The following is a 52,656-nucleotide window of genomic DNA, read 5'->3' as shown; positions in this document are numbered from 1 at the left end:
GGTTAAGTAATTACGTTTGAGTAATGGTTGGAGATAGGTGTGTATATATCAATGGTCTGGAGAGCAGGAGGCTGGTTTGGTTGTAAAACTGCGAGTTGTTGACATAGAAAAGGTAACTGACACCACAGGTGTTACTAAAATCTCCAGGGAGGGGGGAAGAGATTGAGAAGAGGGTCTAGAGCAGAGCCCTGAGGATAGATAGAGGACTAGCCCAGAGGGAGGAAAAGCAGGTGCCTGTAATATTATGGAACCCCTCCAGGAAATGTTTTGCCCAGCGGCCATGTTGCTGTCAAGAGGTCACTTGTTTGAGGTGGGAAAGGTGCTAGGTAAATAGGGTACCCGGTGGGAGAGACTTTCCACTGTATACTGTTTTACTCTTGATTTTTTAACTACATTAGTGCATTAGTCATTCAGAAAAAAAAAAATATTGTATTCATGTCCTAGGGCTGCTGTAGCAATTTATCACCAACTTGGTGACTTACAACAGAAATTAATTTTCTCACTATTCTTCAGGCCCAATGTCTGAACCCAAAGTGTCAGCTGGGTCATGCTCCAAAGTCCCTAGGGAAGACTTCTTTCTTGCTTTCCAGCTTCTGGTGGCTTCTAGCAGTAGCTGGCTTGTGACCACATCACTTCAATCTCTACCAGTGTCTTAACATGGCTTTCTTCCTTCTGTGTCTCTTCTGTGTGCTCTACTCTGATACAATACCACTCCCAACTTACGCCAGGGTGATTTCATTTTGAGATGTTTAACTAATTACATTGGCAAAGACCATATTTCAAAATAAGTTCTTTCATTCTTGGTGGGCTTGAATTTTGGAGGGACATGAGTAAACTTCCTACAGTGCAGTGATTGCTTACTAGGATATATGCTAGCCAAAGGACCTTATTATTATTTTGTTGTTGTTGTTCACTGTTAAATCATCACCTAGGACACTGACAATACTTGGTAATGTTGAATTAATACCCATCATTTCATTAGGCCTCCCGACCTGTTGAGCATGTGATCTATAGCAAGCATCATAAACTGAAAAGATCAATGCCTGGGAGTCAGAATGGAGGTTCTGGTTTGAAGCCATGTGTGATTTGGCTATGAAGATTTGTTGTATTTCCTATTTTGATAACTCCACTTGATATTTGGTACATCCTAAACTTTAACTTTGTAAGATGCCTGTCGTCCTTCAAAACCCAATGACCATATTCTCCAGGAAGCATTCCCTACTGTCCAACTAATTTAGAAGTCCTTGTCTCTCCTCTGAGCTCCGCTATGTGCCTCTATCATACATGGTGTCTTTTACACAGTATCACAACAGTTCACCTAATCATACATCTTTACCAATACCCTATAAATGTCTCAATGACAGGGCCATGTCTTATTTGATTTGGCCTTTCTAATAGTTGATGTCTATCCAATAAACTTATAAAGCTTGGTGTCTGGAAATCATTCTGCATTCTTTCCTCCCAACTCTCCCACCTCACCGTGTTCCAATCAGTCCTCAAATACTTGCTGTGTATGTACTCTACATTTCCCCATCATGGCCGCTCAGTTCAAGCCCTCATGCTTTCATGTGCCCTGGTCTGGAGACTTCTGGTCTCCTGATTCCAGTCTCAGTATATCCCATTCACAGTGCTGTCAGTGGCCTCAAACATGTGAATCTCATCAGCTTTCCTTTCACTTAACAAATGAAGTGTTACTATGTATCAAGCACCTGAATGATAACCATGAGAGACAGTCCCACCTGCATGCAGCTTACACTGGGAAGGCTCTTTAAATATTGACACAAACCTTACTCTATTTCAGATCCTTCAGTGGCTTCCCACTCCTGGCTTAAGAAACTCTGTGATTTGGACAAACTGCCCACATGGCTTTATCTCCCTGAATTCTCTGCTCCAGCCACACCAGCTGTTTCCCTTGACTTCCAGAAAGTCCTCTGATCCTACTATACCTCGCACATGCCTGTATTAAAGCACTTATTACATCATACTGGAATCATTACTTTAATCCTCCGCATCCCAGTTCGACATTCTATCCACCGGCCACTGCTTGGTCAGGAGACATTTAAAGTTTTAATGTGTCAGTTTGTATCCTGAGTTCTGATAATCAGGGAGTATCATTTCATTGTAATTTCATTCTATACTCAATCTTACTTAAGACAAATTAACTTCCCAAGAAGAGGTAGTTGACTATAACATAACATATATATCCACTCATGAAACTATCATCACAATCAGGAAAATGAACATATTGTACCCAACAGTTTCCACGTGTCCCTTTGTCATTCTTCCCTCCCCTTTTCTGTACCCTGGCCCCCAAGTAACCACTGTCTCTTTTACTATAGATTAGTTATCAGCTTCTAATATCTTTATTATATGTGGCTTAAGTGTCTGTCTGTCGCCGATAGCTTATTGGTTGCTTGCGTAACAGTACTAGCCAATGGGGTGAAGTTGCCACGGCATTCAAATAGTCCCGCCTTCTGGCATGCCACCTCACAAATTGAGGTTAAAGATTGGAGCAATTATTATGCTGTTAAGAAATCTTAACACCAGAAGGGGTCTTTGCAATGGTACAAGACTAGAGGTTCTCCAATTGAAAAATAATGTCATAATAGCTAAGTCTTTGACTGGCTCCTCTAAAAGTGAAATACATGTCATTCTAAGAATTGATTTGGCTCCATCTCAAACGGTTGCTGTTTCAATTGAGACGTAGACAATTTCCTGTAAAACTTGCCTTTGCTATGACCATCAATAAGTCTCAGGGCCAAACGCTTAAGCGTGTTGGCAATTTTTTACCTGAGCCTGCATTTGGACACGGTCAACTTTATGTTGCCTGTTCAAGAGTTCATGAAAGAACGGACGTAAAATTAAAAATAATTGATGGTCCTCTGCAAGGCGAGCTTAAAAATGATGGAAAGATCTACACAAGAAATGTTGTGTACAAAGAGATCTTTGACATGTGAATTAACATTTTATTATTTAAATCACATTTATTGAGCTAGCGGTGGCTCTTAAGAAATGTACGCCAGTGGTTTTCTTCATTGCACTCTACTTTAAGCAATTAAGCAAGTAGAAGGGGGAAACCCCGTGGGGCAGTAAGCAAAGGGGCGTCCTCGCCGCCTGCCCTGGGTAATTCAGTTTGAATTAGCAGACACCTTTGCACAAATCATTTTAATTACAATTTATAATATCTAGAACAGTGGTCATTTCGTATGACCGCCGGGCTTTCTAGCGTTATATAAATGGAGTCATATAGTGTGTGCTTTTTGTTTTGCTTCTTTCATTCAGGATAATTAACCTGAACTTCATCCCTGTTGTATCAACAAATCATTTCTTTCTATTGCAATAAAATCGTAGCATCATCCTTTTAAAGCACCTTTGAAGCACATGGCTTGAAAACATTTTTGGAAAAATATCTGAGGGAAAAATTGACTACATCAATTAATAGCACTATGATCTAAAATAAGTAAGTTCTGGCTGGATAGCTTGGTTGGTTAGAGCAGTGGTCCCCAACCTCCGGGCCGCAACCGGTACCGGTCCGCAGAGAAAGAATAAATAACTTACATTATTTCCGTTTTATTTATATTTAAGTCTCAACGATGTTTTATTTTTAAAAAATGACCAGATTCCCTGTTACATCAGCCTAAGACTCACTCTTGACGCTTGTCTCGGTCACGTGATACATTTATCCGTCCCACTCTAAAGGCCGGTCCGTGAAAATATTTTCTGACATTAAACTGGTCCGTGGCCCAAAAAAGGTTGGGGACCACTGGGTTAGAGTACTGCTATGCCAAGGTTGCAGGTTTGAACGCCGGTCAGGGCACATACTGGAACAGATCAATGTTTCTGTCTCTCCCCCTTCCTCTCTTCTCTAAAATCAATAAGTAAATTAAAAAATAAAATAAGCTCTGGCCAATAGCTTGGAACGTCATCCTGAAGCATAGAGGTTGCTGGTTCAATCCCCGGTCAGGGTACATAAAGGAACAGCTCGATGTTCCTGTCTCTCTTCCCCTCTTTCTCCCGCTAAAATCAATTAAAAAAATAACAAAATAACAGAAAATTAAATGCTAATTGTAAAGTTAACATCAATGTATACAATCAGGCACTAAGTAATTATTTTTAAAGCTAGTGTGCCTATTTCTAATATGAAAGATTACTTCAGCATCAAAAAGACCACATTCCAAATTGTTCAATTTAAATGTTTTTATTTTTCTCATAATTTAAAAAATGCAAACATTCTGTAATTCAGCCCCAGCCTTTACTTCCAGGTGACTTCTTCATTGGGTCTCAATTCCCTGTGTGGAAAGAAGGAAGGAAAGGAAAAATAAAACTTTTATGAAGTGATAAAAGGGAAAGAATAACATAAATTCAGTATTTTACATTCTATTAAATTGACCCATTTACAATTTTTTATTGATTCAACATATTCATTCTATTCTGTCATGAACAATAGAAAGTTTAAAACTTTTTCCAGATTAAAGAGCCACAATTTCTTAGCCTGTTTTCATATGAAAGATCAATGCATTCATTTAATGTTTCTAGACCCTCCTAGCTCATTTTATCTTTCTTGAAATCCTTGACTGTGAACTTCCTTCTTCCACGACGCTGCTCAACTCTCCTGTCCCTTGGGCTTCCTCCTACCCAGCTGCACACCCACAGCCAGACACCGTCCCTGAACTCTGCAGCAAAAGAATCATCCCCAGAGACACGATGGAGCCAGGCGGCTACCCGCTGCCATTTGGCCAACTCAACCACCATGTCGAACGCCCTCAGGCTGTGCTGCTGAGACAGAACACCAACCCACTACCAGTACCGTTTATTTCACCATCACTGCAGCTTAAATAAGACTGTATATACATAAAGTAGGCTTGGGTGAGCTGGTTTCATTTAAAACATTGTTTCTATCTTAACATGCACCCTGAATTCCAAATTTAAAAGGGGATTTTCAAGATCTGAAATAGACTGTTCATAAACTGAAGACTTGTTTACATTCCAAATGTAATCACGTAGTTTTATGCACATGTTAAACAACAAACAAGACTACAAAAAAGTATCACTTAAATCTAAGTCCTTGGGGGTAGGAGGATTATCCCGTTTATTTTTGGAGTCTATTTTATTAAGAATACTTTCAAAAGCTAATTGTTAGTTTTAAAAAATGCCCAAACTAACCTTTTAAATAACAAACTCTTGTTCCGGAAGGCAGTTAGCTTTTCATCATTCTTTCTGTCTAGATAATATCCAACGACAAATCCCATAGGGACAAGTATATGTACCCAGTGGTCACGTACAATCTGAACTAAATTCATCCTAAATGCAAAAATAAAAAAAAAAGACTGTCAGAAATATAACTGCTTTTGAAACATCTTTCAAATTGCAGCTAAAACAGGAAGATAGCCATCAATATAGGAACAGATGTTAAAAGCATAAGCCTCTTTAAATTTGTTTGGCACAGAATGTAGTATACTTCTTAAAATCTACTTGATGAAGATAATATAGGTGACACTGATTAGCATAAAAATTAGTGTGCTAAAGTAAGTTTATTAACTTTTTCCTAATCTCATCAGTGATCTGATGATACAGTGCAGCGAAATGGAAAATACAAATTCTACCTGCAAAAGCTAAGTATTTGTACACATCTAGTATTGACTTAAAACTTTTGTGTATTTTTCTGAAGTTAGAAGTGGGGAGGCAGTCAGACTCCCACATGTGCCCGACCGGGATCCACTTGACATGCCCACCAGGGGGCGATGCTCTGCCCATCTGGGGTGTTGCTCCTTTGTGGCCGGAGCCATTCTAGCACCTGAGGCAGAGGCCATGGAGCTGTCCTCAGCGCCCAGGCCAATTTTGCTCCAGTGGGGCCTTGGCTGCAGGAGGAGAAGAGAGAGATAGAGAGGAAGGAGAGGGAGAAGGGTGGAGAAGCAGAAGGGAGTTTCTACTGTATGCCCTGACTGGGAATCGAACCTGGAACTTCCACACACTGGGCCAACACTCTACTGCTGAGCCAACCAGCCAGGGCTTGACTTAAAACTTTTACATGTGTAATATATTTTTAGAACCTCTCACAATGCTAAAACAAATAAAGAATACTATTCTTCCATGAGCAGATTTCTTTAGATAAAGCTAATTACTGAACGTTAATTTTTTTAATTAGCAGTAATCTTGTCTTGAGTAAACCTCATTGGCAATGATACTGCTACTGTTCAAAGCTAAAAACTAATTTTTGAAAGAAAATGAAAATGAGAAAAATTTTAAGAAACAACCTTATTCAATGTCACAGTAGATCTGAATGTCAATTAAATGACTCTATAAAGAATATGGCGAGAACAGAACTTACTTTTATAACATGACTATTAGGTACCAGATATATCATAATCTAGTCCTATATATAACATGAAATAACTATTATTATCCTCATTATAAGTAAGAAAGTAGCTTAACCCAAATAGGTATTAAGTGCAGAGCTAGAATTCAAACTCAGTTTTGCTCCAAAGCTCTGGATGCTCTCAGTTATATCACAATGCCTCTCTCAGACACCCCTCCCCCAAATGACATTTATGGTACTTAAGAGCTTTTAAGTTTTAAGAGTTTCAAAAGGCAGAGGAGGAGTATGAGAACTAGAAGTCATCATATAGAAAATAAATTTGCACTAATTCAATAAAAACATAGTTGAATCATCTATTTTCTGTAAAAATTTGCACCTGAAGATGAAATCAAAATACATCCTTGTGTGTGAGTCATAAATGAATAAATCATAAGAGAATGGCTCAGAAGACATTGATGACAATCTAAAAAGAGAAGATAGTCACGTGACAGGGATACATTCTTAGAAAAGCACCTGCATCGTTAGGTGACTTCATCGTCCTATAAACATCACCGAGTTCACTCACACAAACCTAGATGGGATAGCCTACTACACATCCAGGGCATATGGTACAGCCTATTGCTCCTAGACTACCAATCTGTACAGCATTTCCTCTACTCAACAGGAGGCAATAGTAACACAACGGGAAGATAAAAGACGGTACACCTGTAACGGGCATTTACATGAGTGGAGCTCGCAGGACAAAGTTGCTCTGGCTGAGTGGTGAGTGTGATGGCCCAGGCCATTACTGGACACTATGTAGACGTCACAAACACTGTCCCCCAAGCCCTTCCCTACTTCCGACAGGGTCAGAAATGGAACTTGGAAGCTGTCAGTGCTGCTCACGAACAGGGGAGTGGGCTGGGCCGATGAGAAACATGCAATGAGAGGTAGCCTGAGATCAGTAGGAGTAAGAACTCAAGGTAAATAAAAAGAACATAGGGGACTGTCTGTGGTTCTGATGGGTTCTGGCTGCTGCATGTTGGAGCTGTGGCTTTCATAAAAATAAAGATAAAGAGGGCATAGGACTGAGGACACAACAGTTTAACTTTGGAAATTGGTTTCTGGTTCCGCTGACCCTATCAGGCACAAAGGGCTGTCTCTCTGGCACTGAGCTCACGGAATAACTTACTGTGCTTTTCATCATTACGGCCTGAGGATACTTCCTAAGCACACAGACTGGTTGGCTCTGTATGAGCACAGAAAGCTTCTACTGAGGGGCAGCGGCACTCACTACTTGTCAGGGTGGCCCCTGTGGACCTGTCCTTGCACAGGGTCTCAGGTCCTCAGCAAAGAATCTACAGCAACATACTCTGGCGACCTCAGGCTACACCCGGGGCCGCAGCGCCCTCTGCATGTGTAGTGCGGGGAACGGGCTCCTTTGGGCAGAAACCGGTCAGCGTGGGGTGGACTGGGGTGTCGTCCGTGCACTCATCTGAGCTGCTGTGAGTGACAGGGAGTCTACTGCCAAGTCCCAGCAGAGTGCTCCAGCAGAGAAACACTTCCCCCTGAACCAGACACCCTTCCTCTCCTTACAGGAAATTCAGCCCCGTTATAATCTCATGGGACCACCATCGCACACACAGTCTATAGTTGACTAAGACATCACTATATGATACATGACTATACATCTGTGCCACCCAAAGTGCTCAGCACTAAACCGTGTTGAGATTGTGTAGACTGGATTCCTGCCTCTCCTTCTAGGACACAGGTTCTCACCCACCTTCTAATTCTTTATTTCTCAAACTTTAATCACTTACTCCTGTTTAAAGGCAGAAGGTTAGGAAATGACCATGAAATTAAAACTTGCAGTTATAGGCGATATTGCAATATTACCTTGGTGATATTGTGCGTTTGGTTCCGACCATGCAATAAAGCGAGTGTACCAATAAAGCTAGTCATCATCTTTTTGCTGGTAGAGGGTCTAGCCTTCAACTTGTGGGAAAAAAACCACACAACACCACTGAAGCGCAATAAATGAGGTTCAGTTATACTAAATACTCTTTCATAAAGTGACCAGGTGATGGTGCAGTGGATAGAGTGTTGGACTGGGACGCAGAGGACCCAAGTTCAAGCCCTGAGGTCACCAGCTTGAGCGTGGGATCATAGACATGACCCCATGGTTGTTGGCTTGACACCCAAGGTCACTTGCTCTGCTGGAGCCCCAGGGCACATATGAAAAAGCAAAAGATGAATAAATAATGTGCTGCAAAGAATCGATGCTTCTCATCTCTCTCCTTTCCTGCCTGTCCCTATGTGTCCCTTCCTCTGTCTTTTATCTCTTGCTTAAAAAAAAAAAAAAAAAAAAAAAGGAGTATTATAGCAAGTTCCAGTCTGAATGTCACTGGTCTAGAAAATTATGTTGTATGTAAATAAAATGTTTAAAATAAATAACTTATAATTTAGTCATCAACTAGTTTTGTTTTAATCTATTGTTTACATGCTGGAATCCTCAAACTTGACTGCATATGAAAATCCACCCCCCCCCAGTCCTTTTTTAAACTGAACCCCTTGGCCAAACCTCCGGGGTGGGCGGGAAAATCTGTATGGTTGAGCACTCTTTAGCCGATTTGCTGCAAATAGCTCTTAGACATATGAATGGAAATGTAGCTAATCTTACTTTATTTCCCAACAGATGGTGGTGCTTTTCTTAGCATTATTTGCATTTAGATCCTTAACTCAGGGACAGATGTTTTGTGATTCTGACCAATGTCCACCAAGTTAGCCATTTGTTTTACAAACTTGAGCTAGTCAAGTATGGGAATAACGTTGCATGTCTTAATGAAACAGGAAAATGTAATTTTGAAAGCACTTAACTGCAAAATACTAGACAAAATAGGTCTCTGTAAGAGTCCAGTGGTCATCTATTCTGCCACATTGTGCTTACTAAGTTCCTTTAATTTCTTAACTGGCATCAATTCGAACCCTCAGTATACTGTTAGATACTGTTTATGGTTGACCAGCAACAGAAGAGTAGTTACTCATGGACTCTCAGCCCTAAACTGTTTTAAACGAGCCCATGGCCAACTGTGGGTTACCAGATACTTAACTATTGGCATTTTTCCAACATGGCCAGAACCTACTTTTGTCTGGCTCTACTCTGAGCAGACAAGATCAGACAAGCCCCTGAGGTTTTTGCTTAATAAAAATCTTGTGAGATTCTACAGGTAAAGACAGTGGGACTGACAGATAAAAGGATTCTGTACATTTAAAATACAGAGTTGTATTCCACTGCCATGAAGGAAGCCTGAGTCCAGCCTGAAGATGTAAATGACAAATCTTAGTCCTAGAGGCATTTTTTACAGTTGTAAAATCTACAACATAAATGGCCTTTGGGAATGGTAGCACTGAACATAATTTTTCCTGTCCCCCCCCCCCCCCCCCATTGCAAGAGGATGACAATGGAAGACAGAAGTTTATGAATACAAAAACTGAGAATGATTCTTTGGAGAATGAATAGGAGAGGAAGCATAGACAGGCTTCCAGCCTCTCCGTCATGGGCAAAGGACAGTGAGGACCTGGGACAGGCTCCAATGAGATAAGCCCAGGTTTGGATGAAGGATATGGGTGCCCATGAGGGCACTGTACAGGGACAGGCAGAGGTAAGTTTCCAGTCGTATGTGAAACAGAGTTTATTTTTGTAGTATTATTTTTAATTACTATATTATTTTCCATATAAGCAACTGTAACCCTACTTTTGCCAACCCTGTATTATGGATTGGCATCTTCCTTAAAGAAGACTCTTAAGAAAAAGTTTGCTCTTATTTCAGAACTGGGAGTGGCTATGCTATTCCTGGGTGGGCTGTGGGGGGGGATTAGTTGGTTTTTATCTTACGGACTCAAGCAACCATATAACTGAAGGATTATTTTTTGCCTACCTCTAGAAAGAGCTGACTCTTGTAGCACTAAGGCACCCTACTTTATGCTTTTTATAACCATCAACTCATGTAATCCCCACAGTACTATACAATATTAATCAATAAATGCCCCCAAAGAAGTAGGCATATTTTTTTTTCAGATGAAGAAGTTCAGGGACAATCAACTTGCCTAAGGTCACAAACACAGTAAGCAGCACAGTTGGGATTAATAGCCAGGCAGTCCGGTTCCTTGATCCAAGCTCTTTATCTGTGCCTTACTGTCTCTCAACAGTAAGTACAATGGTAAATATTTATATTAATATCACTCTTCACAAATCCTATTTTCCCTAGTACATATTACTTTATCTTCAACCCAATTCTGCCCACTTAACTTCTAAAAAGAAAACTACCTGGTATGTGTTTTTGCAAGTCACTCTGAATTCACCTTGGAAAAATAAAGATGATTAGACATTTAAATATATAGAGGTGTGTGTGTGTGTGCGCGCATATTTTCCCCCCATTTCCTAATTGGTCCCCACAGCATGTATTGATCAAAGTGTCGACTTAACCTATGCTTGGATACATTGAGAAACGGATTCCTTGAAGTCACCTGTCTTAAAGACACATACACCCAAGACACCAAGCAGAAAGTAAATACTACGTTCTTTAAAAAGTGCACATTTTATGGAATGGCAGACTCAGCGGAACGGAGCTTCAGGAGAGAGCGAGGTTAGCCTTCCAGCCCTGAGAACAGACGCTGGGACGTGGACGAATCTTATGATGCGCCTTCCCTACTGCAGCCTAGCACTGTCCTGGCTGTTTCCTTTCTGGTCCGGCCGGGGCCGGTCACCGCGAGATCTCTAATCCCGATATGTCAGCCTCAGAGCACCCCTTCTAATAGCCACCAGATGGGTCACTTGAGCCCCACCGTCCGCCAAAAGAAACCCCCCCACTTCCCTTTCCTTTTCTCGTCCCGTTCGCTCTGCAGCCCGGGGCGGCCCAGACCACTCCCCACACCCTCCACCGCCGACGGCATACCCTCCTTCCTGCACAGCAGGGGCCCGCGGTGCCTCCGTCGTCCTGAGTCCCGGACCCACCTGCGATCCCGGTGCCAGCAACGACCCCAAGACCAAGGGCAACGGCGAGTCCAGGCTCCGGCGCCGCCGGAAGTCGCAGTCTTGGGACCCGCCATTCGCTGCACCCGCTCCAGGACAGGGGTGGTATCGCGAATCCATACCTCTTCTTCCGTTTCAGACTCGGCTCCTGACATATTTTTGTGAGCTTCAACATAGTACAAATTGTTCTGAAATAATACTTAGGTCCCAGGTGACGAGACTCGGTATCAGGGTCATTTTTTCTTGCTACAACCTCATCCGCACTCCTCCCGAAGATGGTATCGCCCGAGGTGTCCCCCGCCTCCGCCGTTTCACTCCACTTCCAAAATGGCGGCCTCCACGGCGGGCCTGCTGGCGCCTGATCACCGCGGGTGCCGCTGAGCGAGCGTCCGCTCTTCTCGCTCTCCAGCTGGATTCGACTGGGGGTTGGGAAGGGCAGTGGACAGCGTTGGGGGAGGACTGACGAGGCAAGTGAGGGCGGAAGGAAGCAGTGAGCCCTCGGATGGGGAGGGGGCTCCAGCGCCAACCCCGTCTCCGCTGGTTTCGGCCGCGACTGGGCTGGCTGTTCTTGGCAGACGTGCTCAGCCAGGGCGAGAGCAGTGACTTCTCCGTGGGTCTACAGCGCCCGGGCTTCGGGTCGCTCCTCCGCTCTCCTTCCCTCCCTTTTGCGGCTTCTCTCCGCCCTCTCGGGCGCGCGGCGCGGAGGAGGGACCCCGACGCCAGCTCTGGCTCCTGAGCCGCGTGGCCCCGTGTTTCTCAGCCTCCTCGCCCGGGGTTCTCCCGTCTGGGGTGAGGGACCCGGAGGCTCCTAAACATCGGCGTCCTTTTTGGTCAAAAACGGCCCCTGCCCTCCGTGGCTCCCGCTCCCCAGCCACCGCCGACTTATTTTACAGGCTCCTCGATAAACAGGAGGTCAGACGAGCCGGAACCCCGGCGAGTCTGGCTCCTGGGACCTGGCGAACCTGCGTTACTAACTGCCCATCTCCTAATTTTCTTCATTTACAAGCCCTGTGATCCTGTTCTAGGAAACCCGCCTCTTCCAAACCTGACCCGGAAGAGACCCCGCACTCACAGTGAGCCGGGGGCCAGCCAGACCCCATCCTCTAACCTTGCATTTGCAGAGTTCCCCTTAAATCGTCATCAACTCGCCCGGTCATTACTGAGAGAGCAAGGGACCGGGATACGTGAAGTAGTGTATGGGTCAGAACCACCGTCCAGAAGGAACCCTGGGTTCGCGTTCACTCCTGCCCACAGAACACAGTTCTGTCGCTTTGAGTGCTGTGCCGGGTGTTGGCGATACAAACGTGGTCGCCCTGACTCGCCGCCTTAGGCGTTCAGCATCCGTTCAGCAAACATTCTCTGTGTTCCGCTGGGGCGAGGTGAAAACAACCGCCGGCAGACACCAGAAAAGCTTTGTTAGGGAGTGAATAGTTGAGCTGGGTCATGGAGGGTCGAAAGGAATTTACTAGACTCAAGAGAAGGTCATTCCTGGGTGGAGAACAGGGATGCAAAGATTTCAGGAGGTTTGAAAAGATTTTATTCAATAGTTAGCAGGAAGCCAGTGAAAACTTTGCACAAGGAAGGGGCATGAGTATATATTTTGGGGGGATGGCAGCTGTAAGAAGGATCAAGTTGGAACAGGAAAACCAGATGAGAGGAAGTTGCAATTGTTTAGGTAAGGGAATGAATGGCCTGATTGAGGTAGGATTGTCAAGGATGTCAGAAAGACACTTCTGAAGTGTCAAAGAGGATTCAACCCATGGCAGCTGATTTGGTGGTCAGAGGGTGACTCCAGAGTTGATAGTTTGAGAGACTAAATGGTTGGTGATACCATAACCTTCAAGCCTAAGATGTACATAAAAATAGAATGGTGTCAGCCTGCACTTTAGGAGTGGCAGAACACATACCTCCGCATATGGAAGCATTGAATTTAGAGTCTAGACCTGTGCTATTACAGTTGCTGCCAGCTACATGTAGCTACGAAGCACTTGAAAATGTGGTTATAGTAAATTGAGGTTTGCTGGAACTCTGACATGCACACTGGATTTCAAAAACTTAGTACAAAAAACATGTTTAAAAGCTCAATAATTTAATAATGATTACATGTTGAAATATTTTGTCTATATTAAGTTAAATAAGAATATATTAAAATTAATTTCATCTGTGAAACTTTCCAATGTGGCTGTGAAAAATTTCCAGGTACATTCGTGGCTGGCATTCTATTTTTGTTGGCGTAGACACTAGTGATAGAGGAATTGGTAAGGAAGTGGAATTTGAGCCTGGTCTTGAGGTGCTAGCGAGCAGGGATGTCAGGGCCGTCTGGCGCCCTCCATTGCCAGCAGAGGCGTTCATTCAGTGTCTGGGTTTTGTTTTTTCAGGCAGTGGGAAGCATTCCTAGGTTTCTGAGCAGGGCATGTGACGTGACGTGACATGACGTGCAGGGGTGCTTTATAGGTTATGCTGAGATGGGGGGGAGAAAGGCTGGAGGCGGGGAAACACACCCAAATGTAAGGTGACAAGGCCCTGTGTTAAGGTACTGGCAGTAGGAATAGAAAGAGGATATGTGTGCCAGGTTCTGAGGGAAAAGTAACCAGGAGTTGAGAGCAGACTGTTCTAAAGGAATTTGCAAAAAAAGGAATCAAACACGTAGTTACGAGCCTGGCTTACTTAGATAACAACTAGTGAATTCATGTCATAGCGTTATTAAAGGGCATCTGGGGCTAAAGAAATTTAGCCTCAAAGGAGAACCAATAAAGTCGAAAGGAGGACATAGTCTGCTAAATACTCCTCTTTTTATCTCCCCACTTTCTGAGCATCTTATCAATCATCCACACCAGCCAGTTTTCCTAAAACAGTTACCTACATCATGGGATCTTCCTGCTTGATAATGGATCTTAAAATATAAAGTGTTTCTCTGTTGCCAGTAGAACTAGGCCCAAAGTTACCAGCGTCTTTCACTATCTGCCCTTTTCTGTTCATTTGCTAGGCTAGTTTTTTCACTGGTAGCCTGTAATTTCTTTTGTTTTGTGCCTTGGATCATGCTATTGTTTTGGATACCTTTTCTCTTTGTCTCTCTTTACCCAAGTCCTGCCAATCCTTAATGAATAATTTAAGATCCCACCTCTTTTATGATTTTCGATAACAGAAGCTAATGTCAATTTTAAAAATTTTAGCCTGACCTGTGGTGGCGCAGTGGATAAAGCGTCGACGTGAAAATGCTGAGGTTGCCGGTTCGAAGCCCTGGGCTTGCCTGGTCAAGGCGCATATGGGGGTTGATGCTTCCAACTCCTCCCCCATCTCTCCTCTCTCTCTGACTCTCTCTCTCCCTCTCTCTCTCCTCTCTAAAATAAATAATTAAAATTAAAAAAAATAAAATAAAAATAAAAATTTTATTTCCTAACCTGCATATTTCATCCCCTGCTTATAATCAGTTGGCATATTAATACTTTTGTATTTTATTATCTTTTACTATCCATGTTTGTTTTATGTAAGCTTCAGCTTCCTAAAATTATAACAAGTTTCTTTTTTTAAAAAGAGCCATAGCTGTATTACTTATTGCTGCTGCTGATGTTTATTTTATGGCAAGACATATAAATTAACAGTATAATTAAAACCAAAGTAAATCGTTTTGGCACATTCACGAGACTCATTTCTCTATTTTTTAGATTTATAAAGAACTCTTCCTTTGAATTCATGGTGTTTCATCCTATATACAACTGAGATATCAGTAAGTAATGAATGTTTCATGAAGATGTAGCTTTATGATATTCTGAGCAGTTGTAATGAGGATAGTTTTCATCTGTTAAAATTAGGGTCTGTCTGCAAAAGTGTTTTGACAAACTCATTCAGTTCTATCTGCAAGGTCCTTTGTGTTTTTTACTCCATGATGTAAATAGAGGAAGTGGGAGGTAAGGTGACTTGAGAAGAGTTTCTCTAGAGTTTCATTATTGTAATTGTGTCTTTGTTATCGGCTGTTGCGCTGGCTCCGACTCCTGTTGACTGTGAATGAGGAATGTCTACAATGTCCTGTCCTCACCAGCCTACACGGCTTGTGTGGACTCACGCCTGTGGCTTCTTGTATTTGTTTTACTCTTTTCCTGCTGCGGTCTATTTTTCCTGGCATTATTGCCTTTTCTAAAGAGCCCTGCCCTCTCACGATGAGTGCGAAGTAGAAGAGCTTTGGTTCTGTCATTTTTTGCCGCCAGTGGTGTTTCAGGCTTAATTTGTTCTAGGACCTACTTGTTCATCTGATGGCCATCCATGTATTAGTCGAGTTCTATTCTAACACCTTTTTTTCAAATGAATCAAATTTTCCCTATAAAGCCTCTTCAGTATCCAACTTTCACATCAACATAGTAACTAGGAGTATGAGGGTATGGGTCATCTTAGTCTTGATCTCAATAACACACCTTTGCTTCTGGGGTTTTTTCTTAATTCTTTAATTGGTGCCCTTCTGAGTCTCAGCCTTCTCTTGATTTCTTAGCTGCAGTCCCCATAAACGCCTTTGGCTTGGCTTGACCTGTGTGGGAAATGAGAGAAAGGGCCCTATAGGGCTGCAGTCCCCATAAACGCCTTTGGCATGGCTTGACCTGTATGGGAAATGAGAGAAAGGGCCCTATAGGGTTGCAGTCTCCATAAACACCTTTGGCATGGCTTGACCTGTGTGGGAAATGAGAGAAAGGGCCCGATAGGGCTGCAGTCTCCATAAACACCTTTGGCATGGCTTGACCTGTGTGGGAAATGAGAGAAAGGGCCCGATAGGGCTGCAGTCTTCATAAACACCTTTGGCATGGCTTGACCTGTGTGGGAAATGAGAGAAAGGGCCCGATAGGGCTGCAGTCCCCATAAAGCCTTTGGCATGGCTTGACCTGTGTGGGAAATGAGAGAAAGGGCCCGATAGGGCTGCAGTCCCCATAAAGCCTTTGGCATGGCTTGACCTGTGTGGGAAATGAGAGAAAGGGCCCTATAGGGCTGCAGTCCCCATAAACGCCTTTGGCATGGCTTGACCTGTATGGGAAATGAGAGAAAGGGCCCTATAGGGTTGCAGTCTCCATAAACACCTTTGGCATGGCTTGACCTGTGTGGGAAATGAGAGAAAGGGCCCGATAGGGCTGCAGTCTCCATAAACACCTTTGGCATGGCTTGACCTGTGTGGGAAATGAGAGAAAGGGCCCGATAGGGCTGCAGTCTTCATAAACACCTTTGGCATGGCTTGACCTGTGTGGGAAATGAGAGAAAGGGCCCAATAGGGCTGCAGTCCCCATAAAGCCTTTGGCATGGCTTGACCTGTGTGGGAAATGAGAGAAAGGGCCCGATAGGGCTGCAGTCTCCATAAACACCTTTGGCATGGCTTGACCTGTGTGGGAAATGAGAGAAAGGGCCCTATAGGGCTGCAGTCCCCATAAAGCCTTTGGCATGGCTTGACCTGTGTGGGAAATGAGAGAAAGGGCCCGATAGGGCTGCAGTCTCCATAAACACCTTTGGCATGGCTTGACCTGTGTGGGAAATGAGAGAAAGGGCCCGATAGGTATTGTGCTCCTTGGCGTCTCCTTGCTTGAACACTGGAATGTGTCGTGAGTATTTCACATATGTTGACATATTCTTGTTAGGATTGTGACAGATTCAGTCTCTGTGGGTAGAATTAATTTTATTGGTAACTATCTACCCCTGGTGATTTATTTCTTCCCAATACTTTCAGGGCATCTTTTACCTTCTAGAAGTACAGCTTCTTCTGCATAGGAATCCTCTTCAAGGTGTCCATTGTCCTTTTGTCTCTTCTTTATAGATTTTCAGTATTCTGTTTACACCTTCCCTTTAATTTCTCTGGGTCAGATACTGTGCTTCCTTATTGATCATTCACCATTCCTGATGTAGGTGTAAGTTTCCCTTTTATTTCTGGAATCTTCTGGCAGTGCCCTCTTATTTGTCCTTTTTCGTCGTGCTTTTCCAGCTTTCTCTGACTCCGGTGATTCCCCTTCTGTCTCTGGGGCAGCGTGGCAGAGCTGCGTTCAGGATTCTAACATGCTTTTGTTGTCGCCTTTACTTCTGCCTCTTGCTTGTTGCCAGCAGTTTTTAGTGCTTCCTCTGTCATCCACCTCAGTTTTCCTTTCTTTACTTCCGCCATTGTCTTTTCACATTCTTTTCTAATTTTTTAGTTTCAGTCGCAGGTCTTGGGGTCCTCAGTCAGTTGAGTTTAACAATGTTCACATGGACTTGAAACCCGTCAGGGGTGGGATTTAGGGTGACGTTTTGGTGCTGTGATACCTATAGTGCTCTTCAGCTTCACGCCGATGTGTGTGTTCTCAGTTCATGGTCAGTGCCACACCTGCTCCTGGTCTGGTTTTGGCAGAGAGAACACAACTTTTCCATCTCCTGCTTCCAGTGACATCTGCTTGGTTTCTCTATCAGCTGTCTGGTTATGGCCACATGTACAGTTATCTGGAGCATGTGTGTGTGATGGACAAGTTGTCGGCTCCCCAGAAATCCACAGGCCAACCTCCCGCTTCGTTTCTGACTCCTGGTCCAAATGTTCCGACAACATTTGCTTCTGCTTTCTTTCCTACTTTTGCGTTTCAGTCATCTGTCATTATCGATGTGCCTTGTTGTGGTGTGTGATTAACTTCTTCTTGGGTGCTTGTGTGAAGTCTTCCAATTTCATCTTCCGCCTCTGTAGTTGAAGCATAGACTTTAGTGACCCTTCCTGATTGCACTGGGTCAGAACAGGCACTGTCGGCTCTGACTGCCAGTGCTACCCCGTGCTCAGTGTTAAAGCCACTCTGTTTCATCTGGGCTGCCATTTCCAGAGAACTGCACTAGTCGTCGCCTGGCTGGGAATGCCCCGTTCCAACACATTTCAGTTTGCTCACACCAAGCGCTGCCGTGTTTACACGCTCCATTTCTCTTTATGATTTCCGGTCTGCCTTGGGTCCTGCCCTTTGGTTCTGCGCTCAGAGTGCGTGTGCCCGCAGCCTCGCCCCTGCCGTTGTGGACGTCAGCCGTGGCCATCCTCGACCGTGGCCATCCCTACAGCGGTGCTGTTTCTGCTTGTTCCCTGCGCTCCCCCAGCAACGCCCAGGGCCTCTCATCCTGCAGCACGAGCTCATATTTCATTTTGGACTGTCTGGTCATAGGGCTTTTCAAGCGAATTGAGAGATACAGAAGAAAAGGCGCAGCCGTGGTCACCACTGCCTTCTGTGGGGCGGCAGGGGGCCCGCACCACCTGTGCTCAGGCGGAGGTGCGGCCAGTGCCTGGACATGTAGCCCCCGCAGGAGTTGGTGCGGGGCAAGAATCTGCTCGGCAGGGAGAATTTCTTAGCTCCTTTCCAAAGTTGTATTTTATATACATTTTCCATCAAATAGGGAATTAATATCTTTGTATATCTCATACCTTACAATTAGGAGCATGCTAACTCAATATATTTTTTATTTTAACTAGTTTGAACAGCTGTTTACTGGCAAACCACTGTAAGAACGACGTGTACTAGTATAGCAAGGATACAAATACACATCAAGCTGAGCCCCGCACTCGAGACAGCTCTCAAGCAAGAGGAGCTGCACGTCCGAGCTGACTGTTGGTGGCGTGATCACGGCACTGCAGCTCATTAATACTACCCTTGTTTCCTACATTTAAGAAGCATTTATTGGCCACTGCTGTATGTTAGGCACTGAGGAGGCATTGGACTGTGACTGATCAAAACAGATACCGTCTGTACTTTCATGGGGTCCATATTCTAGTGCTGGAATTAGGAGAGAAGGAAATGGACAAAGGGAGGAAATTAATCAACAATTATAATAGAGCACTAGGTACTTTAAGAGAAATAGAATGATGTCATAGGGTATAACTGATAGGGGAAAGTCTCTGACATAATACATTTGAGGCAAGGAATATATACAACCTAGTTAGAGATCTTGGTGACAGTGGAGACAGAGGGAAATCTGAGAAATATAATGGCGGTCAAAATGCAGGGCATACTGACTGATGGGTTAGATGTGGGAACGGTAAGTCAGAGAACCCACCAGAGACCGGATGGCAGTGGAAGCTGTGGGGCGGGTGAGAGGCCCTGGAGAGAAGAAGGCGGGCTGCTGGCACACTGCCACACGAGCAGTGGGGACAGACGGATTAACAAAGGAGACTGGAGGGTGGCCGGTTGGACACACGGCGGACCAGGAGAGGACTGACGGACACAGAGACAGGCCGTTTCAAGGAGGATGGGGTAGTCAACGTTAGTGAACGCGGCAATTTCCAGTAACTTGAGGCCAGAGAAATTTCCATTGGCTTAAGTTGAATAGAAGTTTGTCAGTGACCTTCTGGAGACAGAGTCCAGAGTTGGAAGATGGAGACACACTGATGGACACGTGTTCTGAGAAATTGGCTGTGAGAGGGGAGCAAAGATGATGATGTGGTTGCAAGGGATTGCAGGGCCGAGAAGGTTCCTTCGGCTGGGAGATCAGAGTAGCTGTTTGCTGGGAGGAGCGCGGACGTCCCGGAGAGGAGTGGGGGTGCCTGCTGTCCTCTGGGAAGGGCACCAGAGACGCAGTGGGGGCCTCGGCTGCGAGCAGGCTAGTTCCTCCATACAGTAGGAGACACAGCAGTGTCCACGCAGGAAGGTTGTGGGTGTGGTATTGGAAAATGAGGAGTCCTGTCTACTGTTTCCTAAATGAAGAATGTGGTGAGTTATCAGCTGAGATGGAGGGGTGCATGATGCTTGAGCAGAGAAGAGATGTGAAATTATAGTCTCAGAGATGGAAAGTCAACCTACTAAGACAAATAGGACTGGTAAGTAGTTACTTGGTGCCTGTTGAAGAACTCTACTCTGTTCTTGCTCTGCACACAGAGGGTAGTGAAAAGGGGTCAGGGGTCAGAGGTCAGTGAGACCAAAGGGCTCTCACAGTGGGAATGCCGGAGTAAGAGTGAGAGGCTGGAGGGTGAAACTGAACGTGTCGCAGCTCATTGGTACTGACAGGTCCTCAGATGATAGAGCTGGTGGTGGGTAGCTGACGTGCAATGCAGATTATCGGAGCTGAGAAAGTCAGGGAACTAACAGGTCAGTATTGACGCTACTGCAAGGAAGACTGAGTCAGAACTGAGGTTCTCAGTGATTGAGGTCACCTTAATAGAGGCCAGGACTGAGAAGGAAAGAGGAAGGCCTGTCGTGGACTGACTGGGTGGCATGAGCTTACTGGGACGGCAGTGTTTAAAGGAGGGAGGAGAAGGCATAGTCTGGAGGCTGCAGAAGGGGCAAGGAGCCCACGAGGTAAGGAGTACAGACAGGGCCTCTGGAGAAGCTGCAGGAGAAACAGGATCATGTGAGAACAGCCAGAGGCTGCAGAAGGGGCAAGGAGCCCACGAGGTAAGGAGTAGAGACAGGGCCTCTGGAGAAGCTGCAGGAGAAACAGGATCATGTGAGAACAGCCAGATCTCCAGAGAAGGTGGAGACCGTGCGGAGAGGTGGGCGAAGTAGCAGGTGAATGTCATCCGAGTTCCACAGGCCGTACTGGAAGGGCTTGGGAGGCTGGAGAGGTAGGGGCCTGGGGCCACCCAGGACGTGTACCCATCAGTGGTAATGGATAAGGAGCGGTCTTGAGTTTTGGCTATGGCTGAGGGGAACAAAGATGGGGGTGTGTGCTGGGATTAGCCCTTTGACAGCCTGTCTCATGAAAGGTGGGCAGTCAGTTTACCTGTTCATTAATATGACCCTGGGCAGATAGGTGGTTATATGTTATCACATGCAGTGAACTCTCCTACTTACACAGGCAGCCAGGAAAGGCTGATTTATTTCAAGGAGGTAGGATCTGGAATGTTTCTGTGGAGCTGCATTTTGGTAATAAATACTTTTATAATATCTGTTTAATAGCACAGAATTCTAGTTTTAGGTCCTAAATTCCAGTAAATGTGTTCATGAAATATGTGTAGCAGGCATCCCCACATAAATTGTAACATCCTTTCTATGTATATATTAACCTTCATGCTTTATAGACGGATACGTGCGTGAGGACCACGTAGGAGTCAGTTTAGGTCTGAGTCTGTCTGATTCCAGAGTCCATTTGTCAGAAAACCATGCTGGGGAGCCGCTGAGACGCACTGTGAACAGGAGCGTGGAGGTGTTTGCACTTTTTTTTTTTTTTTTTTTTTTTTTTTCATTTTTCTGAAGCTGGAAACAGGGAGAGACAGTCAGACAGACTCCCGCATGCGCCCGACCGGGATCCACCCGGCACGCCCACCAGGGGCGGTGCTCTGCCCCCCAGGGGGGGGTGCTCTGCCCATCCTGGGCGTCGCCATATTGCGACCAGAGCCACTCTAGCGCCTGAGGCAGAGGCCACAGAGCCATGCCCAGCGCCCGGGCCATCTTTGCTCCAATGGAGCCTTGGCTGCGGGAGGGGAAGAGAGAGACAGAGAGGAAAGCGCGGCGGAGGGGTGGAGAAGCAAATGGGCGCTTCTCCTATGTGCCCTGGCCGGGATCGAACCCGGGTCCTCCGCACGCTAGGCCGACGCTCTACCGCTGAGCCAACCGGCCAGGGCTGTTTGCACTTTTATCCTCAGCAGTGATAGAAACGGGTCTGCAAAATGTTTGCTTTCCATGTTTATGGAATTCCCGTCTGCTCAGAAATGAGATATAACTTTGTTATTTATGCCAGACTGTACTTTTTTGCTTAATTATATTTATTTCTTTTGAAAGGACCTTCTGGACTGTTACTATTGGACCAAAAAATGACATCTATTATCAAATTAACTACCCTGTCGGGGGTCCAGGAGGAGTCCGCTCTTTGCTACCTCCTCCAAGTCGACGAGTTCAGGTTTCTGCTGGACTGCGGCTGGGACGAGCACTTCTCCATGGACATCATTGATTCCCTGCGCAAGTGAGTCACTGTTAACACTTCTGGCCTTTTAGTGAGCCAACTTTTCTGCACTAAACCCACTTTCATGGTACACGGTGCTTGCTTTTCTGCTCTAATTTAGTTTCTAGTAAAAGACTTAGTTTTACTTATGCCAGAGAGCCAAACAGTGACTGTTTTCACTTGTTTGATTGACTTATAAGCAGTGTTATTAGAAATTCAGCATAATTGTTCAGTTCATTGTTACTTGCTAATGGACCTCAGTAGAAATTTTTGTACCCAAATTTTAGAAAAGAGCAAGATTAAGTTTGTAAGAATTTGAAGAGAGAATGAACTTTTCATGTGAAACTCTGCAGTCAGATCACATTAGCTTACTTTTTGATCTTTCGATGCTCGACGTTGAGAATTGGTGCTGACGATAGATGACGATGACGTACAGAAGGATGCTGACCCATCGGAGAAAACTTCAGTTATGTTTGCAGTACTGTACTAATCATGGAAGGAAAGAGACTTGAACATTTAAAAAACTTAGAACTTGTAGCAAAAAAAATTTTCTTTTATTGATGAGAACATATTGATTTATTGAGTTTTTACTATTGTATAATAACTATTCCGTCAGTTCCCATGATAAAATCCTGGGCCAAATATCCACAATAAATAGGCAGCCATTTAAATATCCTCACCTTAATTTCTGAAACTCCAAGCCGAGTTCTCAGATTGAAATGAACAGGATGGGAAATAGTCATCTGAAATGAGCTTACATGTGTCTACTGTTTCTCTTCTACTCTTCTTTTTTAAATGCGTCTAGACACTATCTATGTATGTGTGACTTATACCATAATGTTGATATCTCCACAGGACAGGGGTCGTAATCATTGAAACTTGTAGGCATCATACTTGTAGCTCTTCTACTCCAGCATAGTCTTCATTCGGAATACTGAGAGGAATCAGAGTTGGGGACTGAGTTCTGAGCGTCCTGCCTTCATCCTTAACATGTGATTTGGGACATGGTGCTTTTGCTTGTGTTCCCTAGGCACGTTCACCAGATTGATGCGGTGCTGCTGTCTCACCCCGACCCCCTCCACCTGGGAGCCCTCCCCTATGCCGTGGGAAAGCTGGGTCTGAACTGCGCTATCTATGCAACCATTCCTGTTTATAAGATGGGACAGATGTTCATGTATGATCTTTATCAGGTAATTTAAGCAATTAAAAATAAATTTTAACCTGACCAAACAGTGGCACAGTGGATAGAGCATTGGACTGAGACACGGAGGACCCAGGTTTGAAACCCCGAGGTCGCCAGCTTGAGCACGGGCTCATTTGGCTTGAGCAAGGTTCACCAGCTTGGACCCAAGGTCACTGGCTTGTGCAAGGGGTCACTCACTCTGCTGTAGCCCCCTGGTCAAGGCACATATGAGAAAGCAGTCAAGGAACAACTAAGGTGCTGCACTGAAGAATTGATGCTTCTCATCTCTCTCCCTTCCTATCTGTCTGTCCCTATCTATCTCTCTCTCTGTGTCTCTGTCACAAAAACAATAAAAATAAAATAAAATAAAATTAGTACTCCTGCAGTGAACATTTGTGTGTGTGTGTGTGAGAGAGAGAGAGAGAGAGAGAGAGGAAGAGAGACAGAGGCAGACAGGAAGGGAGAGAGATGAGAATCATCAACTCGTAATTGTATCACTTTGTTCATTGACTGGCTAGGGGCTCCAGCCAAGCCAGTGACCCTTGCTCAAACCAGCAACCTTGGGCTCAAGCCAGCGACCTTGGGCTTCAAGCCAGCTATCTTTGTGCTCAAGCCAGTGACCTCAGAGTTTCAAACATCAATGTCCCAGGTCAGCACTCAGTCCACTGCGCCACCACCAGTTGATGAACATTTTTAACCCTTTATTTGTGTTGCTCTTTTAGTCTCGACACAACACAGAAGATTTTACACTCTTCACCCTGGATGACGTGGATGCGGCCTTCGATAAAATACAGCAGTTGAAATTCTCTCAGATTGTGAATTTGAAAGGTAAAAAAAGTTTTGAGTAGTCAATAATTGGCCTAATGGGGTTTAACTTACTGAAAAGTACAAGCGGTGTTCGTAGTAAACATGGCAGGCACTATGGTCTGAGGAATTAAAAAAATTAGCATTTTTAAATAAGAACTCGAAACCTCCCCCAAATCATTAGGATTGGAAAATATTCCAGACGAAATACTGAAAAATGTGAACAACTCAGGCCTTTCCACATTAAACTTGGGAAAGACTTATTTGTGTCTACTGTGTGCAGTGCTCAGGGAATGGCCAGACCCCCTCCTGGGCGCTCAGTCAGGTCGAGGAGGGAAAGTGGCTTGGACGACTGAAGCAGGGGGACTGCGACGGCCACACAGAGGACAAAGTGACCAGATTCAGTGCTCAGGGAATGGCCAGACCCTCCTCCTGGGCGCTCAGTCAGGTCAAGAAGGGAAGTAGCGTGGACGACTGAAGCAGGTGGACTGCGATGGCCGCACAGAGGACAAAGGGACCGGATTCAGTGCTCAGGGAATGGCCAGACCCTCCTCCTGGGCGCTCAGTCAGGTCGAGGAGGGAAAGTGGCTTGGACGACTGAAGCAGGGGGACTGCGATGGCCGCACAGAGGACAAAGGGACCGGATTCAGTGCTCAGGGAATGGCCAGACCCTCCTCCTGGGCGCTCAGTCAGGTCGAGGAGGGAAAGTGGCTTGCACGACTGAAGCAGCTAGACTGTGATGGCCGCACAGAGGACAAAGGGACCGGATTTCAGAGTCAAGCATCAGAAAGCTTGTTTCATTAGGAAGTTACATATTAAGTATATATTTATTATCTACAAAGAGAATTGTATTAAAGATTTTCAGATATGAACCCTGGCATTGAAAAATGGTGCAGCAATGGATTCTGAAGATTTAGCCCAGAAGTAACTGCTCTCAGCAGTTGTGCATGTACTGAATTTTTTTATAGGGTAAATTCTTTATGGTAATGAATGATCAGTTTCTAGGTTAGCAAAAACAGAAACATTAATAGTTGTGTGTACAATATAAATATTAAAATTAGTTCATACTAAATAATTTACTAGTAATAGCAACTTCAAGTCCAACCTCTAGTCTTTTATTCATATGCACAAATAATCTGGAAGAATACTTAATAAAAGTGTTTACAGTGGTGGCCAATTCAGAAAAATTGGGAAGCATTATTATTGCTTATAGCATTGAATAGCATGGAATTTTGTATGACATATTCAAATATGATTGTGAATAAGTGAATGTAAAAATAAGAGAATACTTAAAAATAAAGTGACAGGGACGTTTGCCTTCATGAAGGAATGGAATAGCTAGGGAACAGGAGGGTGAGACTTGCATTTCTCTGAATGACTTTTTACTTTTGAATTTTGTATCATTGTGTATATTACCTATCAAAAAAGTAGCTTACAAATAAATGACCTTTCTCTAGGGATGTAAAAAAAATCTTGAGTATTGTCATTATCTTGTTGTGCTAGGTAAAGGACATGGCTTGTCGATCACCCCTCTGCCAGCCGGTCATATGATAGGTGGGACAATATGGAAAATAGTTAAGGATGGAGAAGAAGAAATCGTTTATGCGGTTGACTTCAACCACAAGAGGGAGATGTAGGTATACCCAGAGAAAAGCTAACAGAAAGACAATTGGTATTAGTTTATACTTTGGAGGGAAAATGAGAAACAAAGTTATTTTTTTAACCAGAAATCTAGAGCAATTTAAAAGCATTAACAAGTGAATCTTTTCAAAATTACTTATTTGCATTGTACGGGGAAAATGATAGAAAAGATATATTTGAAATTTACATGTTGGAAAATGATAGAAAAGATATATTTGAAATTTACATGTTAGTAGCCACTCTATAAAACAAGATTTCTCCCTGGAGATGTTACAAAGGAGATTGATTTTTGTACATCAAACTCTCCTTTTTATGCCGTGTACCTGCTATTTAAAGGAACTTGGTGATTTTTTTTTTTGGTAGAGTCAGTGATTACCATCTAATATAACTATAAGGTTAGACTCCCTTTAAAAGGAGACTGAAGAGTTTAATTTTAAATACATCATTTTGTATTCACAGCGTCTTACATCAATTATATCTGAGTGGTGGTACTCTGAGAGATCTTGGTTTTCTTTGTTCTTGTTTAATATACCTTATTTTCTTATCAGTGAGCACGTATGTATACTTTTTATTAGAGGAGGAAAAAAGCCTTATAAAAGAAGTTACTTATTATTAGGTAAGATAAGCTACTGTTTATTTGACATGATGTAAAATATTTCTGTTTTTCATATTTGCTGTAGCCATTTAAATGGATGTTCCTTGGAAATGCTAAGCAGACCCTCGCTCCTTATCACGGATTCGTTTAATGCCACATACGTGCAGCCGAGGAGAAAGCAGAGAGACGAGCAGCTTCTGAGTATGTGTCACGTAAGGCCCTTTACAGAGAGCTGGGCAGTGCCTGGCGGCACGAGTCGCTGCTTATTCTGCTCTCCTAGTTTGGTTAGAAGAGACGGGCTAACTCTGGTATCTCTGAAAACGTACTATGTAACCATATCAATATTTTGTACAAGAAGATGCTTTCATTTCCTTGAATTTCTTTTTCAAGATTTTATTTGTTGATTTTAGATAGAGAAAGGGGTGTTGGGAGGAGCAGGAAGCATCGACTCATAGTAGTTGCTTCTTGTATGTGCCTTGACCGGGCAAGGCCAGGGTTTTGAACCGGTGACCCTAACATTCCAGGCCAACACTCCATCAACTGCGCAACCACAGGCCAGGCCATTGGTTGGAATTTAACTTTTGCAGGATAGGTATAAAGATTGGCTTCCCCTGCCATTCAGCACATGGCTAGCTCTTCTTGGCACTCACTGGTATATGTCTAGGGAATGCTAAAAAAAAGATCTTCTGTAAATCTATTAGAAAAATACCCTTTGAAATAAAAGTGAACAGAGGTGATAAATAAGGGTGCAAGCAGCTCACTGATTTTGATGTTGGGCGTTTTCCACTCTGATCTGCTGTCCTGCTTCTAGAGGTGCTTTTCACATCCCTGGTCACTTGCTTTTGCTTCGTCTTGAGTTAGTTGCTTTACCTTATATTCTTATTTAAACAATTAATTAATTTTTACTGATTTTTAGAGAGTGGGAAAGGTGAGGGGGAGAAACAAACATCATTTTATTGTTCCACTTATTTATGCATTCATTGGTTGATTCTTGTATGTGCCCTGACTGGGAATCAAACCTTCAACCTTGGCGTGTCAGGATATTGCTGTCACCAACTGAGCCACCCCACCACAGCATACCTTACATTCTTTTTTTACAAGGTATAGGGGATTTTAACAGGGAAAGTTGGATTCCACTTTTAAACATGTTTGAAACCACTGCCTTTGTCTACCTACTTAAAAAGTATAACTTGTATACTACGTTACACTAACTTCAAGGTTTCCAATTCTAATTTTTGCTAGAGTTTAGTTTTACTAAATATTTTGAAGCAGACTTTCCTCTAGAGCAAGAGAATCTATTTAAACCTATTTATAAAATTACTTTTGTTGGAAGAGAGGATATAATCTATTTTATTTATAGTCATACATACATAGAAAAACATTTATGTATTAATATAAAATACACGTGTGTGTGTGTGTGTGTGTATTATAATGAAGTTCAACCCTTCATTATAATTGTCCCCCTGCAGGGACAGGCAACCCTGCAGTGGCCTGGAAACCTCAGGCTGGAGGCACTTGACCTAGTCATTCGGTTTTCCCAGTGTACTGTAAAGATACATTTCTGAGAGTACCATGGGGGATAAGGGTTGGAAACCAGTGATTTATAATTTTTCAATGAAAAAAATTGAGTTAATGCCATTGTTTTTTACTCATTGGAAGGTCTATGCACAGAATAAAAAGTATTTGTCACAGTCTAAATGGAATTCTTTTATTTTATACCTGGCCTAGTAATGGCTTATTTATAAATTACAGTTTTTATAGTAAAAACGTAGAGATAAAGTTACCTTTAATTTTGTCGCAAAGTATGGTTGTGCTCCATAGGGATTTTTACATTCTTGTTTTGTAGCCAATGTCTTGGAAACACTGCGAGGCGATGGGAACGTGCTGATTGCAGTGGACACCGCGGGCCGCGTGCTGGAGCTGGCCCAGCTCCTGGACCAGATTTGGAGAACGAAAGATGCAGGCTTGGGCGTGTACTCGTTGGCGCTGCTCAACAACGTCAGTTACAATGTGGTGGAGTTTTCCAAGTCCCAGGTTTGTTTTCACACTAGCATTAGTAATAAAGTTTGCTACAGAGATGGTGTTTACGGCAAACAGTGTTTTTATTGCCTTTTAGATTTTATTTTTCTGTTGGAAAGGTTGATGATGATGATAAAAGTTAAAAATGAACCACTTACTGTTCTTTCTGCTTTACATATATTTTTTTATTTGCTCCTTATATACCCTAGAAGTAGGTTCTGTTTTTCTTCCTCATTGTACAAATTGGGCAAGTTGCTTCTCCTCTGATACATAGTATCACAGGCTGTAAAATGGCGACAAAAATTAAACTAATGTCATAGGCTATAAAATGTCAAAATTCATTTTTCTCTTCCTTTTAACTAAGCTCTTGTCCTTGATGTAGCAATCTCTGGGGTAAGATGTGAATTTAGAACTTATGCATAGCCTGCAGGATAGATTTAAGGTACTTTATAAGTGAGACATAATGCAGCCTTGGGTTTTTAGGGATGAACACTGGGGTGGCAGGATCTAATGGGGACAAAGGCAGAAAGCCGGCTGCTTGTCAAAAAGAAACACCTTTAAGCAACCAGTGGGGGGTGCGGGAAGGCTTGGGATCCAACTTGAGCTCCCTGACTGTTGTAGAATACCTGACGTTATAATATGGCATTTTCTTGTTATTGTCACCTCCCCCCCATTAGGTAGAATGGATGAGTGACAAATTGATGAGATGCTTCGAGGACAAGAGAAATAATCCGTTTCAGTTCCGCCACCTCTCTTTATGTCATGGTCTCTCGGACTTGGCTCGGGTCCCTAGCCCTAAAGTGGTACTTGCCAGCCAGCCCGACCTGGAATGTGGATTTTCAAGGGACCTCTTTATTCAGTGGTGTGAGGACCCTAAAAACTCAATCATTCTAACTTACAGAACTACTCCTGGGACTCTGGCACGTTTCTTAATTGATAATCCTTCAGAAAAAGTTACAGAAATAGAGGTAAGTGCTTGTATGTGAACTTAACACTGTTTTTAAATGTATTATGCATGATGTGTAAAAATCAGTGACCAAAGATAAAACTCAGAATTGTTTCAGGATTTTTATCACAATAACAGTAGAGGGCCTTTAATAGCACACATTTCAGAGCTGCTTACTTGGAAATTCTCACCTAGAACTCTTCCATGGGGCGACACCCAGACGGTGTGCGAGTACACTATTCTCAGCTCCTCTCTGAGGAGGAGCTCTGCAGCCTTTCCTTAACTGGAATCTGGCTTTCCTAATGAACTCTTTTCCTGTAGCCTCTCAAGAGGGTGTTTCCTTTTCCCTTTCACCTTCCACATGTGGTGCTGGGGTAGGTGTTCCTGTTCTGTGTTGCAGCTTTGAAGCCATTTCTATATATCTTCCCTCTGTAGTTAGTGCGTCAGATTTGACAGTAGCTAACCCTCCTTGTTCCTGACATTTACTGATCTCTTGGTCATTCTTTTATTCATCGGTGACTTTGGGCCCTGGTTCATAGCCCCTGACATTTACTGATCTCTTGGTCATTCTTTTATTCATCGGTGACTTTGGGCCCTGGTTCATAGCCTTCCCATCCACTTGTGCTCTGCACTGTGTTTTTGATGACTTTAGCCTTCCTGGCTCTCTCAGTTTCTTGCCCGCTTATTTCTTAGTGACCTTTCCTGCACACCATCTCAGCTGTCCTTCCCACCATCATGCTGTCCACTCCCATGGTCATGCCCTTGACCTTGTTATGACTGAACAACCTCCACATCGTTATGACCGCAAGCATCCCACAGATGGCTTTCTCTAGTACTGCCATGGCAACACTTCCTCGGTCCCACTGGGCCTTTAGGATCATGAACCTCACCACTTCTGCTTCCATCATCCCTCCAGCTTTGAGTCAGTGATCCCTTATTATGTAGCAAACACCGTCACCTCTCTTACCCTTCTTTCTGCTATTGTACTCCCCTGGAAAAGCCTTGACTCTAGTTAAACCATTTGCTTCGTTTGTGCCTTTCCCCAAGCAACTTGACGTTACCGGAGTCAACCACTCCACTGTGTGGACAAGTTTCCCGTCATATTCACGACCCCACATCTCAAGGGTACCTGACAATAGCACTCAATATTTTGTGACTTTTCCTCTTTGCACTTTCCAGTAAGGCCATTACATACCTTCTCAAAACTCCTCCAGCTCCATCTCAGAAGTCACCCACCATACCTGATCTCGTTTCAGACTTCACTGAGAGGTAGAAGTCAGACAATACCCTGTCTTCTCATCACTCAATAGCCTAACCTGTGTCTGCATCTTCATCGACTGCCTTGTCTCCTGCTACAGGAGCAAGATAATTAGTCAAATGGCCATTATGTCAGAAGATCAGTTTGCTAATTACCAATCCATGAAATCTATCCGTTTTCCAAAACTAGGGTCATTGGCTTAAAGTATATAGTATTCAATACTGAATGGGTTAATAACTGTCAGGTTGTGCAAAGTTTTAGGTGACGGCTTTTCACTTTGCCCTCCCATTTTAAGGAATGTTTCGTTTGTTAAAAGCTGAGTAGGAAAGGTTCTTATTAACTCTACTTAAATAACAGTAACTAAAGTCTGATATATAGTACATTCATTATAAATATAGAATCGTTGAGGAAGGATTCAAAGCAAGCACACCAAAGTAAAATACTGTCTTTTGTGTTATTTAATAGCCTAGAAATTCAAAGTTAAAAGAACTCAGAAATACTTAAAACAGTTTCATCAGATATGAAAGGCCGTATTCGAAAATATTAATTACTAGAAATTCAATTAAGGCAGATATGCCATTTGAGAAATTCATAAAAGAATATTAAAAGTGGTTTAAGTTGAAAAAATAGAAAATTACATTGGGAGCTGAAACCTGAAATGTTAGGTTTTTTATTTTTTCATAAGTAGTACTTTTGTTCAGGATTCCGTTTTCTCTCACCTTGTTAGGGATATTTCTTGTATAATTTTCCCTTTTCTGTCCTTAGCTATCACATTTTCCTTTATTTTGTTACATCTGAAACAGGTTTTATTTTTTATTTTTTTAATTAAGTGAGAGCAGGGAAGGCAGAGAGACAGACTTCTGCATTAGTCCCAACTGGGATCCATGTGTCAAGCTCCCTATGGTGAGATGCTCTGCCCATCTGGGGCATTGCTCCGTTGCTCAGCAATTAGCTATTTTTAGCACCTGAGGCTGAGGCCTTGGAGCCATCCTCAGTGCCTGGGGCCAACTCACTTGAATCAATCAAGCTATGGCTGGAGGAGGTGGGAAGGGAGACCAAGAGAGAGTGAGAGAGACAGAAGAGGGAGGGGAAGGGATGGAGAAGCAGATGGTTACTTCTCCTCTGTTCCCTGATGGGGAATCCAGCCGGGATATTCACATACCCGTTGAAGCTCTACCGCTGAGCCATGGCCTGAAGCAGGTTTTATTAACATCTCCTCCTGTACTCCCAAACGTGCTCTTCTCTGAGCCTTCCTCATCTCAGGGAATAGCAGCACTTTCCACATTGCTATGCAAGCCTAAAATCCAGAAATTTAAAACAATGTTCATTGTATATATATTGAAAAGTGTATATATTGTAAACATACAATGTAAATTTGTACAAATCAAACACACTTGTCTGGCCTGTCTCTAGATCAAGAAATAGAATATCCCCATACCCTAGATGCCCCCTCTGACCTTCCCGACCTCTTCCAAGGGTCACCACCATCCTGACTTCTAATGAACAGATTATTAAAATTTATTTTCATTTAAAAAATTTTTAACACCTGTTAATTACTTTAGCCACAAGTCCTATTGTTTTCACCTCCAGATCCATCCTAAATCTGTGTTTTCCCTGCTCTACCACCATCACCCTGGCCGAGCAGACAGTGTTGTCTGGTCTGGACAGTTGTTTCCTAACTGGCTTCTCTGTTTTCACTTTTATACTCTCTTAATCCACTCTCGTAGCATCAAAAGGCATCTCTTTCTCTGTCTCTCTTTTTCTTATGGTAAAAACCACATAACAAAATTGACTGTCTTAACCATTTCTAAGGGTTCAGCACAGTAGTGTTAGCTATATGCACATGGTTTTAAAGCAGATCTCTAGAACTTGTCATCTGGCAAAGCTCAAACGCTACCCATTGAACAACAGCTCCCAACGGCATCTGTTCACCATTTCACATCACTTCCTCACTGAAACCCTCCAGTGGTTTCCTTCTATTTGCATGAAATTCAAACTCCTCACTCAGACTGTCCCGATCTCATGTGCCCTGCTCCCTACCCGCCCTTTCTGACCTTACCTCACTCCACATGCTCAGCGTTCGGCTTTGCACATGCTCAGGATCTCTGCGCTGGGTGTTCCTTCTGCCCATATTGTTACTTCTCAGCTTTGTACTTGGCTGGCTCCTTGTCTTTCCAGTCTCAATTCAAAGACCACCTCTCCTTCCCTCTGTCCCCTCTCTCTCCCTCCCTCCTTTCTCTCTCTTTCTCTCCCTCCCTTCTTTCTCTCTCTCCCTTTTTCCCCCTCTCTTTAAAAGACAATAAATTAAAAAAAAATTTTTTTAAATGAAATGAGTCTAAGGCAATTCAGAGATCAAAAAGTTTTTGAGAACTACTAATTAAATCACTTTGTGTGGATAGATTTTAAATTGTGTCCAGGTTTTTACTGTTTTACAAACATTGCTGCAATAAGCTTTATTTTCCCACATTTGTGTGACTGTTTTAGTAGGATAAACTTCTAAAGTAGAAATGGTGTGTTAAATGATAAGCACATTTTTATTTTTAGATGTTGGCAACTTGCCTTCTAACATATGCATTAATTTTCCCACAACTAGTGGTGAAGGTACCCTTCCCCATATAGTACTTAGTGTTGCCAATCTTATAGATTAAAAAATGATGTTACATTTAAGATTTTTGCATTTCAAAAATAACCATTAGTGAAATTTGACATTTCTGCATGGCTGTTATGTTTCTTATTTTAGAAATTGCCTGTATTTTTTTTTGGTTTTTTTTCTGATGTGTTCATCATCTCTTTCTTAACTGGTTTGAAAGGGGTCTTAGGAAAAAGGGGTCTTAGCTTCAGTTAGTCATATAGTGCTGCAGATACTTTTTTCAGTTTCTTTTAATTTTAGGAAATTTAGAATGTTACAACAATTTTACTTTTTATGTTGCCATATTTATTCATGTTTTCATTTATGGCTTTGGGTTTTATGTCATATGTAGGCCTTACCTACACCAAATTATGAACATGCTTAGCTGTATTTTCTTTTCTTGATGGGTGATTTTAAACCAGTTTGATATAAATTAAAGCCATCCTAGAAACGTGAAAGCTCAGTTTCCTACTAACCTAACTAGGATCTGTAAGTGTGCGTGATGGACACGTGAATAATTTCCGGGGACTGTGGTGTGAAGAGGAGGAATCAGGCAGAGACAGACGTGTCTCACCCCACTGCCTTACCCCTCACATTGCTGTTTCCGTTCATCCGCTCTTTTCCTTTAGCTGAGGAAACGTGTAAAGCTTGAAGGGAAAGAACTTGAGGAATACTTGGAAAAGGAGAAGCTGAAGAAAGAAGCTGCTAAAAAACTTGAGCAGTCCAAAGAGTGAGTTCGTTTCAAACATTGTATAAGTTTATGTATGTAACTTGAGAACTTATTTCTAAGACAAAAAAGTTTAATTGAAAATATCTAACTTTTGTTTCGACGTCTTGACTTTCATTTCATCTTTCAGATGGTGCTAGAGTACCATATTTTTTCACTGCTAATATTAATAAGTATTTGTTAAATGGCAGTTAATGCTGTTCACAAAATATTAATCCAGTGATATTGATGATTATTGTATTGCCATCCAGTTAATATTCAGTATTCAATAATAATTTTATGAGCGTTAATTCAAAGTCTTTTGGGGACTCTGTGACCTTTATCTGTTCCACAATCTGCGCAGGGCAGACATCGATTCCAGTGATGAGAGTGACGTGGAGGAAGACATTGACCAGCCATCTGCTCACAAGACTAAGCACGACCTGATGATGAAAGGGGAAGGCAGTCGGAAAGGAAGCTTCTTCAAACAGGCCAAGAAGTCTTATCCTATGTTTCCTGCCCCAGAAGAAAGAATTAAGTGGGATGAATATGGAGAAATTATCAAGTATGTGAACAAAACCAGCTTTTTTGGCTTGCAGACTAGAGTGTCAAGTGTGCGGTCACTTGCGCTCAGTAAATCTGGTCTTTCTGGTCATCGTGTACCTTGTTACTGTTCGAGTACCTCAGCTTGAAAACACAGACTTAGAGTTTGGAACGTAAAAACAGAAAGGTAGAGGGACATGTCGGGAGTTGATATTAAAGGAAATCTGGTAGGTTTATTACTTAGGATCAAGACTTATTTCCCACCAAAAAAGAGAGAGAAAGGACATGTGCTGGAGAGGACACAGAACAGGAAGAACTTTGGGTGGGTGGGATTACGTTAAGTTTGGGAAGTGGGTTGGGTCTCAGATAGTGTTACACGTGCATTCTGCTTACGAGAGAAACATGAGGTGGCATGAATGGAACCATGGACAATCTAGAAAATCTACACCCACTAGTAGAAAAAGAACTGAAGTCACATATTCTCATCTCAGATGTGAAGAAAACTCTCCCATGTAAAGAGCCCTTAGGGTTCCTGCTGCTTCCCGGTGAATGGGAAGGCCTCGGCACAGTGCACGATGACGTCCCCGGCGCCTTCTCCCTCCGTGTCTGTTGTGCTTCTCTCCGCTTCTGCCGTGTCCGTGTGTGCGCCACTCTGGTGCGCACAGCCTTCCCAGAGCCCCCTCAGCTTTTCCGTGTGACTCCTTTCACGTGTTTCCCTCTTCCTTGTTCCACTTCCCGTCCCAGGCTTCCGGGCTGCTACACCTGGCCCTTCAAACTCCTGCAAACCTTTCCTGCTTCTCCTGCTACCCCAGCACGATAGGGCCCGCCCTGGACTGTCTTCGTCCTCCCAGATGCTGTCTGGAACCTACCATGCACTTAGGTCACTCTTGGGTTTAATTAGGAAAATTCCATGGTCTTCTCGGCCCCCGAAAGTAGGAGAGAGGAAAAACAACTGTCTATCTAAGCAGCATTGGTGAGTTTGCTTACCATTCCCCTTGCTTACTGGCCAGTCTGTTAGCAGATGGACCGTGCTCTTTACCCTTGATTTCCTTATCTGAAAACTGGAGGTAAGAATGAAATGGGGTTGTGTTTTTGAAGGACTTAGCATAGAGCCCGACTCTCAGTAAATGCACTTGAAGTGGTTGTGACTGCTGTTGTTATCGTATGGATTCCAGCTGGAGCCGCTGGACTTCAGGGAAAGGGAGCCACTGCTGCGGTCCCGGGATCGGCGGCAGGCGGGGCCTCTCAGGAGTGGACTTCAGGGAAAGGGGGCCACTGCTGCGGTCCCAGGATCAGCTGCAGGCGGGGGTTCTCAGGAGTGGACTTCAGGGAAAGGGAGCCACTGCTGCGGTCCCGGGATCGGCGGCAGGCTGGGGATCTCAGGAGTGGACTTCAGGGAAAGGGGGCCACTGCTGCGGTCCCGGGATCGGCGGCAGGCTGGGGTTCTCAGGAGTGGACTTCAGGGAAAGGACCCACTGCTGCGGTCCCGGGATCGGCGGCAGGCGGGGGATCTCAGGAGTGGACTTCAGGGAAAGGGAGCCACTGCTGCGGTCCCGGGATCGGCGGCAGGCTGGGGTTCTCAGGAGTGGACTTCAGGGAAAGGAGCCACTGCTGCCGTCCCGGGATCGGCGGCAGGCGGGGGATCTCAGGAGTGGACTTCAGCGAGAGGGAGCCACTGCTGCGGTCCCGGGATCAGCGGCAGGCGGGGCTTCTCAGGAGTGGGAGTGGGTTTGGGGCTGAGCGGAGGCAATCACGGGAGTTAGGGAAAACATTTTTATTTGTTTATTTACTTTAAGGATTTTATTTGTTCATATTAAAGAGAGGGGAGAGCAACAGAGGGGGGGGGAAGGGTTGGAGCATCAGCTTGTCGTAGTTGCTTTCTGTATGTGCCTTGACCAGGCAGCTGGGGTTTTGAACCAGCAACCTCAGCGCTCGGGTCGATGCTCTATCCACTGCACCACCACAGGGCAGGTTAGAGAAGACATTTTTAAAAGTTTGTTTTTTAATTTTAACATACAACTCTCTGATACCGGAAGTAAAATGGGAAGAGAGATGTGTTAACAGTTTTTTGAATAGGTAAAGATGAAGGCCTTTGAGGAAGCTAATGATTTTGTATCTCAGTATTCCTGTTAATGTGCAGATGGAGAGTTACCTGCTTTCTCTGAGCAGGGATGGGAGGACCAGGGGTCTGTGGAAATCAAAGGAGGCCTGAGATTGATAGGAACTGGGAGCTGGCAAGGGAGACCACAGCAACTGAGAAAGAAATGCAGGGCCAGATGGTAATGTGCTTACACTAACCGCTAAGATTTTCTAATGACCCGTCTAGGGCCTCTCTCTAGCCCACAGGGTGTGCTTTAAAGAACACTCCTTAATGGTCATGAAGAACATAATATATGCATTCACCTGATAATTGATACTATGAAGTTGCATTGGCTTTGGATCAAATATATATTTAAATCTTGAGATATGTTGAGAAGTCTAAAAATTATGCCATCCACTAGTTAGTTATATGTAACATAGTATTAGCTTGCTTGTTATTGTTTCTAATTAGAGACTTATTATTTAGACCAGAGGATTTCTTGGTGCCAGAACTTCAAGCTACTGAAGAAGAAAAAAACAAATTAGAATCTGGCTTGACAAATGGAGATGAACCCATGGATCAGGATTTATCTGATGTGCCTACTAAATGCGTTTCTATGACAGAATCTATTGAAATAAAGTAAGTGCTTCCATTGCATTTTGGAAAGACAGAATTTCAAACACTTGAATTACATAGTTTACATTGTTTTCAGAGTGAAATTTCTGAATATCTTCTAGTAAGTTTGCACTTTTAAAGTTTAATTATTGATTGGTTGATTGATTGATTTGAGAGAGCGAAGGAGAGAAACATCAATTTGTTGCTCCATTTATTTATGCATTCATTGGTTGATTCTTGAATGTGCCCGGACTGGGGATCGAACCCACAACCTCAGTGTATCGGGATGATGCTCTAACCAACTGAACTTCCTGGCCAGAGCTAAAATTTAATCCATTTTTCCATGTAAAGACTTGTGAAATATGGAGGTATATTTTCATTCATTAATTATATCTGAATGCCAAAGTAATTGAATTGGTGGAGAGAAGGGTGTTAAACATTAAATTGTACATTTTTTTTATAGAGACAGAGAGAGAGTCAGAGAGAGGGATAGACAGGAATGGAGAGATGAGAAACATCAATTATTAGTTTTTCGTTGCTCATTGCAACACCTTAGTTGTTCATTAGTTGCTTTCTCATATGAGCCTTGACTGCAAGCCTTCAGCAGACCAAATAACCCCTTGCTCGAGCCAGCGACCTTGGGCTCAAGCCAGTGATATTTTGCTCAAACCAGATGAGCCCACGCTCAAGCTCGCGACCTTAGGGTCTCGAACCTGGGTCCTCCACGTCCCAGTTTGATGCTCTATCCACTACGCCACTGCGCCACGGTCAGGCTAAATTGTACATTTATATAAAGAAACATTTTTTTTTGCCTTTTTAGTATGTCTAGTAGCAGGTGAAGGAAGGCTTACAATTCATAAGTTGAATTTTTCTAAGTGCTGTTTCATAAAATATACTCCTTGACTTAAACATCTCTAATACAGCCTAATGTATTAAGAATACTATAGTGATCTGAAGTAGTTAAGAAAACTTTTTTTTTAACCTGGTACAGTAAATCGTCATTTTGGAATTAAAAAAAAAACTCATTAGAGAGCAAAGTAGTTGATCTGTCCAGTGATATCATTTAGTGTATAATCTTGGGTGTAGCTAAGGTCTAAATAATGCATATAAAGAGTAACACACACAAAGTTCTCTCCAGAATGGCTATAACGGTTTATATTTTCACTAGCAGAACAGGGGACTTCCTTCCTCCCTGTTTCACACCAACATTTGTCATCCTCTGGCTCTTTAGTGTTTTCCGATCTAATAGGTGTAAAGTAATGTATAAGTACTGCTTAAATTTGCTTTCCTGTGATTATTTTGAGTTTGATTGTTTCTTCAAATGCTTGTTACCATTTTTGTTTTGTGTCAAGTCCGTTTCCTCTAGAGGTTGCTACCTTTTTGTTACTGGTTTGCAAGGGTTCATTGTGTGTCCTGGATGTTATCTCTGCTTGGTTTTAGACAATGCAAATAAAGACCATCTCCCATTCTGTTACTCATTTATGAGAGTTGTCTATGGTCTACTTTGTTCAACAACATCTTTAATTTTGATGTAAGGAAATAATAAAATATTTCCTAATATGTGTGTCCTTTCCTGTTCTTGATCACAAAGATAATTCTTACATTGTATTTTATGATCTAAAATTTCACTTTTTTTATTTTTATTTTTTATGGCTTCAACTCACCTGCTATTTTATGTAACATTATTAGGCCAGGACCCAGTTTTATTTTTCTCTATAGACTGAGCCATTTTTTTTTAGTAACACCTATTAAAGAATCTGTAATTCACCCTCAAAGTACATATTAATAATATAACACACGTGTGTTTATCAAAACCTCATTTTACATACCGTATACTTTTTAAAATATATACTGTGTATGTTTTTTCCTCATAATAAAAGCCATTAAAAACCTGGTTTCTGAATGAGCGTATTGGAAAAGTAAGACTGAACAGTCACATCTGATTACAGAGCCAGGGTTACGTACATAGACTACGAGGGACGCTCCGATGGAGATTCCATTAAGAAGATCATTAACCAGATGAAACCACGACAGCTGATCATTGTCCATGGCCCTCCAGAGGCCAGCCAGGACCTGGCGGAGTGTTGCCGTGCATTCGGCGGGAAAGATATTAAAGTGTACATGCCTAAGCTGCATGAAACGGTCGATGCCACAAGTGAGACTCACATCTACCAGGTAGGTATACGTGTGGGCATTGGAGCCACGGCACAGGAAGTACTTCCTGTTGCCCGTTAGGACAGGCGGATACATTAGCAGTGCAGTGGTCGGTGGACGGACGTGGTCTCTGCCCTGTCACATCTGAGTCTGGGGGCTTATCACAAGGAGATGCTATTTATCACACAGTTACACCTTTGATAGAGAAAGTAGAGGATGTTATGAGAGTAGAAAGAGGGAGACCCCAACCCAAATTTAGAGGTTACACAGGTTTCCCAGAGGAAGAGCTAGCTAAGTCGAATCCTAAGGGACGGGTGCTCAGAGTTGACTAAAGAACAGGAGAGCAAGGGGAGAGGGAGTGCTCCAGGCAGAGGGAACGCTTCCAGAATATACAAACGAGGGGAATGGTGTGTGTTCAAGAGCTCAGGAGTCTGACAGACATTCACACATGTCAGGGTTCTACTCAGAAAAAATGGAGACAGGCACAGAAAATAGGAGTAAAAGAGGTTGATTAACTTTTGTTTGGTAGTGGCGGATGGTGTCAGTGAGGACAGAAGTGATGTTGATATTTGTTTGGAAAAAATGAATTAAAATCACTGGGCAAAAAGTCATTCTTGGCAAAGCAAGAGGAAGCAGCATTCCAAGAATATGGTGGTGTGAAACTGCATGCTTTATTTAGAAAACTAAGCAACTCAGTACTCCCGCTACCCTCAAGTATTTGAGAATGACGTGTTAGTGGATTGCAGCACTGGCTATACATGAAAATCATCTGGGGGGCTTTGGGGAATTGGGGGTCTCAATTCTCTGGGCTCAGTCTCACTAGTTATATTAGAATCACTGCAGGTGTGGCCCTGGCACTGATAAATTAAAGAAAAAAAATGCATGTGATCCCAGTGTGCAGTCAGGGTAAGAACCTTTATTTTGGAAAGTCGAGGGGCCCGCTTACAGGTCATTAGGTCATTACCAATCATGGTGAAGATCAGATGAGTGAGAGATTTTGAAATTTTAATATACATTACCAGACTTTAAAAATGCTAATAATAGGTTATATTTAATTGTTAATTTATACTGTGGGTTTTATTTCTCCTCCTCCCCGTGAATGTCTAGGTGAGATTAAAAGACTCCCTTGTTAGCTCCCTTCAGTTTTGTAAGGCGAAGGATGCTGAACTGGCTTGGATAGACGGGGTCTTAGACATGCGAGTTTCCAAAGTGGACACGGGAGTTATCTTAGAGGAAGGGGAACTGAAGGATGATGGAGAAGACTCAGAAATGCAAGTGGACGCACCTTCAGATTCTAGCGTGATCGCACAGCAGAAGGCCATGAAAAGTCTGTTTGGAGATGATGAGAAAGAAATGGGTGAAGAAAGTGAGATCATTCCTACTTTGGAACCCTTGCCACCTAATGAGGTAAGAAAGCATGTGCTGCTTTTGTCTTTTCCTTAATTTGTCATCCTTGAATTTTCCTATTATACTTGTAACCATTTAAAGTATATCACATGGACACTGGCCAGTGGCTCAGTGGATAGAGCCCTGCATATGGACATCCCAGGTTTGGTTCCTGGTCAGGACACACAGGAGAAGTGACCATCTGCTTCTTGTCCCCCTTCTCCTCCTACTCTCCCCCTTCTCTTCCTCTTCTCTCCCACTTCCGCTTCCACAGCCAGTGGTTCAATTGGTTTGAGCGTGGCCCCAGGGCTGAGGATAGCTCCATTGGAGCCCATCAGCCTCAGGCACTAAAAATAGCTTGGTACTCAAGCATTGGCCCAAGATAGGATTGCTGGGTGGATCCTGGTCAGGGTGCATGCAAGAGTCTGCCTCACTATCTCTCCTCCTCTCACCTAAAAATAAATAAAATAAAATATGTCATATGTAGATGGATTTTGGAGCTTTTAAAAAAGATTACTAAAGGTGTGTGTGTGTGTGTGTATCCTATATGGATAGGGAGTAATAACAACTTAAAGGAAACCTTTAGCAGATTTTATAAACACCTAATTATTTTATGACTTGTGTTATTCAGTATGGATTTTTAAATATTAAGTTTGAAGATTGTGAGAGTCATCTTCCTGATTCTCATCAGGAGATTTACTGTTTTCTAAGAATGTCATACTCCTGAATTCCAGTCTTTTCTGTTGTCACTTGAGTTCAAATCACTTTTGGCTTTGATATAGTTAGAAATCTCTTATTTAGTATAGATGTAATTCTAAACTAATACTGACATGTTCTCAAGAGATATCTACTTAATTAGCAGAAGTTTTAGGGAATTAACTTACAGCAATTTAAAAACTATACTCTAAGAGTCCTACATACCTGTCAAGTGATGTCTTTAGCCCTTCTAAGCAGTGAGGAAGAGAGACACAGCAGCTGTCACTGGACGCCCTTCCAGTATGCTCTTGAACTTAGGAGAAGCTAGAACTGTTGATCTCTCTGTGCTAAAGCTCGTATTCTTCAAAGCAGTTTCAAAGCAGCAGCATTAGATTGAACCACTTGCCTTTCGGGTTCTAAAATCCGGAGCACTCCTGCATTTGCTCTGAGAGAGGAGGCAAGTGCAGCTGGGATCAGGAGAAAATTACTCTGTGAATTAAGCAAAGGACCTGAAGCAGGAAGAATCTCTGGCTCAGCCCTGCCTGCCGGCACTCTAGTTGACCTCCTTAGACAAGTGGGTGAGTGATGAGCACAACAGTACCAAGTGTCTCTGTTATTATGAGACATGACTAATACGCTTGATTGTGGAACATCCAGAAAACGGAAAGGACTTTGTAATGTTAAATAACAGGGTAAAATTGAGAACAAAACTTGGAAGGTGATATCCAGTCTTGAAATGATCAGTCAGAGGACTTCGGGAACAACAGAAAGTGTCCTAAAGATTATGTATTATTTTACTTTATTCAGTACAACTGTGTGTCTGGTACTCTGTTTGAAGCTGTTCTTTCCCCTTTAACCTGCTCTAAGGTTCCTGGACATCAGTCGGTTTTTATGAACGAACCGAGACTCTCAGACTTCAAACAAGTTCTTTTACGGGAGGGGATCCAAGCCGAGTTTGTGGGAGGTGTCCTTGTGTGCAACAATCAAGTTGCAGTCCGTAGAGTAAGTGTGTGTTTACTTGAACAAATGCTGCTGATGTTTTGTCATTTTTAATTTTATAATTCTTGGTTGGTAATTTTACAAAACTGGAAATCAGTAATTTATTTTCATAACGATGACCTTGACGGCTTTTAAAGTTGACTCGCAAAAGACTTGATATGTAATTTTATTGTACATTTTAATTTGAAGTCTCTGACATTTATATGTCTGCAAAATTCATGACATGAATAATATACCCATATTCTGTGAATCCGAGCAACCCATTTCCTGTTCAATCATCAAGTAATCTAGTTAACATATTTTGGTTATTATGTCTGTGTATTAATGCACTGATAATGTACTAAAGAACTATTTTTTTCACTTGGTTTCTAGACGGAAACTGGACGCATTGGATTAGAAGGCTGCCTTTGTCAAGATTTTTATAGGATAAGAGACCTTTTATATGAACAGTATGCCATTGTGTAAAGGACATCATGTCAAGAAGTATCTATTTGACCTTTATCAGAAAAGGGATTCTTAATCTAAGCTTTTGCGCTTTTCCTTGGTAATATACAAAAAGAATCTGCCAGGACACTTAACATGCATTAGGTTTTTTAAAATGTAAATAGAGACCATTTTGCTAATGCTCAAATCAGCACTCTGACTTTGGGCTTTGAGAGATGGAACCCTGACCCACGTGCGCCTGAGAGGGGGAGGGACTGCGACCCTCTCACACCCCATTCCAGAAGGGCTTTCACTGGAATAAAACAATGCAACCTGGCAAACCAGCTCATGGCCTTAGAGAAAAACGTATTTGCTTGAATTCTTGCAAACTGTTTCTTACATTTTCTGGAATGCAAAGTGAGAATTATTTAGAAAAGATGTGCTATTAGAAAACAAAAACTGCCTGGCCTGTGGTGGCGCAGTGGATAAAGCGTCAACCTGGAAATGCTGAGGTTGCCGGTTCAAAACCCTGGGCTTGCCTGGTCAGGGCACATATGGAAGTTGATGCTTCCTGCTCCCTCTCTCCCCCCTCTCTATAATGAATAAATAAAAAAATCTTAAAAAAAATAAAATTAAAGAAAAAAAAACCTGATAGAAGTGTTTTGAGGCCTACCTAAAAAAACTGAAAGCCGAGAGTACGGGCTCTCCCCCTTCTGTTCACTGTAACATGCAGTGTCTCTGGGCAGCGTTGATCCCCAGACCTGTTTCCCAGACTCGCTCCAGTGTGAGCTTGTGCATGTCTGGTTCAGAAAACAGTTTTTATTTCTCCTATTTCTTATTTTATTAAGATTTTGTTGTTGTTGCTCAATTTGAATTATAACACCATAATTTGAATACACATAATCCAAAAGAACGCCTCTATATATGTGATACCATCTTAAGGATTCTGCATGCGCTGTAGACGCCTTTAAACGACCAGCTCAGTTACTGTATTCGAAACTGTTGAGTGCCCTGTTTCCAAGGAAATAAATTTGACCTCACATATTTATAAGGTAACACTATAACTGAATTACAAGGTGTAAATGTTTTCATCTCTTAGGCTTGCTTTCTCCTAAATTTGCCCAAGGCGTGGTTGGATTATATACACACTACTACAAAAATAATGTTGACGTTGCATAAGGTCATTCTTTCTCTATTCACACCTTTCTTGGGGCTGGCAGCCCTAATCTAGTATGAACCACTTGCGTTTAAGAGTAAAATCTGAATACATGCAAATTTCCCTCAAACTTAAAAATGAAAATCATCTCACCCTATTGTAATCTGTTGATGCTTTTTTAGCGTGTAGCTTAAGAGGCTTGTTTCACACGTGTTTAAGCCCTCCTCTTTACACTTAGCATTTTAGAAGGATCGGTCTTCTTATTTAATTTATATGGAACTATGTATAGTACCCCCAGTGATAATCAGACTAGAATTAATTCCACTCTGTTTCAGATGCTTACAAAGCTTTTTCCTGAGGCTTGTAGTGCTGATGCAAAGTTTAGACTTCTGATAATGGAAACCAGATACACAAAACGACAAGAAGAGTAGCTTTCCTTTGCAGAGCTCTGAAAAAATTTACTGAAAGTCCTATTACTGAATAGAGTAAGCCTAAAATTCAATTTATTTTCCAGGGGAAAGAAAGTCAGCACTTGTTTCATGGTTTAAAGAATTTGGTTACACATATTATAGTGCAGTACTGATACTGAAAATTTGTTTCTTGCCTAACCTTTTTATTGTCCCAGGAATAGGAATTAAATTTTAAATTACTGCTTGAAGATGGCTGTGTTAACTAATGTCATTGCAGGAACAATATTTTTACCTGTTTCTAGATGACACTATTCTAAAACTTCTAAAATGAAGACATTTGTTTAGCCTCAGTTTAAAAAAATAATTTTTAAAAGGACTATGAGATAAATTGTGAACTCTAGGGAATTTTTAGGTCTTTACTATTTGGAAGCAAAATAAATCAGCCAATACCTATATTAGGCTAAAATTTATTTTTTGTAGTATTTGTTGCAGTGGGATTATAAATGTCAAATATCATTGCAGACTTAAATATTTTTATGAACCAGTAGGTGGCCTTAAGCAGAAGTAAGGAAATCAGTTTTCTAGGGGCCATTTGCTTTCTAAAAAATACTGAGATATCACATACCATAAAATTCACTCCTTTAAAGTGTACAGTTGACTGGTTTGGAGTATGTTGACAGAGTTGCACACCGTTACCACTGTCTGATTCCAGATGTTCCTCACCCCAGGAAGGAGCTGCGTCCCCCCCGGCAGGCGGTCCCCATTCTCCCTGCTCCCCAGCCGCAGGCCACTGGCCATTTCTTCTCAGTCCCTAAGAATTTGCCTGGTCTGAATGTTTCAGAAAAGTGGAATCATAGAATCTGTGGCCTTCGTGTCTGACTTCTTTCAGTTAGCATGTTTTCAAGATTTGTCAGTGTGGTAGCGTGCCTCTGGGGATCCCTTTTATGCGAGAACAACCTTCTAGGGCAGGGGTCCCCAAACTTTTTACACAGGGAGCCAGTTCACTGTCCCTCAGACCGTTGGAGGGCCGGACTATAAAAAAAACTATGAACAAATCCCTATGCACACTGCACATAACTTATTTTAAAGTAAAAAAACAAAACGGGAACAAATACAATATTTAAAATAAAGAACAAGTAAATTTAAATGAACAAACTGACCAGTATTTCAATGGGAACTATGCTCCTCTCACTGACCACCAATGAAAGAGGTGCCCCTTCCGGAAGTGCGGCAAGGGCTGGATAAATGGCCTCAGGGGGCTGCATGCGGCCCGCGGGCCGTAGTTTGGGGACCCCTGTTCTAGGGTGTGGATAGGCCACAGTTCGTTTATCCGGTCATCAGTTGATGGACATTTGGGTTCTTTGCACTTTTTGGCTATTGTGAATAATGCTATGCTGCTGTGAACATCCATGTACAAGTTTTTTGTATGGGTATGTTTTAAGTTTTCTTGGGTGTATACTGTCAAAGAGGAGAGCTGCTGGGTCATACGGTAACTGTTTAACCTTTTGAGAAACATCCAGACTTCTACAGAGTGCTGTCCCGTTTTATACCCCTCCAGCAGTGGAGGATGACCATTCCAGTTTTCCACGTCCTCAGCAACACTTGCCGCCACCGTCTTTTTTATTCTATCAGTCCTCGTGTGTGTGCGACCGCATCTCCTGGTTCTGACTCGCATTTCCCCCGTGACTGATGATGGAGACCGTCGTTTCTGTACTTGCTGGCCATTTGGATATCGTTTTTGGAGAAATGGCTGTTCAGATCCTTTGCCTATTTTTTAACTGGGTTTTTATCTTCTTGTTGAATTATGAGTTTCTTATATAGTCTGGATACTATGAGATACGTGATTTGCAAATATTTTCTCCCATTCTGTGTGTTTGTCTACTTTCTTGATAGTGTCGTTTGAAGCATAAAAGTTTTTGATTTTGATTAAGCCTAATCTCTTTTTTCCCCCTTCGGTTCCATTTGCTATTGATGTCATTTCTTAGAAACCATTCCTTCATCCAGGGTCACAAAGATTCCTGTTTTTGTTTTTTCCTAAGAGTCTTATAGTTTTAGCTCTTATATTTAAGTCTGATCCATTTTGAGTTTATTTTTATATGTGGTGCGAGGTAGGGTCCAGTTTATTCTTTTGCATGCAGATATCTAGTCCCAGTATCATTTGTTGGAAAAAACCTATTTCATCAAATTTTCTTTGCTGCCTTTGTTGAAAATCTGTGGCCCATAAATGTATGTGTTTGTTCTTAAATAGACTCTAAATTCTATTTTATGAATCCTATCCAGCACCACATTATCTTGATTCCTGCAGCTTTAAGTTCTGAAATTGGCAAGTGTGAGTCCTCCAACTTTGTTCCCTTTCAAGATTGTTTGGACTATTCTGGCTTCCCTGCATTTCCATACGAATTTTAGATCAGCTAATGAATTTCTGGGGAAAAAAAAAAGACATAGGGGGGAAAGTGGTTGAAGTTTATGGCTTGAAATCTCACAATGTTGTGGCTGAGAGGGACTAGACAATTTCTGTAGTTTAACACTATTTTAGTATTGAATGAAGGGGCCTAGGGAAGAGAAGGGATTTGTTGGAGAGCCAAATAGCTGGTGAGAGAATTGAAACTGGAACCTAGCCTTACAGAGCCCTTCATTCAACACTAAATGAGTGAATCTAGGATCCTTGCAGAGTTCGGTCACTCAGTACTAAATGAATGAATCTAGGATCCTTACAGAGCCCATTCATTCAGCACTAAATGAGTGAATCTAGGATCCTTGCAGAGTTCGGTCACTCAGTACTAAAACAGGTGTGTTGAACTAGGTGAGCTCTACAGTCCCACTCACCCATAACATTTCCAGCTATAAAGTTCAACTACTTTTTCTGCCCTGCTCTTTTCCGCGCCTTAGTTTACGTTCACGTTGCTTAGGAATGACGTGCTCAGTTCACCTTGTCTAAGAGTGGCACCTGGCAAACCTTTGCCTAGGACAGTAGCATGCTGAGAGAAAGCGATTGATGTTCCTTCTAGATCACGGGTCCCCAAACTTTTTATACAGGGGACCAGTTCACTGTCCCTCAGACCGTTGGAGGGCCAGACTATAAAAAAACTATGAACAAATCCCTATGCACACTGCACATATCTTTTTTTTTTTTTTTTTTTTTTTTTTACAGAGGCAGAGATAGAGATAGACAGGGACAGACAGACAGGAACAGAGAGAGATGAGAAGCATCAATCATCAGTTTCTCGTTGCGCATTGCGACTTCTTAGTTGTTCATTGATTGCTTTCTCACATGTGCCTTGACCGTGGGCCTTCAGCAGACCGAGTAACCCCTTGCTGGAGCCAGCGACCTTGGGTCCAAGCTGGCGAGCTCTTTGCTCAAGCCAGATGAGCCCGCGCGCGACCTCGGAGTCTCGAACCTGGGTCCTTCCGCATCCCAGTCCGACGCTCTATCCACTCTGCCACCGCCTGGTCAGGCACACTGCACATATCTTATTTTAAAGTAAAAACAAAACAAAACAGGAACAAATACAATATTTAAAATAAAGAACAAGTAAATTTAAATCAACAAACTGACCAGTATTTCAATGGGAACTATGGGCCTACTTTTGGCTAATGAGATAGTCAATGTCCAGTTCCATATTTGTCACTGCTAGCAGTAACAAGTGATATGCGCTTCCGGAGCCGTGAGGCGTGCGTTCAGCATCACCGGAAGTAGTACTGTATGTGAGCAACACTAGGCTTTGCGGCGCTGCCATATACAGTACTCCAGCATCCGCATCCTGTGCTCCTCTCACTGACCACCAATGAAAGAGGTGCCCTTTCCAGAAGTGCGGCAGGGTTCAGATAAATGGCCTCAGGGGGCCACAGTTTGGGGACCCCTGTTCTAGATGGTGGCCAGTAAGGGGGGAGGGAAAGGGCAAATGTCACCCTTTTTTTGGTTGTACACTTCTGGAGTTTTATCAGAAGATTGTCTTTAAATATTGATGAACTGATTACCACTTAAGTCAAAGGATGTAAATAGGGGTTGTAATTTGGTGATTGAGAGGTTGGTTATTGGTTGGCTGGTTTTGGTGGCAGAGGTCCCCTTTTATACCCACCATTGGATCACTGCAGAGTGAATGTATATATAATGGAAGATGCAGTGGAACTAGAGAAGGAGCATTCAGATCTGCCTACCTGGGTGAGCATCGAGGAAAGGTTTACTCCTTTCTTTGGGTTTTCTCTCACTTTAACCACCTCATTTGTGTTTATGAGAAAATGCCAAAAAGTACTAAAATAAGCAAAAAAAACCCAGAACGTGGCTGGAATTGAGGGTACCATTGCTTCTCTCTCCTCTTCTCCTCCCCACCATCACACACACGTGCACACACAGTTCTATTTTATGGCTTCTTCATTTTGTTACAAGGCCTGTTTCATTTTAGGTCTTGACGTCAAAATGTGATTTCAAGGCACAAAACGAGTTTGGAGAGTTTTGCATCTCTCGGCACTATGGTCGAAGAGAACCAAAAGTGTTATGTGCTGCTTCTGTGAAACGTTAGTGGGTTCCATGGATTCCACTGAGATCCTGAGCGATGATCACAAGTGGAGGACACGCAAGGTGCGTGAGGACGTCCTGCATTGTTTCTGGGTTCTTTCTCGTGTTCAAATCCAATTTATCATGTGTTTCTGTTTTCTCCTGGAGCAATTGTTATACTTTTAATAAAGGTACTACTAAATTGTATATTCGAAACTAGTGAAGTCCTTCAAACACATCTCTGTGGGAAGTGCTACTCCGGTCCACGTTTCATTTCTTATCACATTCATCTACCAAGCATATGAGAAATGTCAATTCTAAAAAGCATTGTGGCATCGTGGTCTTGGTCCAACATGACATGACCACTTGATTCTAAATGATAAAAAAAGATTAAAGATTAAAAACCCCTTTTCTACAGACAGCCTTTTTTTTATTTTTTTATTTATTTATTTTTTTTACAGAGACAGAGTTAGAGGGATAGATAGGGACAGACAGCAGACAGGAACGGAGAGAGATGAGAAACATCAATCATCAGTTTTTCCTTGTGACACCTTAGTTGTTAATTGATTGCTTTCTCATATGTGCCTTGACCATGGACCTTCAGCAGACTGAGTAACCCCTTGCTCGAGCCAGTGACCTTGGGTCCAAGCTGGTGAGCTTTGCTCAAACCAGGTGAGCCCGTGCTCAAACCAGGTGACCTCAGGGTCTCGAACCTGGGTCCTCCGCATCCCAGTTCGACGCTCTATCCACTGCGCCACCGCCTGGTCAGGCTACAGACAGACATTTGTTGACATTTTGGAAGAGTGCTGGCTGGTTACTTTGTAGAATGACCCCTACTCTGGGTTTGTCTGATATTTTCTCGTGATTAGATTCAGGTTATAAGTTTTTGACAAATCCCACAGAAGTGCTGCTGTGCTCTTCTCCGTCCACCTGGAGGCACAGGTCAGCTTTCCCCAGTCCTGGTGAGTTCATTGTTGACAGTGGGTTATGTCTGCAAGGTTTCTCACTGGGGAGTTAAAAGTACTTTGTATTAATGAGCTACTGTGAGACTGTCAATATCCTGTTCTTTATAGATGTTTGTCCTCTAGATTTAGTGTCTCTTCATGACTACTTGTAGCAATTACTGTCAGATGGTGATTTCCTAATTACACTGTAGCCTCTACATTTCATTGGCATTGGAGTGGAATCACTTTCTCTTCTCCCCATCTATTCATTGTTCATTTTAGTGTGGCACGTGGATTCTATTTTCTAACTCAAACTCACAACTGTTTTGACGCTCCAGCTGTCCTGGTCTTGGCTAGTGGGAGCGCTTTCAGCCTGGCTTCTGTGTTCTCTTGACATCTCAGGTTTTTGTTTCATCTTTAGCTGTGGTAAAAAGCACATAATGGTAAATTTGCCATCGTAACTATATTTTTAATGGTACAGTTCATTAACGTTAAGTATATTCACATTGTTGTGCAACAGGTCTCTCAACGTTTTCACCTTACAGAACTGAACTGGATACCTGCTAAACACTAATTTTCCTTCCCGTCTCCCCCCAGCCCTCGGTGATCACCCCTCTGCTTTCTGTTGCTATGGTTTGACAGCTTCAGATACTTCATGAGTGAAATTATACAGCCTCCGTTCTTTAGTGACCGCTCGTTTCACTTGCCATCATGTCCTTGAGGTTTGTCGGTGTTGTAGCATGTGACAGGATTTCCTTTATTCAAGGCTGCGTAATATTCTGCCATCTGGCCAGCCCACATGTCCTTGATCCATTCATTTACTGATGTGCATTTGGGGCGCTCGCACCACTGGGCTGTGTGAAGGATGCCGCGATGACCGTGAGTGTGCAGATGCCCCTTTGAGGTCCTGCACGTGGTTCTTTTGGGTATATGTACCCAGTGGGATTGTGGAGTCACGTGCTAATTCTAGTTGTAACTTTTCGAGGACCAGCCAGCTGTTTCTGTAGGGCCTGCACACCCCGTGGCTCTTTGAGCACTTCCTTACCCTCAGGCACCAGCACGTGGTCCAGGCGAAGATTGGCCATTTTGCCAGAGTCCTGGTTCACCTTAGTGGAGAACAGGGTGGAACCAAGGTCAGGGGGCTAGGTTGTGTCCATGGCCGCTGTGCTCTCATTGCTACTGGGTCCTCTTGGTGGACAGTTGGGAAGTACGTACATCTGTGCTTGTCTCCCCCTCCACCCATCTGTAAACACTGAAAGCCACAAGTGTACACGGATCTCCAGTGCCACGTCTACTCCGCGGGGCTCATTCTAGTCTTCCCCTTTTCAATTCCGTACTTCCTTTAGAGTACAAATGGGGCTCCCATAGTCTCAGTACATTCACTTATTTGTGCACGCCCTGTGATTAATGTCCTGACCGCAGGGCTGGCAGCTTTGCTCCAAGCCCCCTGCCCGGGGTCGCTGCAAGGACCGAGCTTCCTCCCATCCCTCAGCCCGTGGCAGCCCTGCCAGCTGAGCCCCACGGCAGGGACTGGAAGGAAGGCACCCTTGGCTTATATGGCAGTACCACAGTACGTGTTCCCTTCCAATGTACCTGGTGGCCTAGCAGTAGAGGACTGACCACCGCTTCTGAAGGCTTCTACTTTGAACGGGACTGTATAATCTGGGTATTTGTCTTGGTTATTTTGTTACCATATTTCTCTCAGTACTTTCTTTCCTTTTTATTTATTTTTTTGACACAGAGAGAAGGACAGATAGGGATAGACAGACAGGAAGGGAGAGAGATGAGAAGCATCAATTCTTCATTGCGGCTCCTTAGTTGTTCATTGATTGCTTCTCATATGTGCCTTGACGGGGTGGGGGGGCCCTCCAGCTGAGCCATTTTCCCCTTGCTCAAGCCAGCAACTATGGGGTCATGTCTATGATCCCATGCTCAAGCCGGATGAGCCTGCACTCAAGCCAGTGACCTTGGGGTTTTGATCCTGGGTCCCCTGCGTCCCAGTCTGATGCTCTATCCACTGCGCCACTGCCTGGTCAGGCTGTACTTTCTATTTTATAGGTTAAGCCAGGCAAAGCCATGACTGCAGTGGAGTAGGCTTAGTGGAGGAGAGTATAAAAAGGAAGGAGGGGGCCCTGGCCGGTTGGCTCAGCGGTAGAGCATCAGCCTAGCGTGTGATTCCCGGCCAGGGCACACAGGAGAAGCGCCCATCTGCTTCTCCACCCCTCCCCCTCTCCTTTCTCTCTGTTTCTTTCTTCCCTCCCGCAGCCAAGGTTCCATTGGAGTATAGTTGGCCTGGGCACTAGAATGGCTCCAGTTGTAGCGGAGCATTGCCCCAGATGGGCAGAGCATCACCTCTTGGTGGGCATGCTGGGTGGATCCCGGTTGGACACATTCAGGAATCTGTCTGACTGCCTCCCAGCTTCTAACTACGGAAAAATATATTTAAAAAAAAGGAGGGGAACCCAGTCTTGGGGAGAGTAACGGGTATAGCGGGAGGCTACCCCACAGTAGTGATCGCCTCTGAGCTCAAACACATTCACGGTTAAAAAATCTCACGTTCTGTGTTAACATGATTTTATAACCATACTTGCAAAACCCTTTGCCTGTCAGTTTATCATTTGGATCATCCACCGCCTTCAGCCTTAGTTTTCAAGGACCAGGTTCCCCATGAGCGCTGGGGTGTTCTTTCATTAAACAGGTAGTTACTCTTCAGTCTTAACAATTTCTAGTGGGAGGGATCGTACCATTTGCCCCTGGACAAATGATTTTTTAGTAAGTTCAGGATGGACTCCAGTTATGTAACAAATATGG

At 43.2% G+C, this 52,656-nt stretch overlaps 2 protein-coding genes across 4 annotated transcripts; one reads left to right on the top strand and one right to left on the bottom strand.

Moving 5' to 3' along the window:
• Positions 1-4,179: 4,179 nt before the first annotated feature.
• On the bottom strand, positions 4,180-11,497 carry NDUFB1 (NADH:ubiquinone oxidoreductase subunit B1). 2 transcript variants are annotated; one of them, XM_066278407.1, is made up of 3 exons: positions 11,310-11,497; positions 5,164-5,301; positions 4,180-4,289 (listed from the first exon to the last, which is right to left on the bottom strand). In XM_066278407.1, the coding sequence occupies exons 1-3, from the start codon at positions 11,480-11,482 to the stop codon at positions 4,253-4,255; spliced, it is 348 nt and encodes a 115-aa protein (XP_066134504.1). In that variant the 5' UTR covers positions 11,483-11,497; the 3' UTR covers positions 4,180-4,252. The 2 variants fall into 2 exon arrangements, with proteins under 2 accessions (XP_066134504.1, XP_066134503.1); XM_066278406.1 differs by having other exon boundaries at positions 11,251-11,462.
• Positions 11,498-11,635: 138 nt separating this feature from the next.
• On the top strand, positions 11,636-43,884 carry CPSF2 (cleavage and polyadenylation specific factor 2). 2 transcript variants are annotated; one of them, XM_066278404.1, is made up of 16 exons: positions 11,636-11,794; positions 14,993-15,054; positions 22,004-22,184; positions 23,194-23,353; positions 24,069-24,174; positions 25,654-25,783; positions 26,472-26,587; positions 28,233-28,420; positions 29,083-29,373; positions 33,868-33,968; positions 34,309-34,509; positions 37,054-37,206; positions 39,132-39,357; positions 40,444-40,743; positions 42,286-42,420; positions 42,790-43,884. In XM_066278404.1, the coding sequence occupies exons 3-16, from the start codon at positions 22,036-22,038 to the stop codon at positions 42,880-42,882; spliced, it is 2,349 nt and encodes a 782-aa protein (XP_066134501.1). In that variant the 5' UTR covers positions 11,636-11,794; positions 14,993-15,054; positions 22,004-22,035; the 3' UTR covers positions 42,883-43,884. The 2 variants fall into 2 exon arrangements, with proteins under 2 accessions (XP_066134501.1, XP_066134502.1); XM_066278405.1 differs by lacking the exon at positions 14,993-15,054.
• Positions 43,885-52,656: the final 8,772 nt, after the last annotated feature.

Source organism: Saccopteryx bilineata, chromosome 4, assembly GCF_036850765.1.
Source record: "Saccopteryx bilineata isolate mSacBil1 chromosome 4, mSacBil1_pri_phased_curated, whole genome shotgun sequence".
NCBI lineage: Eukaryota > Metazoa > Chordata > Mammalia > Chiroptera > Emballonuridae > Saccopteryx > Saccopteryx bilineata.
This window is presented reverse-complemented; position numbering and strand designations above follow the sequence as displayed.

Excerpts from the sequence above, each read along its gene's own strand:
- NDUFB1 (XM_066278406.1), bottom strand. The coding sequence starts at position 11,447 with ATGGATTCGCGATACCACCCCTGTCCTGGAGCGGGTGCAGCGAATGGC. Across the intron at positions 5,302-11,250 it reads CCTGCTGTGCAGGAAGGAGG|GATGAATTTAGTTCAGATTG; the intron begins GTATGCCGTCGG and ends TTTTGCATTTAG. Across the intron at positions 4,290-5,163 it reads AAGAGTTTGTTATTTAAAAG|GGAATTGAGACCCAATGAAG; the intron begins GTTAGTTTGGGC and ends CTTTCCACACAG.
- CPSF2 (XM_066278405.1), top strand. The coding sequence starts at position 22,036 with ATGACATCTATTATCAAATTAACTACCCTGTCGGGGGTCCAGGAGGAG. Across the intron at positions 24,175-25,653 it reads TCAGATTGTGAATTTGAAAG|GTAAAGGACATGGCTTGTCG; the intron begins GTAAAAAAAGTT and ends TTGTTGTGCTAG. Across the intron at positions 33,969-34,308 it reads AAACTTGAGCAGTCCAAAGA|GGCAGACATCGATTCCAGTG; the intron begins GTGAGTTCGTTT and ends CAATCTGCGCAG.